This window comes from Triticum aestivum, chromosome 4B, assembly GCF_018294505.1.
Source record: "Triticum aestivum cultivar Chinese Spring chromosome 4B, IWGSC CS RefSeq v2.1, whole genome shotgun sequence".
In the NCBI taxonomy this organism is placed as follows: Eukaryota; Viridiplantae; Streptophyta; class Magnoliopsida; order Poales; family Poaceae; genus Triticum; species Triticum aestivum.
In genome coordinates this window covers 547,269,033-547,341,121 of record NC_057804.1, presented here as the reverse complement: position 1 = coordinate 547,341,121, position 72,089 = coordinate 547,269,033, and the positions used below count along the sequence as shown (strand labels likewise).

The following is a 72,089-nucleotide window of genomic DNA, read 5'->3' as shown; positions in this document are numbered from 1 at the left end:
AGCATCGCCGCTGACGTGGTACTCGCCGGCAACCACCACCACCTCCCACAGACGCGGAATGGCGCCCTGATCACGGAGGTACACTCCGATCTCCCTTCCTTGCCGTGGATCGCCGCCGGCGACCACCGCGGCTCTCGGGCGCCGACGAGCCCCGACTCCCCTGTTTGAACTTTCAAACTTGACGGGTGGGACCCGCCCGTCAGCCTCTCTTGTGTTTTTTAAATCGTTTGAAGAAGGCGTACTCTGGCAAATACGTTTCCTCTCTGAACCGTTTTTCTGGTTTCTTCTGCAAAGCCCCCTGGAAGTTTTCTGTTTCATTATAGATGGGTCCTTGGACCAGAACCCTTATAACTTTTGATCAGAAAAGTATTTTTGATTAATTCTTTTTATGTTCTCTTTAGATTTTTGTCTAGTTTTTTATCATATTTATTTGAAAAATATTTGGAACACTTTTATGTACACTCACGGTATTTACGTTGCGTACGTATTTTTCTTATACCGTAGATACCGGAGGAGGTGACGGAGCTGCAAACTTCGCACAGTTAGACTCCGACTACTCCGAACCAGGCAAGCATGTTTGGACTCTTGATATGATGAGTGTTGTTGCATGTTTGCATTTTACTATAATCATGGCATGTTTATGAACATCACTTTGCATGATATATCTCATGCACATAATCGGAAAGTAAGTTTCGGAAAGCATTATGTTGTTGGATACATATTTGCAAAGCCATGTGTTGGTATGAGGATGGGTAAGATGGTAGTGTTGTGACATGCCAGTCTTATGCCAGATTATTTGACTTCCGTGTCCTCATGACACAACTCACATTCCCATTCATTCCATCCTATACTGTCACATGTTTTCCGAAAGGAATATGGCATAGTAAGTTGCAAATCGTTTTCCTGGTACACACCAAGTGGAGAGGCCGGGATGAGGGTTCCATGGCCCTGGATTAAAGCCCGTCATCCGGTCAGGGGGCATGGGTGTTTCCGGTTGGGACCGAGAGGGGGTCACCCCTTGGACGTTGGCCAGGGTGATTCCTGGCAACGTGAGGTGAAATGGGTGTGTACTAGTTAAATGTGTTTCTACTGAAATACTGTAAACGGAACCAGTCTTTCGTGACTACGGAAATCCGTTGGCTGTGTTCAGTTCTTCCAAACTCTGCAGAGTCTCAATCTTTCAATTATCTTGTACTTTGTTCGAGTACTAGGATTATCTTATCTTGTCAGGTATCAGCCTCAGTGACAAAACTCCGGTGGGATTTATGTGTGATAAATCCGGTTAAAAGATAATTCTTGTGGATGGACTAATTTGTTGTTTACATTTATTACAAGCCCTGTCTGCGATGTCGCTCAGACTTCCGACGGTGGCAAACCTGTTATTTACTTTTGTTATAAGCCCTGTCTGCGGTGTCGCTCAGACGTCCGACGGTGGCGGACCTGTTATTTACTTTTGTTATAGGCCCTGTCTGTGATGTCGCCCAGACGTCCGACTGCGGTATTTCTTTTAAAGCCCTGTCTGTGATGTCGCCCAGACGTCCGACTGTGGTATTTCTTTTTAAGCCCTTTATGTGATGTCGCCCAGACGTCCGACTGTGGCATTTCTTTTAAATCCCTTTATGTGATGTCGCCCAGACGTCTGACTGTGGCATTTCTTTTAAAGCCCTTTATGTGATGTCGCCCAGACGTCCGACTGTGGCATTTCTTTTAGAGCCCTTTTTGTGATGTCGCCCAGATGTCCGACTGTGGCATTTCTTTTAAGCCCTTTATGTGGTGTCGCTTAGACGCCCGACTGCGGTATGCCTTTTATTTATTTACCTTTCGAGGCATCGCTCCAGACACCCGATCGGTTTTTCAGCTTTTTATTTTATTTATCAAGTCTTGCAAATCTTACCATTGTTATATGAGCATCATCCTTTGTTCATGACGCATTCATGTATTCATTGATTATATCTTTTGCCCGAACTGTCTTGCGAGTACTTTCAAGTACTCACCTGGCTTGTTGATTTGGCCAGATGCTGATGAAGGCGATCTCATGGATGAAGAGTTTGATAGCGAGTCCGACGCCTAGAGGAGTCCCAGTCAGTCCCGTGCGATCCTGTCTTTGTCAGTGTATTATCCGCTTCCGCAACCCCGAATAAATTCATCGATCCTCACCTCGACGCTCGATGTACTGCCAGTAGAAGTCAAGTTATCCACCAACACTTTTCCCTCGAGCTAGTAGCATGCCACCCCACCCCTGTGTCATAACCGCCCATATGTAAAATATTGGCGAGTCTGTAATAAATTGTTGAGCAACCTCAGCTCAACCCTGTAATATATTTGATGCTACTGGTTCTCTGTTATCAAGCTTTTGTCTACCAGAAAGGATTACTTTTCCTATACTGGGATTTAAAGATTGGTTTTCTCAATAAATATTTTTATTGAAAAACCGGTCGTGACAGACTTGGTAACCAGAGCCAGGCTGACTGTAGGAAGCCACTAGGTGCGATCGCTAATTGGTTATTAGCATGATAGAGTTATTCATGTTTTTACAAATGTAGTCATTTTCTGACAGTCAGCATAAAATTTATGATCTGACCACTCAAAATTTTTGCCTACTTTTGTAGATGGCCGGCAACGACTGCGAGTCTCAGATGTTCGCCAACGTGCCTGAGGGGTTCGTCAAACTCCTCTCCTTCATCGTTCAGGTCACGATGGGGCCATCCGTGCACCCAGTCTTCACGCTTTATCCACACAAGATCAACGACAGTCTGACTATGGACCAGGCCGTGGTGCAATTCAGGGGAGGCCATGCTGAAGTACGCCGCCTCCGATTCGTGGGGAGAGCCATGCCTACAGAAAGGCATGCTATGCAGATGGCTGCCCGCGAGACGATAGCCCGTCTTCGGGATGTTCTTCCGGCAATGAAGACCCTCACTACCGCTACCTTCCATGCCATGTGCCTTACACCTGTCACTACTCCTTCTCTTGCCCCAGAGGAGAGCGAGACGAAGCCTTTGAGATGCTTGTCGAGTACCTCCGAGCCTTGGAGGCAGCATTCGACTGCATGGTGGATGACCTCGTAGCTGCACGCATGGACTCAGTTCATGGTTGTGCTGCTAACAGGAGGGAACTCCTGCACACCGCCCCACCATTGACTTTTGTGTCATCCACAGCCTCTCACTCACCTACCATACTCGCCTCTGCTCATCGTCTGCCTACCACAGAGGAATTTATCTAGGCTATTGCACCCACTCCCGTCCGCTTTGCACCACTTGTTGCACCCACTCCCATACGTGCTACCCCACCTATTCCACCCACTGGTATTCGTGTTATTCCGCCTAAGGCACCTGCTCCATCAGCTCAGCACAACATTTCTCGTCTGGAACCTATTAGCGAGGAGGAGGTTGATTCCCCATCGTCTCTGCGTCTCACCCTCGGCAGGCCAAGGGAGATCCTCACCATCTCCGACTAAGTACGCATAGACGCCATGCGATGTATCAACTTGTGTAATATGTTTCTATGTACATAGGTTGTGAGAAGTAGCTTGTTTGCGCACCATGTAGGATCTGGAGGAGTGCACTAGTTTAAGTAACATGTCAGGATTATGTACGCATATCCCGAGTGATGTAATGTATAATTATGCCCGCGTGTAAGATATGCACTAGTCCTTCTCCGCGCGCAATCGTGTGTTTCCAAAAATACCATGGAGTTTAAAAATGTCCTTTGGGTGTGATTTTATTGACTTTTGCGACTCTCTTTCTTGTCTTACGAGTTCACAAAAATATATCCCCAGAGTGAAAGATGTCTCGTCCTTGGACGCGCTCCATTCCAACTCAGCCAGAAGAAAATTATGGCACACCGCAGAACCAGAATTTCACTCAGGGTCTGACAAGTCAACAGGACAGTGAAACAGCTTTTACACAAGTTTGTCGTTTGTATGAGCAGAGTCAGCAGCAACACCAGGAAATGATGAACCAATTCATCAATATGGGAAGTAATCGTGGTCAGTATCAACCGCAATCCAAATTATCTGAGTTACAAAAGACGCGTCCTCCAACATTTTCTCATACTGACAAGCCTCTTGAGGCCGAGGATTGGCTTCGAGACATGGAGAGAAAATTAATTATCGCACAGTGTTCAGACCGTGAAAATGTACTGTATGCACCACATTATCTCACAGGTGCAGCTGCATCGTGGTGGGAAAACTTCCTGCACATGCACCCCAACGAAAATGAAATCACCTGGGAAGATTTCAAAGAAGGTTTTCGTGGGGCACATATTCCTAAGAGCGTCATGAAAATCAAGAAGAAGGAATTTGATGAACTCAAGCAAAGAGCCATGACAGTGTCAGAATACAACAGCCAATTCACACTGCTGTCTCGCTACGCCAATGAGGAACGCATGACCGAGAGCAAGAAGATGGAAAAATTCTTGGAAGGCCTGGCACCCGCCCTTAAGTGCCAGCTAGTTGTGCACACCTTTCCAGATTTTAAAACACTGGTGGATAAGGCCATTACCCTGGAAAATGAACGACGTAGCCTGGAAGATATCCGCAAACGGAAAAGGGACCAGACTAATTTTTCTCGCAATCACAGAAGTAAGAAGGAATTTCAGAAGGGGGATTCACACAAAACCCCGGTGAATAATTCACGTCCAACCAAGAATTTCCATGCAAGAGACAAAGAGTTCACCTATCGCCCAGGCGTTACCTGTTATGCTTGTGGAGAAGAAGGGCACTATGCCAAGCAGTGTCCCAAGCCAAGGAACTCAAACCCGAAGCTCAATACTGGTGGAAATAATTCAGCACCAAAGCGAAGCAATTTCAACCCCAACAACAACCACCGGAAAGGTCACTTGAACCACGTGACCCGAGAGGAAGCACAGAACGCCCCAGATATCGTACTCGGTACGTACCCCGTCAACACAATACCTGCCATGGTTTTGTTTGATTCTGGAGCTTCTCACTCATTCGTTTCGAAAAGTTTTGCTTTGCAAAATAATTTTTTGATGCTTCCCTTGGAAAAATCGATGATCGTCAAGTCCCCCGGGATTAAGCAGGTGACCCAGAGTTACTGTCAAGATGTGGTTATTGAATTTGAAGGATTGAAATTTTACGCCAACCTTATTGTACTAGAAAGCAAAGGACTGGATGTCATCCTAGGAATGGATTGGTTGACCACCAACAAAGGTTTTATTGACTGCTTCAACCGTACCGTGATTCTCACCCACCATCAAGGGAAGAAAATAAAAGTTTCAGCCAAAGAGAGACAAATACCTCGGCAACCTAGATTAAACAAGGTGGACGTTTCTGAGCTGAACAAGGTTCCAGTGGTATGTGAATTTCCAGATGTGTTTCCAGAAGAACTACCAGGCATGCCACCAGACCGAGAGATAGAATTCAGCATTGAGCTAGCACCCGGGACCACTCCTATTTACAGGAAACCTTACATAATGGCACCATCCGAATTGGTAGAGTTGAAGAAGCAAATAAAAGAATTATTGGAGAAAGGATACATACGAGCCAGCTCCTCACCTTGGGGTTCTCCAATTTTATTTGCCAAGAAGAAGGATGGAACAATGAGGTTGTGTATTGATTATCGAGCTCTCAACATGGTCACAATCAAGAACAAATACCCAATGCCCCGAATAAATGATTTATTCGATCAGCTCGCACAGGCCAAAGTCTTCTCAAAAATTGATTTGAGATCAGGATACCACCAGTTAAAAGTACGAACAGAAGATATTCCCAAGACCGCATTTACCTCCAGATATGGGCTGTATGAGTTCACCGTAATGCCATTTGGGCTAACCAACGCCCCCGCATATTTTGTTCACCTCATGAACAAAGTGTTTATGAAGTATATGGACAAGTTTGTTGTGGTGTTCATCGATGATATTCTGATATATTCCAAAACACCAGAAGAGCACGCCGAACATCTCAGGATTGTACTCGGAGAACTCAGGAAACATCAACTGTACGCCAAGTTCAGCAAATGTGAATTTTGGCTAAGGCAGGTGGGTTTTCTGGGCCACGTGCTAACCCAAGAAGGTATTGCAGTAGATCCGGAAAAAGTCAAGGCTGTACTTGGCTGGAAACCGCCAGCAAACGTAACGGACATACGGAGTTTCTTGGGAATGGCAGGCTATTATCGGAGATTTATTGAAGGATTCTCCACTATAGCAAAGCCCATGACACAATTGCTCAAGAAAGGCAAGAAATTTGAATGGACAGAAGCATGTGAGAAAAGCTTCCAAGAGCTAAAAAGAAAATTAACAACAGCACCAGTACTAATTGTGCCAGATATACACAAGAACTTTGAGGTATATTGTGATGCATCCCGGAAAGGCCTCGGATGCGTATTGATGCAAGAAGGCAAGGTAGTTGCGTATGTCTCCAGACAACTACGCAAGCATGAGGAAAATTATCCCACTCATGACTTGGAATTGGCAGCAGTCATCCATGCACTCAAGGAATGGAGACACTTCCTACTTGGGAATCGTTGCGAGATATACACAGACCATAAGAGTCTTAAGTATATTTTCACACAGCCAGAGTTAAATTTACGGCAACGACGCTGGTTAGAGTTGGTGAAGGATTATGATGTTGGAATCCACTATCATCCCGGAAAAGCAAATGTTGTGGCAGATGCACTTAGTCGAAATCCCAGCACGGACAATGACAATATCCCAAAGTTGAGGCCAGAATTTCAACAAGAATTTGCCCGACTCAATCTAATAATGGTTACCGAAGGCAGTGTGTCGAATATAGAACTACAGCCTACCCTAATGGAAAGTATCAAGGAAGCCCAGCACGGACACCCCAGCATTGAGGGCATAAAAAGAAAAGTGAGTTTGGGAAGAGCCTCAGAATTCAACATAGATGAGCAAGGAATATTGTGGTACGGAGAAAGGCTATGCGTACCAAATGTCAAGGACCTCAAACAGCAGATATTAACTGAAAGTCACACAGCTCCGTATTCAATCCATCCTGGAGGGACAAAAATGTACAAAGACCTTCAGGAAAAATTTTGGTGGCACGGTATGAAGAGAGATATAGCCACGTTCATTGCATGCTGTGACTCTTGTCAACGTATCAAGGCCGAGCACCAGAAACCAGCCGGACTGTTACAGCCAAATAAGATACCCGAGTGGAAATGGGACGAGATTGGAATGGACTTTATCGTTGGACTGCCTCGGTCACAACACGGAAACAATGCCATATGGGTCATAACCGACAGATTAACCAAGGTGGCACATTTTATTCCGGTAAAAACAACTTACACCACTCAGAGACTAGCCAGACTTTATCTTGCCCGTATCGTCTGCCTACATGGAGTCCCTAAGACTATTATCTCCGATAGAGGCACACAGTTCGTCTCTGCATTCTGGGATCACCTACAACAGGCACTGGGAACCCAACTAGCCTTCAGTACCGCATACCATCCCCAGACTGATGGACAAACGGAACGCGTAAACCAAATCTTAGAAGACATGCTAAGAGCCTGTGTCCTCACCTACGGGAACAGTTGGGAAGAAAGTTTGCCATATGCAGAGTTCGCATACAACAACAGCTATCAAGCCAGCTTGCAAATGGCACCATTTGAAGCTCTATATGGGAGAAGATGTCGTACCCCGCTAAATTGGTCAGAGACCGGAGATAGCCATATCTTTGGCCCAGATATGCTCAAGGAGGCCGAGGAGAAAGTTAAGACAATTAGAGAACGACTCAAAACAGCTCAAAGTCGGCAAAAGAGTTATTACGACCGAAAGCATCGGGAAATCAGTTTTGAACCCGGAGAATTGGTATACCTGAGAGTTTCTCCTATGAAGGGTCTGCAACGATTCAAGATTAAGGGGAAACTAGCACCAAGATTCATCGGACCATTTCATATAGTGGCCCGACAAGGCAAGGTAGCCTACCAGCTGGACCTGCCCGGAGACTTATCCGGTATCCACAACGTGTTTCACATCTCGCAGTTGAGAAAATACATAAGCAACCCAGAGAAGCAAGTTTCACATGAGTATATTGACGTGCAACCAGACCTCACTTACCGGGAGCACCCGATAAAAATATTGGAAGAATCTGAGAGGAGGACCCGACAGAAAGCCATTAAGTTTTTCAGAGTTCAATGGAGCAATCACACCGAAAATGAAGCAACTTGGGAGAGCGAGGATTTTCTTCGGACAGAGCACCCACACCTGTTTAAGGATCAGTTGAAATCTCGGGGACGAGATTTTTCCTCAGGGGGTAGGTGCTGTGACACTCCAAAATTTTTGGTGGTTTGTTTTTCTCAAAAGAGCCTTGCTTGGTTTGAAAGGAGGTCATTTAAACCCTTCCTAAAAACCATCTTCTAAGTTTGCCCTCTCAAAAATCCTTTTCTTGGATTTGGTTTCAATTAAAATGAAAAACCCTTCTAGTTTTGGGCTTTTATTTGGTTTTGATCCCTTCAAAAATTTCACCATGCTTCCTATGGTGAAATTTTCCCAAAACCTTTCCTCCCACTATAGTTCAAGCCTGACATTCTGTCCAAACAAATAAAATCCATTTTTGGATTTTATTCCAACTGTTTCTCCTCCCAAAATAAATCTGTCTATCCTTTTGAGCCTAGGTGAATTGCAAAGCAAGTGCCCTAATGCTTTTGAATTTTTACCTCAACTCAACACCCCTGGATAGTCCTTTGAACCCACAACCTAGAACCATCTTGATCCACACTTCTCCTGTTCAAATATTTCAAATTGCACTCACTGCAAGTTTGGACCAGATTTGTCAAATTTGGTGAAATTCATATCTACACCTCTCCAAAAATTCCACAAATATTCAGGTAGCCTCTAGATGCAATGTGAGGCCCCTCCACCAAAAAAACCAGCTCAAGGAAAAATCCCTACATACCTAGATCATTTTGTCAAACACCTTGCATGCACTGTTCTAATCATATTCAGTTAAATTCAGAGTTCATTGTCGATCTTCATCAGCAGCTTCAGTCACGAGCTCACAGTGCGCTTGGCACGTAGCTCACGGCCAGGCTTGCTTGTCCGGAGCCTCACACGCGCGCTTGGCGCCTTCCTGGCATCGGTGGCGCCCTGGCCCGCCTGCGCCGGTGTGTCTTGCGGCGGCCGTAGCGCCGTAGCGGCCGACAGGAAGCAGAACGGCGGCACAACACCGTTCGGCGCCGCCCAAGCGTCCTGGTGGCTCCGCATGGCCACCTCCTTGCCAGCGCACGCATGTAGCACCGTCGCCGTGGCGCGGCATGCGCAGAGCGCGCTCCCTGCCACCGACGGGCCCGCACCGCCCCGTTCCGTCGAGCTCCCCCTAAACCCCCAAATCCCAACGCGGTTAGCACCAAAACGGAGCCATGGAGCACCCACGACGACGTTCAGCCTCTGCAACCTCCCATACAACCGCAGCACCGCCGTAATCACCTCGCCGGAGAACCCCGTTCTCGGCAACCGCCTCGGGGCGGCTATATATAGCACCCCGAGCCTGCTCTCGCCCGCGGCACACCTCCTCTACCTCATCAGACCCCGCACAGCCACTGAACGAGCCACGAGGAGCTCTCCTTCCCCGACTCCGGCCACTCCGTTCCGCCTCGGCCCCCACCGTGATTCTCTCCGGTAAGGCCATCTCCGGTGCCCTATCCTTGTCAGATACCTCCTCATGCTATCGCAAGTCTAACCCCCTCACCAATTCCACCTCCGCAGCTCTCCGGCGAGATCCACGACCACCCGAATCACCGTCCGCCGGAGCAAGCATTGCCGCCGACGTGGTACTCGCCGGCGACCACCACCACCTCCCGTAGACGCGGAATGGCGCCCTAATCACGGAGGTACACTCTGATCTCCCTGCCTTGCCGTGGATCGCCGCCGGCGACCACCGCGGCTCTCGGGCGCCGACGAGCCCCGACTCCCCTGTTTGAACTTTCAAACCTGACGGGTGGGACCCGCCCGTCAGCCTCTCTTGTGTTTTTTTTAAATCGTTTGCAGAAGGCGTACTCTGGCAAATACGTTTCCTCTCTGAACCGTTTTTCTGGTTTCTTCTGCAAAGCCCCCTGGAAGTTTTCTGTTTCATTACAGATGGGTCCTTGGACCAAAACCCTGATAACTTTTGATCAGAAAAGTATTTTTGATTAATTCTTTTTCTGTTCTCTTTAGATTTTTGTCTAGTTTTTTATCATATTTATTTGAAAAAATTTGGAACACTTTTCTGTACACTCACGGTATTTACGTTGCGTACGTATTTTTCTTATACCGTAGATACCGGAGGAGGTGACGGAGCTGCAAACTTCGCACAGTTAGACTCCGACTACTCCGAACCAGGCAAGCATGTTTGAACTCTTGATATGATGAGTGTTGTTGCATGTTTGCATTTTAGTATAGTCATGGCATGTTTATGAACATCACTTTGCATGATATATCTCATGCATATAATCGGAAAGTAAGTTTCGGAAAGCATTATGTTGTCGGATACATATTTGCAAAGCCATGTGCTGGTATGAGGATGGGTAAGATGGCAGTGTTGTGACATGCCAGTCTTATGCCAGATTATTTGACTTCCGTGTCGTCATGACACAACTCACATTCCCATTCATTCCATCCTATACTGTCGCATGTTTTCCGAAAGGAATATGGCATAGTAAGTTGCAAATCGTTTTCCTGGTACACACCAAGTGGAGAGGCCGGGATGAGGGTTCCATGGCCCTGGATTAAAGCCCGTCATCCGGTCAGGGGGCATGGGTGTTTCCGGTTGGGACCGAGAGGGGGGCACCCCTTAGAGCGCGCGTATAGAAATTTGATCCCATGCTATTCGAGGTTGTGGCCTCCCCGTCTCAAAGTTTTTCTTGGACGTTGGCCAGGGTGATTCCTGGCAATGTGAGGTGAAATGGGTGTGTATTAGTTAAATGTGTTTCTACTGAAATACTGTAAACGGAACTAGTCTTTCGTGACTACGGAAATCCGTTGGCTGTGTTCAGTTCTTCCAAACTCTGCAGAGTCTCAATCTTTCAATTATCTTGTACTTTGTTCGAGTACTATGATTATCTTATCTTGTCAGGTATCAGCCTCAGTGACAAAACTCCGGTGGGATTTATGTGTGATAAATCCGGTTAAAAGATTATTCTTGTGGATGGACTAATTTGTTGTTTACATTTATTACAAGCCCTGTCTGCGATGTCGCTCAGACGTCCGACGGTAGCAAACCTGTTATTTACTTTTGTTATAAGCCCTGTCTGCGATGTCGCTCAGACGTCCGACGGTAGCGGACCTGTTATTTACTTTTGTTATAGGCCCTGTCTGTGATGTCGCCCAGACGTCCGACTGCGGTATTTCTTTTAAAGCCCTGTCTGTGATGTCGCCCAGACGTCCGACTATGGTATTTCTTTTAAAGCCCTGTCTGTGATGTCGCCCAGACGTCCGACTGTGGTATTTCTTTTAAAGCCCTGTCTGTGATGTCGCCCAGACGTCCGACTGTGGTATTTCTTTTAAAGCCCTGTCTGTGATGTCGCCCAGACGTCCAACTGTGGTATTTCTTTTTAAGCCCTTTATGTGATGTCGCCCAGATGTCCGACTGTGGCATTTCTTTTAAAGCCCTTTATGTGATGTCACCCAGACGTCCGATTGTGGCATTTCTTTTAAAGTCCTTTATGTGATGTCGCCCAGACGTCCGACTGTGGCATTTCTTTTAGAGCCCTTTTTGTGATGTCGCCCAGACGTCCGACTGTGGCATTTCTTTTAAGCCCTTTGTGTGGTGTCGCTTAGACGCCCGACTACGGTATGCCTTTTATTTATTTACCTTTCAAGGCGTCGCTCCAGACACCCGATCGGTTTTTCAGCTTTTTATTTTATTTATCAAGTCCTGCAAATGTTACCATTGTTATATGAGCATCATCCTTTGTTCATGACGCATTCATGCATTCATTGATTATATCTTTTGCCCGAACTGTCTTGCGAGTACTTTCAAGTACTCACCTGGCTTGTTGATTTGGCCAGATGCTGATGAAGGCGATCTCATGGATGAAGAGTTTGATAGCGAGTCCGAGGCCTAGAGGAGTCCCAGTCAGTCCAGTGCGATCCTGTCTTGGTCAGTGTATTATCCGCTTCCGCAACCCCGAATAAATTCATCAAGCCTCACCTCGACGCTCGATGTACTGCCAGTAGAAGTCAAGTTATCCACCAACACTTTTCCCTCGAGCTATTAGCATGCCACCCCACCCCTGTGTCATAACCGCCCATATGTAAAATATTGGCGAGTCTGTAATAAATTGTTGAGCAACCTCAGCTCAACCCTGTAATTTATTTGATGCTACTGGTTCTCTGTTATCAAGCTTTTGTCTACCAGAAAGGATAACTTTTCCTATACTGGGATTTAAAGATTGGTTTTCTCAATAAATATTTTTATTGAAAAACCGTTCATGACAGATTTTAGGTTGATTCTTTTTGAAGATGATTAATAGAGAAATTCCTCAGGTCTAGAAATTTATTTCAGAATTTTTTTAGTTCCAGAGGTATACGTTTGATACAGATTACTACAGACTGTTCTGTTTTTGACAGATTCTATTTTCATTGTGTTGTTTGCTTATTTTGATGAATCTATGAGTAGTATCGGAGGGTATGAACCATAGAGAAGTTAGAATACAGTAGATATTACACCAATATGAATTTAGAAGGAGTTCATTACAGTACCTAAGTGGTGGTTTTATTTTCTTATACTAACAGAGCTTACGAGTTTTGTTTTGAGTTTTGTGTGGTTGAAGTTTTCAAGTTTTGGGTAAGGATTTGATGGACTATGGAATAAGGAGTGGCAAGAGCCTAAGCTTGGGGATGCCCAAGGCACCCCAAGGTAATATTCAAGGACAATCAAGAGCCTAAGCTTGGGGATGCCCCGGAAGGCATCCCCTCTTTCGTCTTCGTTCATCGGTAACTTTACTTGGAGCTATATTTTTATTCACCACATGATATGTGTTTTGCTTGGAGCATCATATTATTTTGCTAGTTTTTGCTTTCTGTTAGTTAGAATAATGTTTTGCATGTTTAGTTTCAATAAAAGTGTCAAAGATAGCCTTTACCATGCTTATTTTGCTAGTTTGCATGTTGCTGTTTGAAAACAGAAAGTTTACCGCTGTTAAAAAAATTCCCTAGAAAAGTCAGAGAATGGTATAACATTGAATATTTTTTCATATTAAGATCTGATAAATTTATTACAGTGGGAATTTTAGTTCATAATTTTTAGAGTTAGGGAAGTATGATGAATCTTGCATTCTTTACAGAATATACTGTTTTGGCAGATTGCGGTTATGGTTGCATTGTTTGCATATGTTTGCTTGTTTAATGATTCTATTTTAGGATAGGAGTATTAAATATGCAGAGACATTTAGTATGCAATGTTGAATAATAATTTTAGTGATTTGTTACAGTAGAAAATGATAAGGTTTTGCATTGGTTTATATAACCTATCTCGCGAGTTCTAGTGGGGTTTGTTGTGGATGAAGCTTTTGATAAAAAAGAAGAGAAACCATGATATGAGAGGAATTAAGGAGACATAAAAGCTCAAGCTTGGGGATGCCCAAGGCACCCCAAGATAATATTTCAAGAATTCTCAAGCATCTAAGCTTGGGGATGCCCCGTTAGGCATCCCACCTTTCTTCTTCAACAACTATCGGTTAGTATCGGTTGAGCCTAAGTTTTTGCTTCTTCACATGAGTAGTGCTATCCTTGCAATGTAATTTTATTTTGTTTTGCTTGCTGTTTGATTAAGATACCAAGATCTGAAATTATTTAATGAGAGAGAGTCTTCACATAGTTGTATAATTATTTAGCTACTCATTGATTTTCACTTATATCTTGTTGGAGTAGTTTTGTCGTTTGCTCTAGTGCTTCACTTATATCTTTTAGAGCACGGCGGTGGTTATATTTTGTAGAAATTAATGAACTCTCATGCTTCACTTATATTATTTTGAGAGTATTAAACAGCATGGTTATTTGAATGAAAACTATCATAGAAAGTGAATTGGATGCTATGATCAATTTGATACTTGATAATTGTATTGAGATATGGAGATAGTGATATTAAAGTCATGCTAGTTGGGTAATTATGAATTTAAAGAATGCTTGTGTTGAAGTTAGCAAGTCCCGTAGCATGCACGTATGGTTAAAGTTATGTAACAAATTTGAAACATGAAGTGTACTTGGCTTGTGCATCCTTATGAGTGGCGGTCGGGGACGAGCGATGGTCTTTTCCTACCAATCTATCCCCCTAGGAGCATGCGCGTAGTGCTTGGTTTTTGATGACTTCTAAATTTTTGCAATAAGTATATGAGTTTTTTTGACTAATGTTGAGTCCATGGATTATACGCACTTTTACTTTTCCACCATTGCTAGCCTCTTCGGTACCGTGCATTGCCGTGCAAATTTCACCGGTGCATCCAAACCTTGTGATACGATACGCTCTATCAGACATAAGCCTCATTATATCTTCCTCAAAACAGCCACCATACCTACATATTTATGGCATTTCCATAGCCATTCCGAGATATATTGCCATGCAACTTTCCATTGTTCCATTTATCATCATCATGACATACATTACTTTTGTCATATTGCCATTGCATGATCGTGTAGTTGACATCGTATTTGTGGCAAGGCCACCATGCATTATTTTTCATACATGTCACTCTTGATTCATTGCACCATCCCGGTACACCGCTGGAGGCATTCATATAGAGTCATATCTTGTTCTAGTTTCGAGTTGTAATTCATATGTTGTAATCAATAGAAGTGTGATGATCATCATTTTTAGAGCATTGCCCAAAGAAAAAAAGAAAAAAAAAAGAAGAAAGGCCAAAAGAAAAAAGAAAGGCCCAAAAAAAGAGAAAAATAAAAAAGAAAGAAAAAAAAGAAAATAAAAGAAAAATAAAAGAAAATAAATGAAAGGGCAATGTTACTATCTCTTTTTCCGCACTTGTGCTTCAAAGTAGCACCTTGTTCTTCATGTAGTGAGTCTCATATGTTGTGCTTCAAAGTAGCACCATGTTTTTCATATAGTGAGTCTCATAAGTTGTCTTTTTCATACTAGTGGGAATTTTTCATTATAGAACTTGGCTTGTATATTCCTACAATGGGCTTCCTCAAATGCCCTAGGTCTTCGTGACCAGGCAAGTTGGATGCACACCCACTAGTTTTCTTTTGTTGAGCATTCATTTGTAGCTCTAGTGCATCTGTTGCATGGCAATCCCTACTCCTCATGTTGACATCAATTTGATGGGCATCTCCATAGCCCGTTGATTATCCTCGTCAATGTGAGACTTTCTCCTTTTTTGTCTTCTCCACACAACCCCCATCATTATATTCTATTCCACCCATAGTGTTATATCCATGGCTTACGCTCATGTATTGCGTGAAGGTTGAAAAAGTTTGAGATTATTTAAGTATGAAACAATTGCTTGGCTTGTCATCGGGGGTATAGAAGTTGGGAACATCTTTGTGTGACGGAAATTAAGCATAACCTAACTATATGATTTTGTAGGGATGAACTTTCTTTTGCCATGTTATTTTGAGAAGACATGATTGCCTTGATTAGTATGCTTGAAGTATTACTATTTCTTTTCTCAATATGAACTTTTATTTTGAATCATTTGGATCTGAACATTCATGCCACAATAAAGAGAAATTACCTTGAGAATCATGCTAGGTAGCATTCCACATCAAAAATTCAGTTTTTATCATTTACCTACTCGAGGACGAGCAGGAATTAAGCTTGGGGATGCTTGATACGTCTCCAACGTATCTATAATTTTTTATTGTTCCATGCTATTATATTATCTGTTTTGAATGATTATGGGCTTTATTATACACTTTTATATTACTTTTGGGACTAACCTATTAACCGGAGGCCCAACCCATATTGTTGTTTTATTGCCTGTTTCAGTATTTCGAAGAAAAGGAATATCAAACGGAGTCCAAATGGAATGAAACCTTCAGCAACGTGATTTTTTGGAAGATTATCATCCTGGAGACTTGGAGTTCACGTCAGAAGATACTCGAGGAGCCCAGGGGATAGGGCCCCCCCCTAATGGGCGCGCCCCCTGTCTCGTGGACCCCTCGAGCACCCCCCGATCGACTTCTTTCGCCTATATAAGCCTACGTACCCTAAAACCATCGAATATCAAGATAGATCAGGAGTTCCGCCTCCGCAAGCCTCTGTAGCCACCAAAAACCTCTCGGGAGCCCGTTCCGGCATCCTGCCGGAGGGGGAAAGCATCACCGGTGGCCATCTTCATCATCCCGGCGCTCTCCATCACGAGGAGGGAGTAGTTCACCCTCGAGGCTGAGGGTATGTACCAGTAGCTATGTGTTTGATCTCTCTCTCTCTCTCTCTCTCTCGTGTTCTCTCGCGTGTTCCCTCTAAGGCACGATCTTGATGTATCCCGAGCTTTGCTATTATAGTTGGATCTTATGATGTTTCTCCCCCTCTACTCTCTTGTAATGGATTGAGTTTTCCCCTTTGAAGTTATCTTATCGGATTGAGTCTTTATTTGAGAACACTTGATGTATGTCTTGCCGTGCTTATCTGTGGTGACAATGGGATATCACGTGCCGCTTGATGTATGTTTTGGTGACCAACTTGCGGGTTCCGCCCCTGAACCTATGCATAGGGGTTGGCACACGTTTTCTTGACTCTCCGGTAGAGACTTTGGGGCACTCTTTGAAGTACTTTGTGTTGTTTGGATGAATCTGAGATTGTGTGATGCATATCATATAATCATGCCCACGGATACTTGAGGTGACAATGGAGTATCTAGGTGACATTAGGGTTTTGGTTGATTTGTGTCTTAAGGTGTTATTCTAGTACGGACTCTTTAATAGATCGATCCGAAAGAATAACTTTGAGGTGGTTTCGTACCCTACCATAATCTCTATGTTTGTTATCCGCTATTAGTGGCTTTGGAGTGTCTCTTTGTTGCTTGTTGAGGGATTGTTATATGATCTATCTATGTTATTATTGTTGAGAGAACTTGCACTAGTGAAAGTATGAACCCTAGGCCTTGTTTCCTATCATTGCAATACCATTTACGCTCACTTTTACCACTTGTTACCTTGCTGTTTTTATAATTTCAGATTACAAAAACCTTTATCATCACCATATCTTTGCCGAACTAGTGCACCTATACAATTTGCCATTGTATTGAGTCTGTTGGGGACACAAGAGACTCTTTGTTATTTGGTTGCAGGGTTGTTTGAGAGAGACCATCTTCATCCTACGCCTCCTACGGATTGATAAACCTTAGGTCATCCACTTGAGGGAAATTTGCTACTGTCCTATAAACTTGTGCACTTGCAGTCCCAACAACATCTACAAGAAGAAGGTTGTGTAGTAGACATCACGCTCGTGCCCGGCTTCCCTCGCCCCGCTCGGGCGGGCAGGCGCCCGCCCACCCGGGGCTCCGCCTAGGGATGGCAATGGGTACCCATTACCCACGTATCCCGTGGGTAAAAACCCTATTAGGGTAAGGGTATGGGACAAAAAATTATCCATGGGTACTTAAATGGGAAAATATCATACCCATCGGGTAGAGAGGGTATGGGTATGGGATCGTATAACCCATGCCCGCGTACCCATGTACCCATCTAAAATATTGATAGGTGGGTTTCCATTAATATCCCAATGTATTCATTTCCCCTCCTAATCACGCTAGGTAAAAACTCTAATGTGTATTCAAATTGTCTCTATAATTTATCATGATTTCGTGAACTTAAAGTGTATGCATATGTGTTGTTGTTTAACATTTTTATATGTCACTTTAGGCAAGTACTTTTGTTTATGAGAATATGTTGTTGTACATTGTTGTTTAAGATGTGTTGCTATTAATAACTTATGATTATATGTTGCTTTTTACGACTATTTTCTACTCAATTGATGTGTTATAAACGCGGGTATCCATATACCCTGTCGCGTGACGGGTATGGGAAAAATTTATACCCTTGACGGGTATGGGTATGGGTGATGGGTAAACTCACGGCGGACGGGTAAGGGTATGGGGTAGCTCCACCCATACCCATACCCTGCGGGTGCCATCCCTAGCTCCGCCCCGTTTCGCCAGCGCCTGATCCACTAAGCCCCTAGGGGCCAATGAAAAGGGGCCCCGCCCCCAAAATATTTTCAAAAAAAAAGATAAAAAAATAATGAAAATAAATAGTAGTAAAAATAATAGTCAATTAATTAATTAGTTAAAAAATAGTTAACTTAAGTAACTCTATTTAATTAACCTAACAGCTAATTAACCTAATTAAACAGACACTGACAGGTGGGACCCACATGTCAGGTTGACCAGGTCAACGGTCAGAGTTGACCAGGTCAACGGTCAGAGTTGACCGCTGACATCATGAATTAAAACTGACATCATGAATTAAAACTGAAATAAAATGAATTTCGATTTAAATTAATTCTGTTAATTCTAAAATGAATTAAAACTTTAAAAATTCATATAAAATAAAACGTAGCTCGGATGGAAAAACTTTGTACATGAAAGTTGCTCAGGGCGACGAGACGAAATCGGATACGCACCCTGTTCGTCCGCCATGCGTCCCTAGCATAGTAAACCTGTAACATTTCACCTCCGGTTCATCTGTCCGAAAACGCGAAACTCCGGGGATACTTTCCGGGATGTTTCCTCCTTTCGCCGGTATCACCTACTACCACGTTAGGGCACACCTAGCACTGCTCATTGTCATGTCATACATCGTCATGCTTATGTTTGCATTGTATTTATTGTTTCTTCCCCCTCTTCTCTCGGGTAGACTACAAGACCGACGCTACTACTACCCAGTACAACTACGGAGTTGACGACCCCTCCTTGCCAGAGCAACCAGGCAAGCCCCCCCTTTGATCACCAGATATCGCCTATTCTTCTCTCTACTGCTTGCATTAGAGTAGTGTAGCATGTTACTGTTCGGTTACTCCTATTCTGTTGCATAGCCTGTCATTGTTGCTACATTCATTTATACCTTACCTGCAATCCTAAATGCTTAGTATAGGATGCTAGTTTACCATTAGTGGCCCTACATTCTTGTCAGTCTGCCATGCTATACTATCGGGACGTGATCACTCGGGAGGTGATCACGGGTATATACTATACATATACTATACAGATGATGACTAAAGTCGGGTCAGCTCGTTGAGTACCCGCAAGTGATTCCGATGTGGGGGCTGGAAGGACAGGTGGCTTGATCCCGGTAGAGGTGGGCCTGGGTTCCCGACGGCCCCCGATTGTTACTATGTGGCAGAGCGACAGGGCAGGTTGAGACCACCTAGGAGAGAGGTGGGCCTGGCCCTGGTCGGCGTCCGCGATTACTTCAAAACAACAGGCTTAATGAGATCTTGGTATTTGATCTGAGTCTAGCCACTGGCCTATACGCACTAACCAACTACGCGGGAAAGATATGGGCACTCGACGTTGTGGTATCAGCCGAAGCCTTCTTGACGTCAGCGACTGAGCGGCGCGCGCCGGATTGGACTGGAACGCCTGCTCTTGTATTAGGGAGGCTAGGTCTGCTTCCGGCCGCCCTCGCAACGTGCAGGTGTGCAATGGGCGATGGGCCCAGACCCCTGCGCCATAGGAGTTAGACCGGCATGCTGACCTCTCTGTTGTGCCTAGGTGGGGTTGCGACGTGTTGATCTTCCGAGGCCGGACATGACCCAGGAAAGTGTGTCCTGCCAAATGGGATCGAGCGTGTTGGGTTATGTGGTGCACCCCTGCAGGGAAGTTTATCTATTCGAATAGTCGTGTCCCTCGGTAAAAGGACGACCCGGAGTTGTACCTTGATCTTATGACAACTAGAACCGGATACTTAATAAAACACACCCAAACAAGTTCCACAGACAACCCGATGATCGCTTGTCCACAGGGCGACGAGGGGAGGATCGCCGGGTAGGATTATGTTATGCGATGCTACTTGGAGGACTTCAATCTACTCTCTTCTACATGCTGCAAGACGGAGGTTGCCAGAAGCGTAGTCTTCGATAAGACTAGCTATCCCCCTCTTATTCTGGCATTCTGCAGTTCAGTCCACCGATGTTGCCTTTTTACACATATACCCATGCATAAGTAGTGTAGCTCCTTGCTTGCGAGTACTTTGGATGAGTACTCACGGTTGCTTTTCTCCCTCTTTTCCCCCTTTCCCTTCTACCTGGTTGTCGCAACCAGATGCTGGAGCCCAGGAGCCAGACGCCACCATCGATGATGACTCCTACTACACCGGAGGTGCCTACTACTATGTGCAGGCCGCTGAAGACGACCAAGAGTAGTTTAGGAGGATCCCGAGGATGGTTCTACGTGGAGTTCGGCTTCGAGGAGTAGTTAGGAGGTCCCAGGCAGGAGGCCTCGCCTTTTCGATCGTCGCAACTTTTGTGCTAGCCTTCTTAACGCAAACTTGTTTAACTTATGTCTGTACTCAGATATTGTTGCTTCCGTTGACTCGTTTATGTTCGAGCACTTGTATTCGAGCCCTCGAGGCCCCTGGCTTGTAATATGATGCTTGTATGACTTATTTAATTTTAGAGTTGTGTTGTGATATCTTCCCGTGAGTCCCTGATCTTGATCGTACACGTTTGCCTACATGATTAGTGTACGATTGAATCGGGGGCTTCACAAACCACCATCACCGCTACCGCACAAAAACGAAGCAAAGCACATCAAGGGCTCCCCCTATATGCAGCCCGCCACATCCGCCACCCGTCGACCTAGACACCACCTCGCCCCCGGCGACGAGACAGAGAAAGCGAGGATAGCAGAGGGCAGTCGTGGACGTCTGCCTTGAGCGCAAATCCAACAGCCACCTGCACCAACAACAACGCATTCCCCCCATGAATCCCCACCATTACTGTCCCTTGCTGCCGCACAGATCCAATGACAGAAGAGACGAACGGAAGCACACCTATCCCACCCGAAAAGCGTCTACACCAAAACGACCGTGCGAGGGAGTTGATGCCACATAAACTGCAGAAACCCTAGGAATCCCAGCCTGCCATTTCCGCCACCGACGATCTCGAGACGACCTAGACCCCAGGAGACGAGACAGAGAAAGGAGGGATGCACTGGGTACAAGCAGCGTCAACGAGGGCCAGCAACGAATCGCCAGAGATTTGGAGAGGCGCGACGCGATTTCGCCGCGGAGCGAGAGCGAGGGCGAAGGAGATGAGCGGAGAATGGGGGAGGAACGGGAGAGAAAGGGAGAGAATGGCTCGCGTTTTGAAAACCGCCGCCCACGATCTATGCCACACCCGCTTACATGTGGGTCCAGCTCGTCCGGATAAGGACAAACCGCCCATGATCGCGCAGTTGGACGAAACCGACCAGGCGACACCTGGCGCTCGCGCGAGGCCGATCGTGTGCCGGCCGCCCGGTTCATCTAGTTGGTGCGCGGCCACTTTTTAGATTTTAGGAATAAAACAATACTTCGCATCTGTTCGGCCGCTCAGCCGCGACCGCACCCTTTCAGTACTTTTACCTCACGTTTTATGAAAAAGGAAAAAAACTCGTTTTGCGTCTGTTGGGCTGGTCCAGTCGCAACTGCAGATAATGAACCTGGGATTCGACCTGCCACGCCGACAATCCCTGTTTGAGAACGCTCTCAAGATTTAAAATAGATCGGGATCGAATAGTTTTTTTGAGCATCAGTACAGACACAAGCACTCATATACACACGCATACACTCACCCCTATGAACGCACACACGCACACTCTACCCCTATGAGCACCTCCGAGAAACTGAGTCGGCATATCATCTTGAGATTCACGAAGATATCACTGTCCACCTAACTATCCACAGGTTGATTCGCGGGATCGAATAGTTTGTTGTGCTGATTTCCGAGATAATTCAGGGTTCAACTTAGTTTTCGTCTACGATTGGACTTTTTCCGATAGCTGGCGGGAAATCTTGACCACTATGTTTGACATTTCCCCATCAAGAAACCCTAGCACTTTTTTTTGAGCATCAGTACAGACATAAGCGCTCATATACACGTGCATACACTCATCCCTATGAACGCACACACGCACACCCTACCCCTATGAGCACCTCCGAGAGACTGAGCCGACATATCATCTTGAGATTTACGAAGTCATCGTAGGCGCCTCGTCGTCGACGGGAACATCTCCTCCCATTAAAAGGGCATCGCCGGAAATCCTGAAATAAATCCAGAAATAATGCGAGCACCAGGATTTGAACCCTCGTGGGTTGAGAATACCACTGTCCACCTAACCAAATCAACCACAAGTTGATTCGCAAGAAACCCTATACTACAGTATAGCGTATCGTGGCAAGCTTGTCACGAGCGACTAACATCAGCGAACGTGCGCGTCGCACCACCGCCACCTCCCCCGCGACCCAGCCCCGCCCCCAACCACCCCGTGCACACTCAAGGCAACGCAGCCGCCTCGCCGTGCCGTGCCGTGCTGCGCGCTGCGAGCAACCAACCAACCAGCCCGTACTTCCGCACGCAGGCCCCAATCTCCCCGTCCCGAAAGTTGGCAGGCACGATCTCTCTCTCTCTGCCCCCTTGGACTCTCCTCTCCTGCTCCTCCTCCTCCTCCCCACGGCGCCATGGAGCGGCTCATCTCCAGGACGGCGGTCTCCCCGGCCCAGCCCCGGATCCACCTGCCGGGCAGATCCCCCTTCCTCACCACCCGCCGCGCTGCCCCCGCCTCCGCGGGTGCTGGGAGCGCCGCGCCGTGGACCCGGCTGTGCGCGCAGCCGCCGCGTCTCGGCGCCGCGGTCGCCGCCGCGGTGCGGCACGACGGTGCTTCTGCCCCGGTGCCCGTCGAGGAGGTGGCGCCGGCGGCAGCTGGGCCTCCGTGGAAGCTGCTCGGGAACCTGCTCCCCAAGGTGAGAAGAAATTTCAAATTTCTGTTCTCTTATCCAGATAGAGATATTCGGTTCTCAGGGTTGTAGGATTGCTAAGATGGTTCCCCAGCTCCGCTGTAGTGGAATTTAGTCCTAACTAGTGGCCTATACACGAAAATTCTACAAGAAATAGCCAGGAAATTGCTCGGAATTCTACTCCTCAGATCCTGACAGCTTGAGTATTTAATGCGCATGTGGAGGAGATGGCAATCTCCCCTTTTCCATGAAATAGCTTGCCGTCTTGGCCTGGCTTCTTCCACACAAGCTTATTTCTGTCTAGGTTCGAAAATATTATATAGTTAGATCCTATACAGATGGAGGAATCGAAACTGCGTGCTTGGTGACAAGTTCAAATTCTCTTCGTCTTGTCGCTTGGCCTCTTTAGTTGAAAAGATGACGTGTCAGCTGGCCTTTAATTTGCAGTTTTACACCTAGGAAGACAGAGGCAATGCACAGGAAATAGTTGTGTTAAACAGGAGGAAATGTCTTTGGATTTTAATTTGAATTGTGTTAAAGGCGATGTATCTGAAAGAAATGAAACAGTAACTAAAATCATATCTGTGAAACATGTATGGCACGATACAACAAGAATTTTCTTCTAGAATCATGTGAACTGCAGCTTACTATTATAAGGACAGTGTTGCAGCACTTCACTGAACCTGTAAACGATGATGTTGCAAATACTAAGCTTCTAAAACGGCACATCTCCTTAAATAATTAGTCCCACTGAATATCTTGGACAGTTGTTAACCGATGTTAGCTTTAGTTATTATATTCAAAATTCACTACGAACATTCTCTTGGCAATTTATTTTCGGAAGACATTAAACCATTAACCATGTGAACTAGTCATTTTACCAGTTTTTAGGATGTTTTTTTTTTTGCGGGGGAAGTTTTTAGGATGTTAGTTGCGAGTTTTCTGAAACATATTAATAAAATCAAGGTAGCTTACATAGAATGTACTAGTTTCCACAGGTACCAAACTCACCCAAAAAGCCTGCTCACGTATAGACAACTGAAAAAGGAAGATAGCCATCTAAAACAAAGTGTTTCTTAGTACTAGTAGAGACTAAGCCTGCTACCACAACAATGATGAATAAACTTGTATTCCCTCCGTTCCATATTAAGTGTCACTGATTTAGTACATCAGCGACACTTAATATGGAACGGCGGGAGTAAATAGGAAATGAGTACATTATGGCATATCATCATCTCATCAAAGCTTCAGGCGACCTTTGGGCAACTATTGCCTTCAACCATTTCTAGTCAACTAAAACTGTTTCTGGCACCTGTTTCTTGGCACTAGAATCTCTTTTTTATGACCATGCAAAAAATATTGCAGTAATATATTACCTTAAAGACCTTGTAAGGTACAGAGTCACACATGGTCTTTATATTGCTAGAGGAAACAAAGAGTAATTTAGAAGGAAGTATGAAGCATTCATTTGTGAAGAGGGTCAGAGCTTATGTGCAGATTTGAGATTCAACGTAAGTTATGGTATAGTATTTTGTGGTACTGTATGATGTTGTGAACCTAAATATGAATACATGATTTTTCATCTGAAATCAATTAACCATTACGATCTTCTTGCTCTCTGGTCTATTTTGTTGTGTTCATGCACGAGAACTTCAGCATCTATTCCGTAACAGCTTATGCCATTCTTATTAATTTTCTTGGTGATTCTTTGGCACTTATTTTCAGATTTAACTGATATTTTCTGTTCCACAGGCTTCTACTGCTGCCCTTGTCCTGCTTATGACACTTACTGCAAGTGCCTTGCACTCTAGCATTCCCCATCCTGCCTATGCATCGTTGCAACCAGTAATCAAATCCGGTGGACTCCTCTCAACAGAGTTATTGAGCAGCGGCTGGGCTGGCTTCTTCGCGGGTTGCTTACATACCTTATCCGGGCCTGACCATCTTGTCGCATTGGCACCACTATCAATTGGGAGATCAAGACTGGAGAGTGGACTAGTCGGTGCCCTTTGGGGCTGTGGTCATGATGCTGGACAAATAATTTTTGGCCTGCTCTTCTTGTTACTCAAGGATCGTTTGCACATTGAGGTTCTCCGTATTTGGGGAACAAGAGTTGTAGGTCTGACCCTTCTTATGATAGGCGCGACGGGGATCCGGGAAGCTTCAGAGGTCCAAGAGTCAGGGCTAATTCTGGAGGGTGTAGACATGAGTGGCAGTGAGCCCTTGCAACAGGCCCCTGCTGTTGCTCCCAGAAAGAAGAAAGTTGGCTTCACAACATTTGCCACCGGAGTCGTCCATGGCCTCCAGCCAGATGCGCTGCTGATGGTCTTGCCCGCTCTTGCTCTGCCATCACGCTTTGCCGGTGCGGCCTACCTCGGCATGTTCTTGGTCGGGACTGTATTTTCGATGGGTAGCTACACTGCTTTTGTAGGTTCTTGTAGTGAGGCTCTAAAGGATAGGATACCTAAGATAACGGAGAAGCTGACCTGGGCTGCTTCCCTTGTAGCTGTATGCATGGGGTTAGCTCTTCTAGTTGGGCAGTTCTTTGGGTTCACCCTATATTGATTCATGTCCTAGTTCTACGTTCTTGTTACTACTTGTCAACATTGTTTTGATTATGATTTGTTATCCTTATCAGCAGTTGAGCTCAGATCAGTAATTGATTACTACACGGTTGATATTTTTAGACTGCAAAACTTTTACTGTACATGTGACTCCTGCTTCTGGGGAAAGGGTTTACTATTTTTTTGGAAGTTTTGGGAGGATATCGATTTGTTTGACTAACGAAACATTTGCTAGGTCAGTACTACCTACGTCTGGCATTACTTGTCATATACAAGAGTAATTCCGGACGCAGGTAGTATATGACACATGTTCTGTTTGTCAGACTGAGTACAGTAGAATTTGATCTGGATCCAACTCGAATGGTTGCGTTCCTAGAGCCCTGTTTGTTTGGCCTTTTGCTTCTGCTTTTGCAGCTTTTTTTATTTTGGACAAAAAACCATAAAACCTCCTAAATAGGTGCTTTTGGAGCTTTATGGCTTTTGGTAAAAGCTTCAAAAACACCACCTATTTAGGAGCTTCTATGGCTTTTCTCTGGATGTGGAAACACATGTTCAACAAACACGGGATGGGCTACGAGATGATCTGGATGTGGAAACACATGTTCAACAAACACGGGATGGGCTACGTGATGACCTGCCCAGGGCCGTTCCGGGACGTTGCGTTGCCTACCCTGTTGCGGCGGCGTTGTGATGTGCGTGGAAGATAGAGCTGATAACGTAGAGCAACGCTGACGACACGCCGGAGGTGGAGACGCACGTTTCTGTAGGGCAGCCACCATGTGGGAAAGGGCGACTGTTCTGAGGAGTGGTGGAGCGTCTGCTTCCAGTTTACTCAGATCTCTGTCGCTGGGCTTGGGCTGTGAACGTCGCCCAGTTTTCTTCCGAAAGTGTTCCACTTCAATCCTACTTACCTTCCGTGAAACTTCTCCAAGTTTGTTGGTATGACGTCTAAATAATATCTCCACAACTACTCCCTCGTTTTCTAACTATAGCCTTTTTAGAGATTTCAACATAAACTACATATGGTTGTATATAAACGTAGTTTAAAGTGTAAATTCACTCATTTTGTTTCGTATGCAGTCCATATCGATATTATTTCAAAGACGTTCAACACTTCGCTGAAATGATTGCACGATACACTCATTTCAACGACAGTTCAACACTCATTTACCGAAAAAGACTTTCGTCCCGCTTTATAAATAAAGCAAACCGCCACAAGACATACAACCACAACAGGTCCACACACACACACCACCCAAGTACCACAACAAAGTATTAAGGTTCCGCTGAGGGCACGGCTCAACAAGCCCAGAAGAAAGAGAAAAAACAAAGCCTGCCCAGTGCAGGCGATCTAGTCAGGCTCCGGCGGAGGCGGCGGCGGCCGGGGCGACAGGCGGACGGCCATCGAGCGGAGATCGGCGATGAAGGCAGAGATGGCGTCCCGATCCAGGGGGCGGCTAAGCGGCCGCCAAAGCTGCAAGAAACCCGAGAATTTGTAGAGATCATCAGTAGCGCGACGAAGAGGAGTACGCTGGATCACTAGCTTATTGCGAACGGTCCAAAGCGTCCAGGCAAGGACCCCAACCTCGAGCCACCTAATGTGACGAGAGGACGAAGGGGACAATTGGAGTTCAGCAAATAAGTCCGGAAAATTGGTGTGGCACCAACTCCCACCGACAATCTCGCGAAAGCAGCTCCAGAGGAACTGGGCGGAGACGCAGGCGAAGAAGATGTGGTTGGAGTCCTCGGGAACAGCACAGAGGGGGCAGATACCAGTGCCCGGGCCATTACGCTTGCGGACCTCCACACCGGACGGGATCCGTCCACGGATCCACTGCCACATGAAGATGCGAATCTTCAGGGGGACGCGGACGGACCACACCATCGATAGGGGGAGGGGAGCGGAGGAGGGGGCAATGGCCAAGTATAGCGATTTGGTAGAGAACTGGCCCGACGGCTCCAGGTGCTAGCGCACAAGATCCTGATCCCCATCCACCACCGGCTCATGCAGAGCAACGCAGTCAAGCAACTCACGCCAGGCGGCGGATTCCGCCGGCCCAAATGGCCGACGGAAAGCGAGGCGCCCTAAGTCAAGAAGGGCCCTATCAACAAAGATCATGGGGACGACAGCGATAGAGAAGAGGGTGGGGAAGCGGGCCGCAAAGGGAGAGTCGCCGGCCAATCGATCAAACCAGAAGAGCGTCGAGGTACCAATGCGGAGCACCGGAAGAAGCTGGACGAGGGACTGCCAGAACTGAGAACCTCCCGATTTCTGGCAGAAGGCAAGGGGTTGACCACGCATGTACTTATTCCGGATAATGTCCAGCCAGAGGCCACCATGACCCTGCGTGATACGCCACAGCCACCGGGATAGAAGGGCAATATTCATCCGTTTAGAGCACATGATGCCCAATCCACCCTGCTCCCTGGGCTTGCAGATGTCAGGCCAGCTAACCATGTGATACTTCTGCTTGCCATGCTCGCCAGCCCAGAAGAATCGGGACTGGATTTTGGCGATCTCCTTATGGAGAGATTCATGGAGGCTGTAGAAACTCATAAGAAACAAGAGGAGGCTGGAGAGGGAGGAGTTGATAAGGATAGTCCGGGCCGCCTTGGAAAGCCACCTCCCCTGCCAGGGCTCGCATCTGGTCTGGAGCTTGGTCACGGAGGGGCGTAGGTCTGCGACAGAGAGGCGCGAGTCACTAATGGGCGTCCCAAGGTAGGTAGTGGGGAAAGAGCCCAGGCGGCAATTAAGTCTGTTGGCAATGGCCACAGACTCAGCGGGGGAATATCCCATCACCATAACATCGCTCTTATCGAAGTTGATCTTGAGGCCCGACATCTGTTGGAAGCAAAGAAGGAGGAACTTGAGGTTGGTGATGTCCATCTACGAGCCTTCAACCATGATGATCGTGTCGTCAGCATACTGGAGGATGGAGATTCCCGAGCCCCCAGAGAGGTGGGGGCTAATACCTCGGATGTGGCCCGCGTCTTTAGCCTTATCGAGAATGGAGGCCAAAGCGTCCACGACCATATTGAAGATGAACGGGGAGAAGGGGTCGCCTTGGCGCACCCCACATAGGGTAGGGAAGAAGGGACCTATCTCGCCGTTGATGCTGACCACCGTGCGACCGCAAGAGACCATTTGCATGACTCTCGTGATCCACCGGTCATCAAAGCCCTTCCGAAGAAGGACTTCCCTAAGGAAGGACCGGCTAACCGTATCATAGGCTTTGTGAAAATCGATCTTCAGAAAGACCGCCTTCAGGCGCTTGACCCGGACCTCATGAAGAACCTCATGAAGCACCAGGACACCATCCAGGATGTACCGACCCTTAATGAAGGCTGATTGGTTAGGGTGGGTAATCCGATCTGCAAGCAGGGTCACCCTATTGGCGTACCCCTTGGCCAGGATCCAGAAGATCACGTTAATGACCGTAATCGGGCGGAACTGGCGGATGTCAGTCGCCCTAGGGACCTTGGGGATGAGGGAGATGGTCCCGAAGTTGAGGCGGCCTAGGTCAATAGATCCCACGAAGAATTCATCAAAGATGGCAATGACCTCTGGTTTAATCACGTTCCAGAAGGTCTGGAAGAAAATAACCGGAAGACCGTCCGGGCCCGGAGCAGAGGAGGAGTTCATACCCTTGATGGCCTCCCAGACCTCCTGCTCAGAGAAGGGGGCCGTCAGGGACGCGTTCTCTGCGTCAGAGACAAGTTGGGCGCCGGCCCAACAATCAGGGGTGAGGGAGATGCCGCTCCAAGGAGCGGGAGAGAAGAGGGAACGATAGAAGCCGTCGACATGCGAGCGGATGTCCCGGGGGTCCTGGAGGAGGGTTACCCCATCCCAAAGGCAGGGAATGGTGTTGCGTCTACGGCGCCCGTTGGCAATCGCCTGGAAGTAAGCCGTATTCGCGTCACCCTTCAGGACCCAACGCTGAGCGCCCCGAAGGCGCCAATAGGCTTCCTCATCGGTGTAAATCACGGAGAGCTGGTCTTCGAGGTCATAGCGGGAGAGCCACTCGTCCGGGGAGAGACCCACCGCGTCAGCCCGAAAGTTGAGGGCCTAGATCGCGGTGAGCAACGCCTTCTTACGCTCCCTGGCGTCACGGCCCAGGTTGGCCTCCCAGCCCTTCATAAATTGCCGGCCACGCTTCGCACAAAAGTGCCACGCGTCAATAGCAGAAGGGGGCCGAGGGTGGGGGTGGGCCCGAGCCTCGATCCACCGAGCACAGACGGCGTCGGTAAACCCGGCCTGGGAAAGCCAGAAGGTCTCAAACCGGAACCGAGGGGGATCAGCGGACGCTCGTCCGTGGAGGAGAGGAGCAAGGGGACGTGGTCGGAACCAATCCGGGTGATGGCGCGAAGAGAGGCTAGGGGGCATCGGAGGTCCCATTCCGGGGAAACTAGGACCCTGTCCAAGACGGACAGGGTCGGGGAGGCTTGTCGGTTGGTCCAAGTAAAACGGTCCCCAACCCGATCAATCTCCCGGAGGGCGAGGTCGGCAATGAAGTCGTTAAACATGTCCATCCGGGCAAAGCAAACATTGCCATTGTTCTTGTCCTCCGCAACGCGCAGCAGGTTGAAGTCGCCCCCGACAACCATGGGGAGGGAGGCGGCCGAGATTTTCCGGTGGAGCTCCTCCAAGAAGGAGGCCGACCTACTATGATCGGCCGGTCCATAGACAATGATGATCTCCCACTTGAAGTTGAGCGACCTCTCGAAAAGCTCCATGCTGACGAAGAATTCGCCCCTATCCATGCTGCCCACCTCAAAGGTGGCATCCTTCACACCTAAAAGGATGCCACCCGAGTGGCCCGCGCTCCCACTAGAAGGGAGCCAGTGCCACGCAAAGAGGTGAGAGCTCAGCCGGTCAAGCTCAGGGAGTGCAAAATCGCGACGCATGGTCTCTTGCACAGCCACGATGTCGATGTGCTCATCTCGCATGTATTCCACTAACTGGTGGCGGCGGCCATCATGGCCGAAGTCGCGGATGTTCCAGAAGAGGGCCCGCATTAAGGAGCCATTGGGGGGCTACTTGACCCCAGAACACAGGAAGCGCTAAGCGCACGAAGGGCCGCCGTGCGGGAGCGGGTGCGTCCCCGAATCTCCGGCACGGCCACCGAGGGAGGAGGGCCTGTCGGCTGCGGCCGAGGCGGAGAGGAAGATCCCCCAGACGTAGAGGCGGCTGGGGGAACGAGGTTTCCCATCGAGAACCTCATGGGCTTTGATGGCCGCGATCTGGGCGAGAGGGGGGCCAACTTCCCCTCGGAAAATGATCGCGGAGTCGGAGGCCACTTTGGCGGGATGACCCAGCGAAACAGACTCAAGCGCAGAGAAAGAACAAGACGAAGCAGAGGGGGGAATGGAGGGCGTACCTGGCTCCAGGTTACGGGCGGCAGCGCGGAGCTCCGCCCGCTCGGGGATGGGCAGCGCCGGGCTGCCCTCAGGGTGGGCAGCGTCCAGCCGAGCACTCCGGCGGGAGGCCACCACCGGGGAGGAGGCCGACCGACTGCGACGGGAGTAGGCGGCAGACCGGGGAGGGGGGGCTGGGCCGCTAGAGGCGTGATGATCCGGGTCGCCCCCGCCCTAGGAGACGACGGAGGGGAGGGCAGCAGTCCCGACCCAGCACAGCCGAGGAAGATCTGGGCCGGGGGTGATGGTGCGGCCAGAGGGGGAGGAGGCGCACTGGGGGCCGAAGAGCAGGCCTCCGAGGGAGCCCGTGGAGACGACGGAGCCGGAGGAGCGTCAGGCTGCGGGGAGGAGACAGCGACGGGGGAAGGCGAAGCCGGAGTGGGGGGGCAACCACAGGAGGCGCCCCCCATCCGCGGGCGCCGCCGAAGAGTCGGAGAGCAGGCCGCCGAGCAGGCCGACCGGGGCCAGCACAGGTGGCGGGGACAAGGTGGGGGAGCGCGGGGAGGAGGCCGGGCAGACCACCAGGCCCACACTGGAGATGTCGCTCCCCTCGGATGGCGACACGTCAGAGATCGGCGGGCCATCCACCGGGGGGCGAGAGGCGGCCCGGCGGCCCTTGCCCCCCGCAGACGGAGGGGGGGCGAGGGGGATGGGGAACGGGAGTCCTCGGACGCCCCCTCCTCATCCGAGCGGTGAGAACGAGAGCGGCGGTGGCCGTGGTAGTCTCCGCCGGCCCTCGGGTTGTCACCAGGGGGGCCGACGTCGAGGAAGCGGGGACGCCCAACGTGGTTGGGAGGCTCGGGGGCGATCCTGAGGTCGAAGCCCTGGTCGTTGAAGAAGACCCGGACCGAAGTGCGCAGCTTGGAGGAGTCAAGGCACTTGACCTTGACCCGCACCTCCTCCTCCTTGCGCAATGAGAGCTCGTCGACCACCACCACCTTGCCCAAGAGGCGAGACATCTGGCGGATGACGAGCTCGGACCGCGCAATATCGGGGAGACCGGAGATGAGGATCCAGGCGGTGTCGAGGACAGCCACGGCCTGAGCATCGAGTACTGGCTCGGATATCTCGACAACCAGCTGGTTGAGCGCGAGAGTGATCCGGCCACTACGCGTCGCGTAGCCGAAGCTGACGGAGTCGGGGAAGACGACGGAGAAGATGTGACCGGCTGTGGGGGTTACCACCCAGTCCCACTGGTGGCGGTAGAGGTGGTTGAGCTCAGCCTCGATCATCTCTGGGGACGCCACCCCATCAACGACCGTGACAATCGCCTGAACGGAGGGCGACGGAGGAGGGGCGTCCAGGACCTCGAGGTGGAAGAAACCCAACCCCTCGATCCCATGCCCATACATCATGAGCTCCGAAACCACCGGTCTATCCGGGCACAGAATGGCGGGGTGGCCGGGATCCTTGCAGAGGTAGCAGCACTGGGGGTTGACGCAAGCAACCTGAGAATGCCCCCTCACCCCACAGTTGAAGCATGGGGGGCGAGGGAGATCGGAGACGGGGCCCGGAGCGGAGGAGGCTCCCGGACCCGCGGGGGGTGGCATGGCCGGAGTGAGCCGGACACCCCGGTGCTTCTTCTTCTTGGCAGGCCCAGGACGGCCGCAGGAGGTGCCACCACCATGAGCCGGAGCCGGGGCTGTAGCCCCAGTGGAGGCCGCGTGCGGAGGACGTAGCGGCGAGTGTCCGGGGTGGGGAGGATACCGTCCCGCGGGCGAGGCGAGCCGACCCGGGCCGGACGGGAGGGTGACGGGGAGCGTTCCCGACGATGGGACGGCGACGGGGAGCGCCGACGGGTGCGCCAGTCCCCCAACAACGCCCGCGGTGACTGGGACCGCGCCCGGTCATCACGGCGGGAGGGGGAGCGGCGGCCGTCCCGAAGCTCCCGGAGCTCGCGCCGGAGCTCCTCCTCCCGCCGGAGGGAGTCGGGGGAGGGGCGGGACGAGTCGCGGGGGGGGGGGGGGGTCTCCCGCCTTCCACTTCGCCCGGGGAGCCGGGTCATTCCACTCCCGCGGCATGGCCGACCGCGGCGCGGCGGGGGCCGGGAGGGACGGGGCGAGGGGAGCGGGCAGGGGAGGGGGAGCTGGCCGGCCGGACGATGGAGGGGAGCGGCAGGGGGCGTCGGAGGAGCGAGGCGAGGGGTGGAGGTGGGCAGGGGAGCGGGACGGGGAAGGGGAGAGGAGGAGGCGGCGCACAGGGACGGGGGCAGAGGGAGACCACGGGGAGGCCAAATCAAGCAGATGCCCCCTCCGCTGGGCCTAGGGCACGAGGTTGGTCCACCCAGATTGGGCCGGCCTGCGAGGGAAGGGGGGGCGACCCGCGGTGGGCCGCGCAGGGGCCACCGGGCGCGATGGGCCGGGGCCCAGCAGCCCAGCAAGCCCCGCCGGGTGGCCTGTGTCGCGGGGGAGAGCGGGGGTGGAGGGGAAAACCCTACCGGAAGCGGCCAGCGGCGCCGCCGCCGGCGCCGGACCGGCGAGGGCAGCGGGAGGGGGCCGGGCGACCCGGGCCGTCTGCACATGGAGCCCGGAGGAGCCGAAATGCGCTATGAACGGCCGGTACGGCGCCGGGCGTGGCGACGGGACCGGGAGGAGGGGAGGGAGGGAGAGGGACAGCGGGGGGAAGGAGGAGCCGGCGGCCGGGCCCCCACCGCCGGCCGGCGCCAGGAGGAGCGGGCGGGGCCCCGATCGGCGCGCCCGGCCATGCCCCAGGCCAGCACGCGGCGGCGGCGGAGAGCCCTACCGGCCAAGGCCACACCTTGGGGGGGGGGGGGGGGAGGCGGCACCCGAGCCGGGCTCCGGGGCGCCGAGGGGACGGCGGCGGCGCCCGCCTGCCGGGAGCAGAGCCCCTCACGTGGGGGGCTGAGCTAGCCAGCTGGCGGGGCAGGACGGGCCGGCGGGAGGAGCGGGGGGTGGAGGGAGCCGGGGAGAGGGGGGAGGGGGAACGGCGCGTCCTCCGCGCAGTCAGCCCACCGGAAGGGAGCCGCCGGGGAGACCGGCGCGGAGGGCGGCGGCGGGGCCGCGGCTGGAGAGGCCGGCGGGGAGGGGGCGGGGAGGGGCGCCGGCGGCGCGGAGGCAGAGGCGGCGGAGGTGCCCGCGAAAGCGCCAGCGGAGTCGCCCATCGAATTTACTCTCTTGCTCGCACACGAAGGATTGACAATCTTGAACACTCATTTCAGCGATTGTTTATTCCGGACGGATGTACTAACATAATATGAGAGGCTTAAGAAAATTCATGACAAATCGATATTATTGAATTTTTTTCTGTCCCTGTCGCAAGTGTCAGTGTTAAAAGTCTGGCTTCTTGCTTTCGAATGCGTACCTCGCTTTCAGTTTCAGGACGATTAAGAGTAAAACAACGTGGATGCATCCTTTTCTGATGAGGAAAACTCTGCTTCATGTGGAGTTGTGGTACGTGATCACTTGGGAGGTTTTGTCGCTGCAGCAACTGCTTGCATGGAGCATGTAGCCGATGTGGTCTCGGTCTAATCAGAATCGTCGCGTCAAGGGCTAATGCTCATTCAGAGCCTTGGGTGTGCCAACATAATTGTCCAAACTCATAATGTGACCGTGGTAGAGGCGTTGAATTTGAACGAGGGTTACTCAATGATTGCAGCACCAATACTTAATGAATGTCGAAGTCTACTTTTTAATTTCGGGAAGGTACTTGTTGAACATTGTAACAGGGAGTCAAAGCTAGCTAGGTTTGGGAGGAGTAATCCACCAACTTTGTGGTCGGATACACCTCCTAGCTTTATTATTCCTTTGTTAGCAGATGATGTAAGTTTAATTTGAGTTAATAAAGCTAGTCATGAAGGCCTTCCCGTCAAAAAAACTTTGCTCTGGCTAGGCATGCACTGACGCACCTTTACTAATTTTACCTCAAAAATCAATATGAAATGCCTAAAGGCCAGTAGATTACATACAAACGTGAGAGATACAAACTTACAAAGTAGTTCTCACATCTTCGCTCTAAGCAATAATACATGTATGTATTCCCCAGTAATAACCAGTCAAACAATATGTAAGCTCATATGTGCGTGCGGCATGCAGCTGGCTGAAATATGCATTTTAAACCATGAGACTGGCGACCAGTAGGACGACAAGGCCAAATCCTGCTGTGGCCCCGACAGAGGATGCGGTAGAGGAGGGTGGCGGCGGGTTGCTCGCGTCCGGACCGGCAGCCGGCATGGGTGACGACGGTGAGGAGGAACTCGGGACGACGTCGATCACGACCTTCATGCTGGCGGCGGCGGTGGGGCTGCAGTGGCCAGTGATGCCGCAGATGAAGTAGCGGGTGCCGGTGGCGTTGAGGGGGACGACGTCGTTGCCGGACTTGAAGGTGTTGATGGCGCTGGCGGTGCTGCAGGAGTCGTAGCCAGCCTTGCTGACCTCGACCACATCGTGCGCCGCGGGGGAGTACTTGAAGATGATCTCATCACCCGGGTGGAACTTCTTGTTGGACACCCAGTTGCTGTAGTCGGTGTTGAGGGTCCACGAACCGCCCGGCTCGCCAACACCGTAGGTCGCCGCCGACGCGGTGCCCAGTAAGACTGCCGAGATTGTGGCCACGGCAAGGAGAGTGATCTTCATGGCGGCCATTGATTGCGGTTGGAACTGGAAGGAGGAATGCAAAGCAGAGGATGTAGAAGGCAAGATTGTGCTGATGCTTAGCGGGGGTTGGGTTGCGGTTGTATTTGTGCTGCCGTGCGCTTTATATACAACCAAGCGCCTAGCGAGATGGGTTGGTGGAGTGGCATTTGGATATTGGATTTTGGGGTTGAATAGTCATGTGCGTTTGAACAAAAGCCAGTACTAGTACGTACCTGGTCATACACGGCCGGGCTTGGGTTGGTGGCCTGCTGAGTGCTGACCTTTTCACGGTTGTGGCTCATGGCTCATGCCGGAGAAACCTTGACTTATGGCTCTTGTGAACGCGCAATGGAATGCCCCTCGTACCTTCGTCCACAACCTGGATCTCGGTCTTTCTTCCAGATAGCATGTGCCGATCTCCTTCTAGATCGGAGCGAGGGTTTCGTGCATGGAAGGCAAAGGTATCATTTCCTGCGTAGAAATTTTAACAGGAGTTTCGAAAATAGGAGCATTTGTCTGAAATGTAATTAAATAAAGTGATTCAAAGCTCAACTAAGAGCAACTCTAACCTATCCCCAATAACGGGTTAGAGGAGTAGGCAGAAATTAGATTTTCCTTCTCGGCACCTAGCCAAAACCCCAAGATCATTAGTGGGGTAAAAAAAATTACTCCGAGCTGTGCGTGACTCTTAAATATGCTCGACCTCGTGACCATGGAGTAAAAATTGACTTCGCCTCTCTGCCTCTACTCCCCCAATCCCCGCCACCCAACCTCGCCCTTATCCTCTCCGGCGCCGGCCGCCATCGACAATGGCCGGATTCCACCGTCCTCGTTCCCCTCCGCACATTCCTAACGCAGATCTGCGCCGACACAAGCGGTCCCAGGCTCATGGACACGACGGTGCTTATTGCTCCCACGCCCGCCTTCCCAGCTTCGACCTCTCACCGCCACTGCCGCCACTGAAGCAATACATCGGCGTGCAGCGGTAGAGTTGGGGAACGACCGAGATAATCGACGGCATACCCACAAGAAGACATGGATCGGATCCTTCCATTTCACCGAGCAGGAGGCGCGTGAATCCAACATCATGTCGGCCCGCCTGCATGATGCCGACGGCCGCCACAACTTTCCTCTCGGGGGGGCTGTCACGGTTGGAACCTATCGACTCGCGGATGGCCAACATATGGTAGGGGAGGGAAGATCGGGAGGCCCGCGAGCGCATTGCGGCGGAGCAAGCCGATGAGGACTACACAGTCGTACCCTCCTCTAAAATTTGAGGGATATATTAGAGTTGCTCTAAGGTAGGACTTTTCTTGTGAATCTGAGAAGCCTTCTCCCTTCTAAGTGTTGCATCGGTCGCCTTGATGGACTGAGACGCCTGCGCCTGAGCGTCCCCCCCCCCCATTGACCACAGCGCCATACTGAATGATGTGGTTTAGTCCCACATCTCCGTGCGAGAGGCTCACTGATCTTCTTAAATAGCAGAGAGGCCATATGCAATAAACTACTTCTATTGTAGTAAGAGCATCAATCCTCGCTTTATGAAGAAGAAGATGATATGATATTTGATCATCTCTTCACCTCTTTCACAAAGTAAGCATAGATGGTCTTGCTATAATAAAATATTTATTATTTTTACAAGTGGCATCATTTTCACAATTTATCTGATCAAAGAGCATGCTACCTGGGAGCCGTGTTGAGATTTCCCCCGAAGAGGAGAGCAGATGAAGTACAGTAGAGATAAGTATTTTCCTCAATGAGAACCAATGTTTATCGAACCAACATAAAAATCACGCAAAACCTCATGAACAACACCTGCACACACAAAAGCAAATACTTGCACCCAATGCGATCAAGAGGGTTGTCAATCCCCTTGGCCGTTATTTATAAGGATCAAAATTTGTAGTGTTAGATAAATATAAATTATAAAATAAAATAAAAGAAGTAAAATTGTAGCAAGGTATTCGTTTGTTTTCATATATGATAAAGGTAGACCCGGGGGCCATAGTTTTCACTAGACTTCTCTCTCGAGCACATATCATACGGTGGGTGAACAAATTACTGTTGTGTAATTGATAGAAAAGCGCATAGTTATGACAATATTCAAGGCAATGATCATGTATATAGGCATCACATCCGAGACAAGTAGATTGACTCCTGCCTGCATCTACTGCTATTACTCCACCCATCAGCCGCTATCCAGCATGCATATAGGGTATTAAGTTAAGAAAAACAGAGTAACACCTTAAGCAAGATGACATGATGTAGACAAAGTAAATCCAAACAATATGAATAAACCCATCGTTTTACCGTTGATGGCAACAATACAAATATGTGCCTTGTCCCTTTCTATTACAGGGATAGAGCTAGCACCGCAAGATTGAACCCATCACAAAGCACCTCTCGCACCGAAGATAAATCAATCTAGTTGGCCAAACCAAACAGATAGATCAAAAAGAAATACAAAGCTATAACAATCATGAATAATAAAGTTCAGAAAAGACTCCATAAATATTCAGATCATAAACCCACATTTCATCGGATCCCAACAAACACACGCAAAGAAGATTACATTGAATAGAACACCAAGGACACCGAGGAGAACATTGTTTTGAAGATTAAAGAAGTCATCTAGCTACTAGCTATGGACCCACTGGTCTATGGTAAACTACTGATGCATCATCAGAAGGCAACAAGGATGATGTAGAAGCCCTCCATGATCGATACCCCTTCTGACAGAGTACCGGAAAAGGCCTCCATATGGGATCACAGAAGAATAGAAGCTTGCGGCAGCGGAAAAAGTGTTTCGGGTGACTCTCTTTTTGTTTTGGAATATTTGGTAACTTATAGAGGTGGAATCGGGTCAAGAGGTGCCACTAGGGGCTCACAAGCTCAGGGGTGCGCCCTACGAGCTTGTCACTCCCTCGTGGCTCTTCTGGTCTTCTCCCGAACCTTCGAGGGTCCCTTGTGGTCCAGAAAATATTAATCCAACGATTTTTTTCTGTTTGGACTTCGTTTGATATAGATTTTCTGAAAAGCCAAAACATGCAGAAAATAGGAACTGCCACAGGGAAGTAAGTTAATAGGTTAGTCCCAAAAAATGATATAAATTTGCGTATAAAACTTCCAAGATTGATAATATAATAGCATGGAACAATAAAAAAATTATAGATATGTTGGAGACGTATCAGCATCCCCAAGCTTAATTCCTGCTCGTCCTCGAGTAGGTAAATGACAAAAACTGATTTTTTTGATGTGGAATGATACCTAACATGTTTATCATGTAATCTCTTTCACGATAGGAATATGAGGATACAGATGATTCAAAGCAATAGTCTATAGTTTGATATAGAGACATCAATACTCAGGTATGCCAACAAACAATCATGCCTTTCAAAATAAAAATGCCAATGAACGCTAACCCTATAAAATCATATAGACTTGTCATGCTCGATCTTCCTAACACAAAGTATTAATCGTGTACAACCCTGATGACAAGCCAAGCAATTAGTTCATACTTTCTAACGCGCTTCAGATTTTTCAACCCCACACAATAGATGAGCATGATCCATGGATATAGCACCATGGGTGGAATATAATGCGGTGAAAGAGATATCAATAAGGGGAAGACAAAAAGGAAGATAGTCTCGCATTGATGCGGCTAATCAATGAGCTATGGACATGCCCATCAATTGATATCAATGCGAGGAGTAGGGATTGCCATGCAACAGATGCACTAAGAGCTATAAGTGTATGAAAGCTCAAACTAAAAACTAAGTGGGTGTGCATCCAACTTGCTTGCTCATGAAGACCTCGGGCATTTGAGGAAGCTCATCATCGAAATATACAAGCCAAGTTCTATAATGAAAAATTCCCACTAGTAATATGAAAGTGACAACTCAGGAGACTCTCTATATGAAAAGAAACATGGTTCTACTTTGAAGCACAAGTGTCGAAAAGGATAGTAACATTGCCCCTTCTCTCTTTTTCTATCATTTTTTGTGCGATCTTTCTGGCCTCCATTTTCCTTTTTTATTTTCTCACCGAGACAATGCTCTAATAATGATGATGATCACACTTTTACTTACTTACAACTCAATACTAGAACACATATGACTCTATATGAATGCCTCTGATAGTGTACCAGGACGTGCAATGATGCTAGCGTAACATGCATGACAATGATGAACAGTGGCTGAGCCACAAATACTATGTCAGCCATATGATCATGCAAATCAATATGACAATGAAGATGTATGCCATAAAGCCAGAACAGTGGAAGTTGCATGGTAATATATCTCGGAATGGAAATGCCATAATAGGTAGGTATGGTGGCTGTTTTGAGGAAGATATAAGGAGTCTTATGTGTGATAGAGTGTATCATATCACGGGTTTGGATGCACCGGCAAAGTTTGCACCAACTCTCGAGGTGAGAAAGGGCAATGCACGGCACCAAAGAGGCTAGCAAATTGCGAAAAGGTGAGAGTGCGTATAACCCATGGACTCACATTAGTCATAAAGAACTCACATACTTATTGTGAAAGTTTATTAGCCCTCGAAGAAAAGTACTACCACGCATACTCCTAGGGGGATAGATTGCTAGGAAAAGACCATCGCTCATCACCGACCACCACTCATAAGGAAGGCAATCAATAATAAATCATACTCCAACTTCATAGCATAACTAGAGACTATACGTGCATGCTTCGGCAATCACAAACCTTAACACAAGTATTCTTACTAAACCACAATCATTCACTAGTACCTCCCACATATCACCATCTTAATCTCTCAAAAATATTGCAAGAATCAAACATACCATATTCAGTGATCTACATAAAAGTATTTATTATATCCCTCTTGAATACCTATCCTTTATGGACTAGTCTTATAACCCGCGCAAATTGCCATTACTATTTATTAACTCTCAAAAATATTTAAGTGAAGCATGTGAGTTCAACTATTTCTTTAAAATATAACCACCACCGTGCTCGAAAAGATATAAGTGAAACACTAGAGCAACTGCCTAGCTCAAAAGATATAAATGAAGCACATAGAGTATTCTAACAAATCGCGAATAAATGTGTGTACCTCTCAAAAGTTGTGTCCAGTAAAATATGATTGTGGCAAACTAAAAAGGAAAAAAATCAAAAGCTACTATGGCACAAGATGATCCAAGCAAAACTCATATCATGTGATGAATAAAAATATAGCTCCAAATAATATACCGATGGTTTATAGACGAAAGAGCGGATGCCACCCGAGGCATCCCCAAGCTTAGACGCTTGGGTCTTCCTTGAATATTACCTTGGGTGCCTTGGGCATCCCCAAGCTTAGGGTATTGCCTCTCCTTATTCCTTCATCCAACACGATCTCACTCAAAACATGAAAACTTCAGCACACAAAACTCAACATGAACCTCGTGAGATCCGTTAGTATAATAAACAAATCAAAAAAATTAGGTACTGTTATGAACCCATTCATATTTTATTCTTGCATAATAGCTACTATATTCCAACTTCTCCATGACTTATACCCCCGATATAATCCATAGCATCATCGAAACAAGAGAACTATGCAAATAATATAGAATTTGTCTAAAACAGAACAGACTGTAATGATCTGAAATAACACTATACTTCTGTAACTCCAAAACATATGAAAAATTATGGCATTGTGGTCAATTTGTATATAAATAATGTGTAAAAATTTCAGAGCAAAAACACATTCCAGTGATTTTTAACAATTCCTCGAATGAGCACAAAACTTTCCGTCTTTTCACAGAATCAAGTCAACTATCAACCAAATTATCCCAAAGGCTTTACTTGGCACAAACACTAATTAAAAAAAAATAAAAACACAATCATAATAGTAGCATAATTATGTGAAGACTCAAAAAGAGAAAGAAAAACAAGAAAAATAAAGATAACTATTGGGTTGCCTCCCAACAAGCGTTATTGTTTTACGCCCCTAGCTAGGCGTAAGGCAAAGTTTAAAGTATTGTCATCCTTTGCTTTCACATCTTGTGATACATGTCATTAGGAGGCTTTTCATACATAATGGTGAACTCATCATCTATTAAATTTTAGCATTGTCGAGGCAACTTTCTTCAAAACCTTGTTGATTCCCTTTTACGATCCAAGAATATTGATGATTAATACCATTGAACACTTGTTGGATAATATTTAAAGGATGAACTTCCTTTTTACAGTTTCCTCGAAAGCGTGATGATTACGAGACATGCATTTTCTCACGAAATCTCCATTATATAATTTTTTATCAATCATAGGATGCTTATAACTCATACTATAAAAATCAAAGATTTCTCTAGCTTCTTGCATTATGTAGTCAAATTCATTCATGAGAATAAGAGTGGCTATCTTTTTAGCCTTAGGATTGTCTATGACAGATAGTTCATAGAACAACCTTTGTAAAGTAGGGTGAGTATGCATGAACCTCCTTTCAAGTTTAAGAATAAGTTCAGAAATAGCTTGGTCATAACTATTGGTTCTTTTAAGAATAGGAATATCGTTGCAAACCAAGGTTCCCATACAAGTGAAAAATTCCAGAATAATCCTTTTTCCTATGATGTTCCCACTACCCTTACAAAAGTTTTAGTATCTAAGTTCATGGGAATTAGTACCTTAGGAGTTTTTCCATCCTCAATCTTAGCAATAACAAATTCAGACGTGATAGCAACTTCAAGCAAGCAAACAAAAAATATTGTTGTGTTTTTGTAAAGAAAAATTGAAGTGGTGGAGATGAAAACGAGAGGCGATCGCAAATAAAATAAGAACAAGTAGATGATAGTTTGTGTGTAGGTATTTGATAGGCTTTGATGATGTTTCACTGGCAACGACGCTAGATATTCTTCATGTTACTTGTGAACTTCGTTGGGATTTTCCCCGAAGAGGAGAGAAGATGTAGTACAATAGAGATAAGTATTTCCATTAGTGAGAACCAAGGTTTATCAAACCAATAGGAGAATCACATAAAACATCGTGAACAACACCTGCACACACAAAAGCAAGTTCAAGAGGGTTGTCAATCCCCTTGGCGGTTATTTGCAAGGATCAAATCTTGTAGTGGTAGATAAATATAAACTGCAAAATGAAATAAAGGAAAGAAAATTTGCAAAAAGGTATTTTTGTTTATATATATATATATGATAAAGGTAGACCCGAGCGCCATAGTTTTCACCATAGGCTTCTCTCTCGAACACATAGCATACGGTGGGTGAATAAATTATTGTTGGGCAATTGATAGAAAAGCGCATAGTTATGACGATATTCAAGGCATGATCATCTATATAGGCATCACGTCCGAGACAAGTAGACCGACTCCTACCATCATATACTACTATTACTCCACCCATCGACCGCTATCCAGCATCCATCTAGGCTATGAAGTTAATAAAAACAGAGTAATGCCTTAGCAAGATGACATGATGTAGAAAAAGTAAATCCAAGCAATATGAATAAACCCCATCGTTTTACCCTTAATGGCAACAATACAAATACTTGTCTTGTCCCTTTCTGTCACTGGGATAGAGCACAAGATTAAACCCATAACAAAGCACCTCTCTTACCGAAGATAAATCAATATAGATGGCCAAACCAAACGGATAGATCAGAGAAAAATACAAAGCTATAACAATCATGCACAATAAAGTTCAGAAAAGACTCCATTACTTCTCATAAATATTTAGATCATAAACCCACAATCCATTGGATCCCAACAAACACACCACAAAAGAAGATTACATCGAATAGTACTCCAAGAACACCGAGGAGAACATTGTATTGAAGATCCAAGAGAGAGAAGAAGTCATCTAGCTACTAGCTATGGACTCATAGGTCTGTGGTAAACTACTCAGGCATCACCAGAAGGCAGCAAGGATGATGTACAGGCCCTCCGTGATCTATTCCCCCTCCAGCAGAGTACCGAAAAAGGCCTCCAGATGGGATCGAAGAAGAACAGAAGCTTGCGGCGGCGGAAAAAGTGTTTCGGGTGGTTCTCTGTTCGTTTGGGACTTTTTCGAATTTATAGAGGCAGAATTAGGTTAAGAGGTGCCACGAGGGGCCCATAGCTCAGGGGACGCAACCCAGTTTGATTTTTCCAATTGGTGCATCCACTTGGGACAACCAAAGTTGAAATTCCAAACCATTTGATATGAGTGTTCAACATTTCAAGTTTTACCCCATTTTGGAAAAATCAAAGAAAATGAAAAAAAAAACTCAAAAATGAAAATCCTTGTGCATGAAGCCCTCTTGTGTGAACTAGTAGGTGGGAAAAATCATAAACTTGCAATACCACAAGCTTAAAAAAATCCTTCCCAAAATGGCCTATCTAGTATGAAGTTGCATGGATTTCAAGGCATATGCCCATGGCCCTGGCCACTTCCATGGCGTACTCCATGATAACAAGTTAAAATTTGGCACAACTATGGGTGTTACCATTGTGAACATTGTTGCCATAGGAATAAATATTATTATTTCCAGTTTTCAAGTGCGAGATATGCCTTTTTTTGTGAAGGCAGTACCTGAAATAAGTTATAAAATTTGATCTTTTCATTTTTCATAGAAGGTAGACCACATTGGAAGCCCACTGACCAAATTTCATGAATTTTAGAGTATTATTTCTATATTTCCAAGATATATTGGATTTATAGTGAATTATGAGATTTTGCTCAAATTTGAACTACAAGTGTGATGTAGTTTGATACTAAAAATGGACAAAAATCATTTTACACTCTATTGTTGATGGTGCATCCACTTGGGATAGCAAAATTTGAAATTCCAAACCATTTGATATGAATGTTCAAAATTTTAAGTTTTACCCAATTTTCATAAAAATCAAAGAAAATGAAAAAAGCCTCAAAAATTAAAATCCTTGTGCATGAAGCCCTCTTGTGTGAACTAGTAGGTGGGAAAATCATAAACTTGCAATACCATAAGTTTTGAAAAAAAAAAACTTCACAAAATGGCCTATCTAGTATGAAGTTCCATGGAGTTCATGGCACATGCCCATGGTTGTGGCCACTTCCATGGCATACGCCATGATAACAAGTTAAAATTTGACACAACTATGGGTGTGACCATTGTGAACATTGTTGCCATAGGAATAACAACTTTTTTGGAATAAAAAATATCATTTCCATTTTTCAAGTCCCAGAAAAGGCTTTTTTTGTGAAAGAAGTACATGAAATAAGTTATAAATTTAGCCCTCCTCTTGTGGATCCTTATCCTGTGCAATGATCTCCAACCCCCCTGATAGCCCTACTCTTGTGCATCCTCCTGTGCAATGATCTGCAACCTCCCCTGGTAGCTCTCCTCTTCTTCATCCTCCTCCTAGTCACTATCCTCCTCCTCCATCACCTCGTCGATGACTTGGATATTATGCAAATTCACCGACCCTTTCGCCTTTGGATTCGGTGAGGAGAGGCAGGAGCGATACTCATACCAGTGGCTCGCTGTCGATGATCTGGAGACTCCATCACCTCTGCCATTGCCCACAGAAGAATCTCAATTGGGACTGCCCCATTGCCTTTAGGAAGTAACCGCTTCCGCTCGTCCGTCATCACTTCCAATGCCAGGCCCAGCGAGTGCATCACGAGAGATTTCACGCTCAAAAACCAGGAGCATATCTCTTTGCACTTGGCCAGCAAAAGCTCATCCCATGCGCAAAAAAACCCATCGCCCTCTTCCAACTTGGACTTGCTCCCAATCAATCAAACACCAAATTTGCAAATCATATAATTAAAAATGAATTCTATTATTTGGATCAAATTCACCACAAAACAATCAAAAATGGGCTCCATTCCACAAAACCTTATTTCTAGGGTTTTCTATTTCAAAACTAGCTGCCACTAGTACCGTCGGCAGGAATCCATCCTAAATAGACGTACATACTGATTGCAAACTGGAGCAACTCAACGCATGACAATTCAATTGCTCAATCACCCATTCAATCGACTTATAACCCCAAATCCTAATTGTTAGGTTCCGATTAGAAACGTAACGGTTGACCAATGATCTTGAATGGTTCCGGCATATGGGAGGAAGGGATGCCTGGTAGAACCACTACGCTGCGCCATCGAAGCTCAAGTAGACAGTCGGAGTGGTCGGTTGGGCTGCGGATTGGGCGGCGGGGCTGCTAGGGGGCACAGTGGCGGCGGTGTGGGTCTGGATGAGGAATGCGGCGGCTCACTCCTGGTTGGGCTGAGTTAGGCAAAATAAAGTGATAGGTCAATGAGCCAGATCCCACTCGTCATAAGCGGTCACGGCCACGGCCCACCTGTCATACGCGGCCCACATATCCTAAGATCTCTGTACCCACACATTAGTAACTGAGCAGGTAACGGTCAACTATTTTGACCAGACGGCAAGGCTCCATTTGGATCTTTGTGAGCATGGGACTTGGACTGGACGTCAAGCAACAAGCGAGGCGGCCACGAGGGTGCCCGGCGCCCCCCCCCCCACTCTCATGGGCCCCTCGAGCATCAACTGACCTACGTCCTTTGCCTATATACTCCAGTACCCTGAAAACATAGGGGAGCACCATGAAAACCTAATTCCACCACTGCAACCTTCTGTATCCGCGAGATCCCATCTTGGAGCCTTCGCCGGCGCTCCTCCGGAGGGGGGATCGACCATGGAGGCCCTCTACATCATCCCCAAGGCCTCTCCTATGAGTTGTGAGTAGTTTACCATAGACCTTTGGGTCCATAGTTATTAGCTAGATGGCTTCTTCTCTCTCTTTCAATCTCAATACAAAGTTATCCTCAATCTTCTTGGAGATCTATTTGATGTAACTCTTTTTGCGGTGTGTTTGTCGAGATCCGATGAATTGTGGGTTTATGATCAAGTTTATCTATGAGAAATATTTGAATCTCCTATGAATTCTTTTATGTGTGATTAAGTTATCTTTGCAAGTCTCTTCAAATTATCAGTTTGGTTTGGACTACTAGATTGATCTTTCTTGCAATGGGAGAAGTGCTTAGCTTTGGGTTCAATCTTGCGGTGTCCTTTCCCAGTGACAGTAGGGGCAGCAAGGCACGTATTGTATTGTTGCCATCGAGGATAAAACGATGGGGTTTATATCATATTGCATGAGTTTATCCCTCTACATCATGTCATTTTTCTTAATTCGTTACTCTGTTCTTATGAACTTAATACTCTAGATGTAGGCAGGAGTCGGTCGATGTGTGGAGTAATAGTAGTAGATGCAGAATCATTTCGATCTACTTGTCACGGACGTGATGCCTATATACATGATCATGCCTAGATAATCTCATAACTATGCGCTTTTCTATCAATTGCTCGACAGTAATTTGTTCACCCACCGTAATACTTATGCTATCTTGAGAGAAGCCACTAGTGAAACCTATGGCCCACGGGTCTATCTTTTATCATATAAGTTTTCAATCTACTTTTATTTGCATCTTTTACTTTCCAATCTATATTATAAAAATACCAAAAATATATATTTTATCATATTATCTCTATCAGATCTCACTTTCACAAGTGGCCGCGAAGGGACAGACAACCCCTTTATTGCGTTGGTTGCGAGGTTCTTGTTTGTTTGTGTAGGTGCGTGGGACTTTTGAGGAGCCTCCTACTGGATTGATACCTTGGTTCTCAAAAACTGAGGGAAATACTTACGCTACTTTGTTGCATCACCCTTTCCTCTTCAAGGAAAACCAACGCAGTGCTCAAGAGGTAGCAAGAAGGATTTCTGGCGCCGTTGCCGGGGAGGTCTTCGCTCAAGTCAAGACATTCCAAGTACCCATCACAAACTCATCTCCCTTGCATTACATTATTTGCCATTTGCCTCTCGTTTTCCTCTCCCCCACTTCACCCTTGCCGTTTTATTCGCCCTCTTTCCCAATCTCCTCTCTCTTTTGCTTGCCTTTTTGTTTGCTTGTGTGTTGGATTGTTTGTCATGATGGCACAAGATAATACCAAATTGTGTGACTTTTCCAATACCAATAATAATGATTTCCTTAGCACGCCGATTGCTCCTCTTAATGATGTTGAATCTTGTGAAATCAATGCTGCTTTGCTGAATCTTGTTATGAAAGATCAATTCTCCGGCCTTCCTAGTGAAGATGCCGCTACTCATCTAAACAACTTTGTTGATTTGTGTAATATGCAAAAGAAGAAAGATACGGATAATGATATTGTTAAACTGAAGTTATTTCCATTTTCACTTAGAGATCGTGCTAAAACTTGGTTTTAGTCTTTGCCTAAAAATAGTATTGATTCATGGAATAAGTGCAAAGATGCTTTTATCTCTAAGTATTTTCCTCCCGCTAAGATCATATCTCTTAGGAACGATATTATGAATTTTAAACAACTTGATCATGAGCATGTTTCCCAATCTTGGGAAAGAATGAAATTAATGATTCGCAATTGCCCTACTCATGGTTTGAACTTATGGATGATCATACAATTTTTTTATGCCGGATTGAATTTTGCTTCAAGAAATCTTTTAGATTCGGCCGTGAGAGGAACTTTTATGGAAATCACCTTAGGAGAAGCTACTAAACTCCTTGATAACATTATGGCTAATTATTCTCAATGGCACACCGAAAGATCTACTAGTAAAAAAGTGCATGCTATAGAAGAAATTAATGTTTTGAGTGGAAAGATGGATGGACTTATGAAATTATTTGCTACTAAGAGTGCTCCTATTGATCCCAATGATATGCCTTTGTCTACTTTGATTGAGAATAATAATGAATCTATGGATGTGAATTTTGTTGGTAGGAATAATTTTGGTAACAATGCTTATAGAGGAAACTTTAATCCTATACCATTTCCTAGTAATTCCTATAATAATTATGGTAATTCCTACAACAACTCTTATGGAAATTTTAATAATATGCCCTCTGATTTTGAGAATAGCGTTAAAGAATTTCTGATCTCTCAAAAGAATTTTTAATGCCTTGCTTGAAGAAAAATTGCTTAAAGTTGATGAATTGGCTAGGAACGTTGATAGACTTTCGCTTGATGTTGACTCTCTGAAACTTAGATCTATTCCACCTAAGCATGATATCAATGAGTCTCTCAAAGCCATGAGAATTTCCATTGATGAGTGCAAATAAAGAACCGCTAGATTGAGTGCTAAGAAAGATTGCTTTGTAAAAGCGTGTTCTTCTAGTTTCCATGAAAATAATGATGAAGATCTAAAAGTTATTGATGTGTCCCCTATTAAATCTTTGTTTTGCAATATGATTCTTGATAATGATGGGACTGGATATGAGTTTAGCTTTAGTTAAAAGGCGTCCCAATAATTCGGAGTTTTTAGATCTTGATGCTAAATTTGGTGAAAGTGGGATTGGAGAGGTCAAGACTTTAAATAGCATTGAACCCACTATCTTGGATTTCAAGGAATTTAATTATGATAATTGTTCTTTAATAGTTTGTATCTCCTTGTTGCAATCCGTGTTGAATTCTCCTCATGCTTATAGTCAAAATAAAGCTTTTACCAAACATATTGTTGATGCCTTGATGCAATCTTATAAGGAAAAACTTGAGTTGGAAGTTTCTATACCTAGAAAGCTTTATGATGAGTGGGAACGTACTATAAAGGTCAAAATTAAAGATCATGAGTGCTATGCTTTGTTAGATTTGGGTGCTAGTGTTTCCACGATGCCGAAAACTTTATGTGATGTGCTAGGTTTCCATGATTTTGATGATTGCTCTTTAAACTTGCACCTTGAGGATTCCACCATTAAGAAACATATGGGAAGGATCAATGTTGTTCTTATTGTTGCAAATAGGAATTATGTGCCTGCAGATTTTATCGTTCTTGATATAGATTGCAATCTTTCATGTCCTATTATTCTTGGTAGACCTTTCCTTAGAACGATTGGTGCAATTATTGATATGAAGGAAGGGAATATTAGATTCCAATTTCCATTAAGGAAAGGCATGGAACACTTCCCTAGAAAGAAGGTTAAATTACCTTATGAATGATCATGCGAGCTACTTATGAATTGAATGTCAAAGATGGTTCTACTTAGATCTATTCTCGCTTTTATGCCTAGCTAGGGCCGTTAAACGATAGCGCTTGTTGGGAGGCAACCCAATTTTATTTTTGTTTCTTACTTTTTGCTTCTCTTTAGTAATAAATATTTCATCTATCTTATGTTTAGATGTGTTTTCATATTTTAATTAGTGTTTGTGCCAAGTAGAACCTATAGGATAACCTACAGTGATAGTTAATTTGATTCTGCTGAAAAACAGAAACTTTCACGCGCACGAAAATAATTTTAGTAAATCACAGAAACATGCTTTTGTGTTGATTATTTTTGATGTATATCAATAGACAAATTTCCCAGGACTTCCCATTTTGGTAGGAGTTTTAGAGTTCCATAAGTATTCGAAAGTTACAAATTGCTACAGACTGTTCTGTTTTTGACAGATTTTGTTTTTCGTGTGTTGTTTGCTTATTTTGATGCATCTATGGCTAGTATCGGCGGGTATGAACCATAGAGAAGTTGGAATACAGTAGGTTTAACACCAATATAAATAAATAATGAGTTAATTACAGTACCTTATGTGGTGGTTTTTCTTTCTTGCACTAACGGAGCTTATGAGATTTCCTGTTGAGTTTTGTGTTGTGAAGTTTTCAAGTTTTGGGTAAAGATTTGACGGACTATGGAATAAGGAGTGGCAAGAGCCTAAGCTTGGGGATGCCATGGAACCCCAAGATATTCAAGGATAACCAAAAGCCTAAGCTTGGGGATGCCCCGGAAGGCATCCCCTCTTTCGTCTTCGTCTATCAGTAACTTTACTTGGAGCTATATTTTTATTCGCCACATGATATGTGTTTTGCTTGGAGCGTCTTGTATGATATTAGTCTTTGCTTTTTAGATTACCACAATCATCCTTGCTGTACACACCTTTTGGGAAAAATCCACATGATTTGGAATTTATTAGAATACTCTATGTGCTTCACTTATATCTTTTGAGCTAGATAGTTTTGCTCTAGTGCTTCACTTATATCTTTTAGAGCACGGCGGTGGCTTTATTTTGTAGAAATTTTTGATCTCTCATGCTTCACTTATATTATTTTGAGAGTCTTTTAGAACAGCATGGTATTTGCTATGGTTATAAAATTGGTCCTAGAATGATGGGCATCCAAGTTGGGTATAATAAAAACTATCATAGGAAGTGAATTGGATGCTATGATCAATTTGATACTTGATAATTGTTTTGAGATATGGAGGTGGTGATATTAGAGTCATGCTAGTTGGGTGATTGTGAATTTAAAGAATGCTTGTGTTTAAGTTGGCAAGTCCCATAGCATGCACGTATGGTAACCGTTGTGTAACAAATTTGAAATATGAGGTGTTCTTAGATTGTCATCCTTATGAGTGGTGGTCGGGGACGAGCGATGGTATTTTCCTACTAATCTATCCCCCTAGGAGCATGTGCGTAGTGCTTGGTTTTTGATGACTTGTAGATTTTTGCAATAAGTATATGAGTTCTTTATGACTAATGTTGAGTCCATGGATTATACGCACTCTTACCTTTCCATCATTGCTAGCCTCTTTGGTACCGTGCATTGCCCTTTCTCGCCTTGAGAGTTGGTGCAAACTTCACCGGTGCATCCAAACCCCGTGATACGATACGCTCTATCACACATAAACCTCCTTATATCTTCCTCAAAACAGCCACCATACCTACCTATTATGGCATTTCCATAGCCATTCCGAGATATATTGCCATGCAACTTTCCACCGTTCCGTTCATCATGACACGCATCATCATTGTCATATTGCCTTGCATGATCATGTAGTTGACATCGTATTGTGGCAAGGCCACCTTCATAATTTTCATACATGTCACTCTTGATTCATTGCCCATCCCGGTACACCGCGAGGTTCATATAGAGTCATATCTTGTTCTAGTTTTGAGTTGTAAATAAATAGAAGTGTGATGATCATCATTATTAGAGCATTGTCCCTTATAAAAAGGAAGAAAGGCCAAAAAGAAAAAAAGAAAGGCCAAATAAAAAAGGCCCCAAAAAGAAAAAAAAAGAAAAAATAAAATAAAAAACGGGGACAATGTTACTATCTTTTTCCACACTTGTGCTTCAAAGTAGCACCATGTTCTTCATATAGAGAGTCTCATTGGTTGTCACTTTCATATACTAGTGGGAATTTTTTGTTATAGAACTTAGCTTGTATATTCCAACAATGGGCTTCCTCAAAATGCGCTAGGTCTTCGTGAGCAAGTAAGTTGGATGCACACCCACTTAGTTTCTTTTGTTGATCTTTCATACATTTATAGCTCTAGTGCATCCGTTGCATGGCAATCCCTACTCCTCATGTTGACATCAATTGATGGGCATCTCCATATCCCATTGATTATCCTTGTCAATATGAGACTTTCTCTTTTTTGTCTTCTCCACACAACCTCCATCATCATATTCTATTCCACCCATAGTGCTATATCCATGGCTCACGCTCATGTATTGCATGAAAGTTGAAAAAGGTTTGATATTACTAAAGTATGAAACAATTGCTTGGCTTTTCATCGGGTGTGTGCAAGATGAGAGCATTCTTGTGTGACAAAAATGGAGCATGACCAAACTATATGGTTTGGTAGGGATGAACTTTCTTTGGCCATGTTATTTTGAGAAGACATGATTTCTTTGATTAGTATGCTTGAAGTATTACTATTTCTTATGTCAATATGAACTTTTATTTTGAATCATTTGGATCTGAACATTCATGCCACAATAAAGAAAATTACATTAAGAATTATGCTAGGTAGCATTCCACATCAAAAATTCTGTTTTTATCATTTACCTACTCAAGGACGAGCAGGAATTAAGCTTGGGGATTCTTGATACATCTCCAACGTATCTATAATTTTTGATTGTTCCATGCTATTATATTACCTGTTTGGGATGTTTATGGGCTTTACTTTACACTTTTATATCATATTTTGGGACTAACATACTAACCGGAGGCCCAACCCGAATTGCTGTTTTTTTGCCTATTTCAGTGTTTCGAAGAAAAAACGGAGTCCAAACGGAATGAAACCTTCGGGAGCGATCTTTTAGGAACAAATGCCATCCAGGGGACTTGGAGTGGATGTCAAACAACAAGCGAGGCGGCCACGAGGGTGCCGGGCGCACCCCCCACCCTCGTGGGCCCCTCGAGCGTCAACCGACCTACCTCCTTCGCCTATATATACTCCCGTACCCTGAAAACATCGGGGAGCACCACGAAAACCTAATTCCACCGCCGCAACCTTCTGTATCAGCGAGATCCCATCTTGGAGCCTTCGTCGGTGCTCCGCCGGAGGGGGAATCGACCATGGAGGGCCTCTACATCATCCCCAAGGCCTCTCCTATGAGTTGTGAGTAGTTTACCACAGACCTTCGGGTCCATAGTTATTAGCTAGATGGATTCTTCTCTCTCTTTTAATCTCAATACAAAGTTCTCCTCAATCTTCTTGGAGATCTATTTGATGTAACTCTTTTTGCGGTGTGTTTGTCGAGGTCCGATGAATTGTGGGTTTATGATCAAGTTTATCTATGAGAAATATTTGGATCTCCTCTAAATTCTTTTATGTGTGATTATGTTATCTTTGCATATCTCTTCGAATTATCAGTTTGGTTTGTCCTACTAGATTGATCTTTCTTGCAATGGGAGAAGTGCTTAGCTTTGGGTTCAATCTTGCGGTGTCCTTTCCCGGTGACAGCAGGGCGAGCAAAGCACGTATTGTATTGTTTCCATCGAGGATAAAAAGATGGGGTTTATATCATATTGCATGAGTTTATACCTCTACATCATGTCATCTTTCTTAATGCGTTACTCTGTTCTTATGAACTTAATACTCTAGATGCAGGCAGGAGTCGGTCGATGTGCAGAGTAATAGTAGTAGATGCAGAATCGTATCGATCTACTTATCAAGGACATGATGCCTATATACATGATCATGCCTAGATAATCTCATAACTATGCGCTTTTCTATCAATTGCTCGACAGTAATTTGTTCACCCACCGTAATACTTATGCTATCTTGAGAGAAGCCACTAGTGAAACCTATGGCCCACGGGTCTATCTTTTATCATATAAGTTTTCAATCTACTTTTATTTGCATCTTTTACTTTCCAATCTATATCATAAAAATACCAAATATATATATTTTATCATATTATCTCTATCAGATCTCACTTTCACAAGTGGCCGCGAAGGGACAGACAACCCCTTTATTGCGTTAGTTGCAAGGTTCTTGTTTGTTTGTGTAGGTGCGTGGGACTTTTGAGGAGCCTCCTACTGGATTGATACCTTGGTTCTCAAAAACTGAGGAAAATACTTACGCTACTTTGTTGCATCACCCTTTCCTCTTCAAGGAAAACCAACGCAGTGCTCAAGAGGTAGCAGCGAGTGGTGGAGGGAAAACATGAGCACAAGTTAGAGGGTTAGGTAAAACTGAGCAAAACTAAGGATGGAGGGGCACATAAATAGAAATCCCAATGTAAAATGGTGCATGATATAAATCTATACAAATTTGATGCTGGGTGACCGCCTCGTTCGAAACTATCATTAAAATTGTTGTGTTTGACATATCCCATTATAATTAAATTTATTTTTTCAATTGTTGTGTTCAGGAAGACTTAAGTACACACTAAAAATTATGCTTATACAAACTAGAAAGCAAAAGACCAAGAGTTGTGCTTAAAATATTAAAATGCATAAATTGTACCAGTAGCGTTTGGTCCTGAACAAACGCATCCATTATGGTTCCTAGCAACGTTTTCTTCTGGGGCAAACACTGCTAACTTAAATATTGTATAATGCTATTTTCAAATTTAAAACATTACCCCAAATAAACTAGTAATTTGATATGTAAATGTAAGATGATGCATAATACAAATATTCAAACTTATGTAGTGAAATAAAATGGTGATTTCCCATCTCTCTCTCTCTCTCTCTCTCTCTCTCTCTCTCTCTCTCTCTCTCTCTCTCTCTCTCTCTCTCTCTCTCTCTCTCTCTCTCTCTCTCTCTCTCTCTCTCTCTCTCTCTCTCTCTCTCTCTCTCTCTCTCTCTCTCTCTCTCTCTCTCTCTCTCTCTCTCTCTCTCTCTCTCTCTCTCTCTCTCTCTCTCTCTCTCTCTCTCTCTCTCTCTCTCTCTCGAACCGCATGCTTTGCCCCCCCCTTCGAAATTGCCTCCAAATCTCAATCCCGTGGATATCCCTTCAGTTTGTAGGGGACTTTTATCATAACTTATGTGTAACACTTTGAAATAATAACCATAGCTTCAAGTGGTCATACAATCACATCATACCAAGTTTCATATTATTCAACCTGCATTTACATTTAAAAAAAATACAAACATATTTATAGAAATATGCAAACTCTGCGAGCAGCTTTTGTTGTCGGTGTACACACAACTAGTACAATATCTTGTACCGTTTCATATGCTTAGACGTTGTTAGTTTGTCATATCTAGCAGCATGCTTGTCTAAAAGGACGTTGGTAGTTTTCATTATGAGCAGCCTTTAGTTTATTGCAAATGCTACTAGCGTTTCTTACCACAAATAAATATCCTATACACAAGGTGGAAACAGCACTAGGCGCAAGCGAGGTGGTTGGCCTTCGACTAGAGCCTAGGGGGTGCTTAACGCCCTAGGCGCACCCTAGGCGGACGTATATTTTGGATATCAAGGTGTATTTGGGTTTTATATTGTGCACCTATATTTATTTAAAGCATATAAATGAGTAAACTACCAACTAATGACATTGCAATATGGCCCTCTTGGTATGTTTGTGCAATAAGGTATGATTTGTCGTTTGAGGAGACAATTTCTTGTTTCTCCTGCCTAGAGTTTCACATATGCCCTAGGCGAGCCATTTGGTCGTTTCCTAAGCATGCCTAAGCACCTCCTTGGCACTGTGTTTTCCAACAAAGCAAGCACATAGAGCTGCTATCTCACACACACTCTCTCAACACTAGTGCCACTCTGTCTCTCCTGGCATCGACGGTGGTGCCACTGCCCGCCCTTCTAACGCCCCACTCCCGCTGACGCTGCACCCCTCCCTTCACCATTCCCCTTGCCGACAAACCAGCTGATGCCCCTCATATGCCCCGTCAACGACGCGCACGTCGCGCCCCTGCCGACGCCCCTCCTACGCCAGGTCGACGCCCCTCCTATGCCCCTACACACACCACACCACTAGGTGGCCGGGCTCCTAGGTGAGCTCCTCGATGATATTCATATAAAAATTAAAAGGAGGAAGTAATTTGAGTTCAGGGCAGTGGGTGTGATACGTCTCCAACGTATCAATAATTTTTTATTGTTCCATGCTATTATATTATTCATCTTGGATGTTTTATATGCTATTTTATATCATTTTTGGGAGTAACCTATTAACCTAGTGCAGTGTGCCAGTTGCTGTTTTTCCTTGTTTTTGTCTTTTACAAAAAATCAATGCCCATGGAATGCAACTTTTTGAGTATTTTTCTTGGACCAGAAGACACCTAGGAAGCTTCGGGAGGAGGCCAGAAGAGCAACGAGAGGGCCACAAGACCTGGAGGCACGCCCTAGGGGGGTGTGCCCCCCAGCTTGTGGGCCCCAAATGGCACTCCTAACCGTAATTCTAGCTCCATAAATACCCAAATATTCCCCATATACCAGAGGGCACACCAAAAAAATTCTGCCGCCGCAAGCTTCTGTTCTCATGAGATCCCATCTAGGGGCATTTTTCGGCACTGCCAGAGGGGGATTCGATCACAGAGGGGTTCTTCATCAACCTTGTTTCCCTTCTGATGATGTGTGAATAGTTTACCACAGACCTACAGGTCCATAGCTAGTGGCTAGTTGGCTTCTTCTCTCTCTTTCATCTTCAATACAATGTTCCCCTCGATGTTCTTGGATATCTATTTGATGTAATCTTCTTTTGTGGTGTGTTTGTTGAGATCTGATGAATTGTGGGTTTACGATCAAATTATCTATGAATATTATTTGAGTCTTCTCTGAACTCTTTTATGCATGATTAAGATAGCTTTGTATTTCTCTCCGGTCTATTGAATTGGTTTGGCCAACTAGATTTGATCTTCCTAGCAATGGGAGAGGTGCTTTTTAATTGGTTCAATCTTGCGGTGTCCTCTGATACGTCTCCGTCGTATCTATAGTTTTTGATTGTTCCATGCCAATATGCTACAACTTTCATATCCTTTTGGCAACTTTTTATATTATTTTTGGGACTAACATATTAATCCAGTGCCAAGTGCCAGTTCCTATTTGTTGCATGTTCGCAGAAACCCAATATCAAAAGGAGTCCAAACGGGATAAAAACGGACGGAGAATTATTTTGGAATATTTATGATTTTTGGGAAGTAAAATCAACGCGATACGGTGCCCGAGATGGCCACGAGGCAGGGGGCGTGCCTGCCTACCCTTGGCGTGCCCCTGACCCTCGTGGGCCCCTCGTAAGGCGGTTGCTACTCTTCTTTCGCCGCAAGAAAGCTAATTTTTGGAAAAATATCTGGGCGAGGGTTTCAATCGAATCGGAGTTACGGATCTCTGGATATAAAAGAAATGGTGCCAAGGTAGAATCTGAGAGCGCAGAAATAGCGAGGGACAGAGAGACAGATCCAATCTCGGAGGGTATCTCGCCCCTCCCAAGCCATGGAGGCCATGGACCAGAGGAGAAACCCTTCTCCCATCTAGGGAGAAGGTCAAGGAAGAATAATAAGAAGGGGGGTTCTCTCCCCCTTGCTTCCGGTGGCGCCGGAATGCCACCAGGGCCATCATCATCACCGCGATCTCCAACAACACCTACAAAGTACTTCTAGTTTCATACTTGTTCTAGGTAAAGCGAACACTAAGCATGCGTAGAGTCGTATGAGTCGCAGATAGGACTTGAGAGAATATTTGTTCTACCTTTAGCTCCTCATTGGGTTCGACACTCTTACTTATCGCAAGAGGCCACAATTATCCCCTACACTTGTGGGTTATCAAGACCTTTTTCTGGCGCCGTCGCCGGGGAGTCAAAGCGTGGGGTGAATATTCTCGTGTGTGCTTGTTTGCTTTATCACTATGTAATTTTTATTTGTTGTTTTAACTTGTTCTCTATCTTTAATTATGGATACGGAACACGAAATACCAAAAACATTAGTTGTACTTGCTACTCATGGAGATGGGGAACCTCTTAAAACCCTCGATGCTCGTTATGTGAAAGAAATTATGTACTACTTTGATAATCCTGAAAAAAACCCATTCAATTATGTTATGGGAGACACGTTGGATCAACGTGAATACTTTAGGGATTATTGGTTGACACAAAAAGGGAAACTATTATGGGATCAAATTTATATTTGCGTTGGTATGCTCGGGATCTATGCTTGAGACATGATTATACTTGTTGCTCTAGGATAAAGTCTTCACACCTTCCCTTTCATGCAAATTCAATGATAATAAAACCTTGGATTCTTATGCTAATGGTATCTATGATTACTATGATGTGGAATAAATAGAATAATTCGATGCTTTTATGGGTGCTTATGAGATTGAATCTATGTTTAAAGAGTTTGAAGATTTTGATGATTCAGTTTACAGACCTGAAAATTTTGCTATACTTATATATTGCTATGAAAATTATGAATACAATTCCGATATTGATGTATTTATTGAGAAAGTCTCCGTTGTCCAAGAAGAGACTAATATTTTGCAGGAGTCTATGGAAGAAGAAATTGATGAAACTGTGAGCTCATTGGATAAAAAAGATGATGAGGAGAGTGAAGACCAAAAGGAGGAAGAGTGGATTAGCTACCCGTGCCCACCTTCTAATGAGAGTAACTCTTCAACTCATACATTGTTTAATTTCCCTTCGTGCTTACCGAAGGATGATTGCTATGATGATTGTTATGATCTCGTTGATTCTCTTGAAATGTCCCTTTTTGATGATGCTTGCTATGCTTGTGGCCAAGATGCCAATATGAATTATGCTTATGGAGATGAACTTGCTATAGTTCCTTATGTTAAACATGAAATTGTTGCTATTGCACCCACGCATGACAGTCCTATTATCTTTTTTAATTCTCCAAACTACACTATATCGGAGAAGTTTGTGCTTATTAAGGATTATATTGATGAGTTGCCTTTTACCATTGCACATGATAATTTTGATGAATGTGATATGCATGTGCTTGCTGCTCCTACTTGCAATTATTATGAGAGAGGAACTATATCTCCACCTCTCTATGTTTCCAATATGATAAATTTGCAAGAAACTGATTATACTATGCATTGGCCTTTACTTGGTGTGCATGAATTGTTCTTTTATGACATGCCGATGCACAGGAAGAGAGTTAGACTTTGTCATTGCTTGATATATATTACTTTGTGCTCACTACTAAATCACAAATCATTGCTAATTAAAATTGGCTTTGATATACCTTGGGATCCGGGTGGATTCATTACTTGAGCACTATATGCCTAGCTTAATGGCTTTAAAGAAAGCGCTGTCAGGGAGACAACCCAGAAGTTTTAGAGAGTCATTTATTTCTGTTGTGTGCTTTCATATAGTCTAAAAAAAATAGGGGAACCCAAAACTTTTCAAAAAGGAAAGTGAAAGTGAGAAAGACAAGCATTGTTGAAGTGGGGGAGCTCCTTGAACTTTGTTCATGCTCACGAAACTTTGTGAATCTTAATTACAGAAACTTTTCATCAAAAATAATTATCCCCTTGTATAATTCCATTGTATTATAAAAATAATGTGCCAAGGTTTTCCTTTAGAATGTTTACAATACTTGTTGGTTTGTGCGGTGCAGGACAGAAACTTTGGCTGTAGTGCGCGATTTTACATTTTTTACTGGAACGTCAAACGATTCTGATTATTTTTTAACTGTCTTTATATAATGTTTTTATTATTTTTCCCAATTTTTTTAGAATTTTTGTGGTACCATAAGTATGGTGAATTTTCAGATTGCTACAGACTGTTCTGTTTTTGACAGATTCTGTTTTTGATGCATAGTTTGCTTGTTTTGATGAAACTATCAATTTCTATCAGTGGATTAAGCCATGGAAAAGCTATATTACAGTAGACACAATGGAAAAAAATATGAATTGGTTTACAATAATACTTATAGTAGTGATTTGCTTTATTATACTAATGAATCTTACCGAGTTTTCTGTTGAAGTTTTGTGTGGATGAAGTGTTTGACCGAGGAGGTCTCGATATGAGGAAAAGGAGGAGAGGCAAGAGCTCAAGCTTGGGGATGCCCAAGGAACCCCAAGTAAATATTCAAGGATACTCAAGCGTCTAAGCTTGGGGATGCCCCGGAAGGCATCCCCTCTTTCTTCAACAAGTATCGGTATGTTTTTGGATTCGTTTCGTTCATGCGATATGTGCAAGTCTTGGAGCGTCTTTTGCATTTAGTTTTCACTTTTTCTTTTATGCACCATGCTGGTATGAGATAATCCTTGGTTGATTTATAGAATGCTCGTTGCACTTCACTTAAATCTTTTGAGTATGGCTTTATAGAATGCTTCATGTGCTTCACTTATATCATTTGAAGTTTGGATTGCCTATTTCTCTTCACATAGAAAGCCACCATTTGTAGAATGCTCTTTTGCTTCACTTATATTTGTTAGAGCGTGGGCATATCTTTTTTAGAAAGAATTAAACTCTCTTGCTTCACTTATATCAATTCAGAGAGATGACAGGAATTGGTCATTCACATGGTTAGTCATAAAATCCTACATAAACTTGTAGATCGCTGAATATGATATGTTTGATTCCTTGCAATAGTTTTGCGATATAAAGGTGGTGATATTAGAGTCATGCTAGTGGGTAGTTGTGGATTGTAGAAATACTTGTGTTGAGGTTTGTGATTCCCGTAGCATGCATGTATGGTGAACCGTTGTGTAACGAAGTTGGACCGTGATGTATTTATTGATTGTCTTCCTTATGAGTGGCGGTCGGGGACGAGCGATGGTCTTTTCCTACCAATCTATCCCCCTAGGAGCATGCGTGTAGTACTTTGTTTCGATGGCTAATAGATTTTTGCAATAAGTGTGTGAGTTCTTTATGACTAATGTTGAGTCCATGGATTATACGCACTCTCACCCTTCCATCATTGCTAGCCTCTTCGGTACCGTGCACTGCCCTTTCTCACCTCAAGAGTTGGTGCAAACTTCGCCGGTGCATCCAAACCCTGTGATATGATACGCTCTATCACACATAAGCCTCCTTATATCTTCCTCAAAACAGCCACCTTCCATAGCCATTCCGAGATATATTGCCATGCAACTTCCATCATCATCATATACATGACTTGAGCATTCATTGTCATATTGCCTTGCATGATCATAAGATAGCTAGCATGATGTTTTCATGGCTTGTCTGTTTTTTGATATCTTTACTATGCTAGATCATTGGACATCCCGGTACACCACCAGAAGCATTCATATAGAGTCATATCTTTGTTCTAGATATCGAGTTGTAATATTGAGTTGTAAGTAAATAAAAGTGTGATGATCATCATTATAGAGCATTGCCCCATAAAAAAGAGAGGCGAAAGAAGCCTAAATAAAAAAAAGGGGCCAAAGAAGCCCACCCAAAAAAACAAAAAGAGAAAGGGGGCAATGTTACTATCCTTTTACCACACTTGTGCTTCAGAGTAGCACCATGTTCTTCATATAGAGAGTCTCCTATATTGTCATTTTCATATACTAGTGGGAATTTTCATTATAGAACTTGGCTTGTATATTCCGATGATGGGCTTCCTAAAATTCCCTAGGTCTTCATGAGCAAGCAAGTTGGATGCACACCCACTTAGTTTCAGTTTGAGCTTTCATACACTTATAGCTCTTAGTGCATCTGTTGCATGGCAATCCCTACTCCTCGCATTGACATCAATTGATGGGCATCTCCATAGCCCGTTGATTAGCTGCGTCGATGTGAGACTTTCTCCTTTTTTGTCTTCTCCACATAAACCTCCACCATCATACTCTATTCCACCCATAGTGATATATCCATGGCTCACGCTCATGTATTGCGTGAAAGTTGAAAAGGTTTGAGAACGTCAAAAGTATGAAACAATTTCTTGGCTTGTCATCGGGGTTGTGCATGATTTGAATATTTTGTGTGATGAAGATGGAGCATAGCCAGACTATATGATTTTGTAGGGATAACTTTCTTTGGCCATGTTGTTTTGAAAAGACATGATTGCTTTATTAGTACGCTCGAAGTATTATTGTTCTTATGTCAAATGATAGACTTTTGCTTTGAATCACTTGTGTCTTAATATTCATGCCATGATCAGATATATGATCAAGATTATGCTAGGTAGCATTCCACATCAAAAATTATCTTTTTTATCATTTACCTACTCGAGGACGAGCAAGAATTAAGCTTGGGGATGCTGATACGTCTCCGTCGTATCTATAATTTTTTATTGTTCCATGCCATTATGCTACAACTTTCATATACTTTTGGAAACTTTTTATATTATTTTTGGGACTAACATATTGATCCAGTGCCCAGTGCCAGTTCCTGTTTGTTGCATGTTTTATGTTCTGGAGAAACCCAATATCATACGGAGTCCAAACGGGATAAAAATGGATGGAGAATTATTTTGGAATATTTATGATTTTTGGAAAGTAAAATAAACGTGAGACTGTGCCCGAGGTGGCCACGAGGAAGGGGGGCGCCTACCTACCCTGGGCGTGCCCCTGACCCTCGTGGGCCCCTCGTAAGGCGGTTGCTGCTCTTCTTTGGCCGCAAGAAATCTATTTTTTGGAAAAATATCTGGGAGAAGGTTTCAATCCAATCGGAGTTACGGATCTCCAGATATAAAAGAAATGGTGCGAGGGCAGAATGTGAGAGCGCAGAAACAGAGAGAGACAGAGAGACAGATCCAATCTCGGAGGGGCTCTCGCCCCTCCCAAGCCATGGAGGCCATGGACCAGAGGGGAAACCCTTCTCCCATCTAGGGAGAAGGTCAAGGAAGAAGAAGAAGAAGAAGAAGGGGGGCTCACTCCCCCTTGCTTCCAGTGGCGTCGGAACACCGCCGGGGCCATCATCATCACCGCGATCTCCAACAACACCTACAAAGTACTTCTAGTTTCATACTTGTTCTAGGTAAAGCGAACACTAAGCGTGCGTAGAGTCGTATCAGTGGAAGATAGGACTTGAGAGAATATTTGTTCTACCTTTAGCTCCTCATTGGGTTCGACACTCTTACTTATCGAAAGAGGCTACAATTATCCCCTACACTTGTGGGTTATCATCCTCACCTAGTGATAGAAGGGGTAGGAAGGCACATATTTGTATTGTTGCCATTAAGGATAAAAATATGGGGTTTATATCTTATTGTTTGGATCCGTCCCTCTACATCATGTCATCTTGCTTAAGGCGTTACCCCGTTCTTGTTAACTTAATACACTGGATGCATGTTGGATAACGGTCGATGTGTTGAGTAATAGAAGTAGATGCAGGCATGAGTCGGTCTACTTGTCACAGACATGATGCCTATATTCATGATCATTGCCTTGGATATCGTCATAACTATGCTCTTTTCTATCAATTGCTCAACCGTAATTTGTTCACCCACCATATGTGTTCTTTCAAGAGAGAAGCCTCTAGTGAAACATATGACCACCGGGTCTATTTTTATCATATTATTTTCAGATCTATAAAACCAAAAAGACAAAATACCTTGCTGCCATTTATTTACCTCTACTTTATTTTGCACTTTTACTTATATTTTATACCTATTTCTATTATATCTCATCCTTGCAAGTGACCGTGAAGGGATTGACAACCCCTTTTTCGCGTTGTGTGCAAGTATTTGTTTGTTTGTGTAGGTGCACCTATTGGGGACTTGTGTGTTACTCCTATTGGATTTATACCTTGGTTCTTAACTGAGGGAAATACTTATCTCTACTTTGTTGCATCACCCTTTCCTCTTCAAGGGAAAAACCAACACAAGCTCAAGAAGTAGCAGGAAGAATTTCTGGCGCCGTTGCCCGGGAGGATCTACATCAAGCCTACCTAGTACCTATCATAGACTCTCATCTCTTGCACTTACATTATTCGCCATTTGCCTCTTGTTTTCCTCTCCCCCACTTCTAAAACGTTTTAAAAAACACAAAAATAATTGCCTTTTATTTTCCTTCTTTTTGTTTGCCTTTATGTCTTACTTGGTTTGTTTGCTTGTTCGCTTGGTATAATTGCATGTTTATTGGAAATGAAAAACAAAAAGCTTATGGATCCTCATCACTTGCTAATATTTTTAAAAGATCCAACTATGATGAACCAATTTCTTATGAGTTGAGTTCATTAGATTACCTTTATGAAGTTTTGATTGAAATTCGTGAATCTAAAAATTGTGATGAAGTGTTAATAGAAGAAATTTATAAAGTGGCTCACGATAGCTCCTTGAATAAAAGCATGATTGCAATGATGTTCTTATAAATTCTATTAATGTCAATTGTATTAATAATATGCAAAACCCCAAGCTTGTGGATGCTAATCTTGATATGTCCACTACATATTGCAATGATCATGATTGGGGTGATTCTTCTTATGATCTTGAAAATTTATTTAAACCTCATGTTGAATATGTTTGCAAAAGTATTGAAAGTGGATTTGGAATAGTGTCAACTCTAGGTAATAATGATCCCAATACTTTGGAGAATTACCAATCTTTTGAAATTTTTGATAAAAGTGGGCTTGGAGATATCATGACTTTACTTGATGTTAATCCCACTATCTTGGAAGATTACAAAACTTTTATGCATGTGGATCATGAAGAGATTTTTTTATGATAGCTATATTGTTGAATTTAATTATAAACCTACATGTAATTATTATGAGAGAGGAAAATATGTTGTAGAAATTTTCATGTTACTAAATTACCTCTCGTTATGTTCAGATTGTTATTGTTTTTTCTTCTTCCTTGCATATGCTAGTTTTTGCTTGTCTTGATAAATGTTTTACCTATAAAATTCCTATGCATAGGAATTATGTTAGACTTAAACTTGTTTTTCACATGTTATATGATGCTCTCTTTGTGCTTCAATTCTTGTCTTTCATGTGAGCATCATCGAAATCTCAATGCCTAGCTAAAAGGCTTTAAAGAAAAGCGCTTGCTGGGAGACAACCCAATATTTTTCCTTTCTGTTTTATGACAATATGCAATTATAATTTTGTTATGATTGTGTTTAATAGTTTTAATTAGAGTTTGTGCCAAGTAAAGCCTTTGGGATGATCTATGGTGATAGTTGATTTGATTTTGCTGGAAAACAAAAACTTTTTTGTCCAGTAGCAGAATTTTGAAAATTCACAAAAGCGACCAAACACTCTATTTTTTAACACAAGTTTTTTTATAAAAATTTCCTAAATTGTCCTAATTGTTCAGAATATTTGTAGTTACATAAGTATGAGAAATACTCAGATCTTCATAGACTTTTCTATTTTTGACAGATTCTATTTTCTATGCAACAGTACCTAAGTGGTGACTTGCTTTGATTATACTAATGGAGCTCACGAGTTTTTTGTTGTGAAGTTTTCAAGTTTTGGGTGAAGTTTCGATGGAGTACGAAATAAGGTGTGGCAAGAGCCTAAGCTTGGGGATGCCCAAAGCATCCCAAGGTAATATTCAATGACAACCAAGCATCTAAGGTTGGGGATGCCTCGGATGGCATCCCCTCTTTTGTCTACAATCCATCGGTAAATTACTTGAGGCTATATTTTTATTCACTACATGATATGTGTTTTGCTTGGAGCATCTTGTGATATATGAGTCTTTGCTTTATTTGCTTTTTAGTTTGCCACAATCATCCTTGATGTACACACCTTTTGAGAGGGACACACATTAATCCCGAGTTTATTAGAATACTCTATGTGCTTCACTTATATCTTTTTAGAGCAAGGCGGTGGTTTTATTTTGAAGAAATTGATGAACTCTCATGCTTCACTTATATTATTTTGAGAGTCTTATAAGTTGTATGGCAATATTCTTAGGTTATGAATTTGGTCCTAATATGATGGGTATTCAAGAGGGATATAATAAAAACTTTCATGAAGATCATTGAATATATGAGAAGTTTGATTCCTTGCATTTGTTTTGAGATATAAAGATGGTGTTATTAGAGTCATGCTAGTTGGTAATTGTGGTTTAGTAAGAATACTTATGTTGAGGTTTGTGATTCCCAAAGCATGCATGTACGGTCTCTCGTTATGCGATGAAATTGGAGCATGATTTATTATCCTTATGATTGGCGGTCGGGGACGAGCGATGGTATTTTCCTACCAATCTATCCCCCTAGGAGCATGTGTATTAGTACTTTGTTTCGAGGGCCAACAAACTTTTGCAATAAGTATGGGAGTTATTTTTATGAGTAATGTTGAGTCCATGGATTATACGCACTCTCACCCTTCCACCTTTGCTAGCCACTCTAGTACCGTGCAACTTTGGCCGGTGCATTAAACCCTCTTATACCTTTCCTCAAAACAGCCACCATACCTACCTATTATGGCATTTCCATAGCCATTCCGAGATATATTGCCATGCAACTTCCACTGTTCCACTTTATTATGACACATACCATCATTGTCATATTACTTTGCATGATCATGTAGTTGGCATAGTTTTTGTGGCTTGGACACCTTTCATATTTTTTTATACATGTCACGCTAGATCATTGCACATCCTGGTACACTGTCGGAGACATTCATATAGAGTCATATCCTTGTTCTATTATCAAATTGTAATTCTTTAGTTGTAAGTAAATAAAAGTGTGATGATCATCATATTCATTATTAGAGCATTGTCCCATGTGAGGAAAGGATGATGGAAACTATGATTCCCCCACAAGTCGGGATGAGGCTCCGGACGAAAAAAATAAAAAAAGAGAGGCCAAAGAGTACAAAAGAAAAAAGAGAAAAAGAAAGAAAAAGAGATAAGGGACAATGTTACTATCCTTTTTCCACACTTGTGCTTCAAAGTAGAACCATGTTCTTCATGATGGAGAGTCTCCTATGTTGTCACTTTCATATATTACTAGTGGGAATTTTTCATTATAGAACTTAGCTTGTATATTCCAATGATGGGCTTCCTCAAAATTGCCCTAGGTCTTTGTGCGCAAGCAAGTTGGATGCACACCCACTTAGTTTTCTTTTGAGCTTTCATACACTTATAGCTCTAGTGCATCCCTTGCATGGCAATCTCTACTCACTTGCACCGATATCAATTGATGGGCATCTCCATAGCCCATTAATTTGCCTAGTTGGTGTGATAATTTCTTTCTGCTCTTTTGTCTACTACCATATTCTATTCCACCTATAATGCTATATCCATTGCTCAAGCTCAGTATTGCGTGAAGGTTGAAAAAGCTTGAGAACGTTAAAAGTATGAACCAATTGCTTGGCTTGTCATCAGGGTTGTGCATGATAAATACTTTGTGTGATGAAGATAGATCATGAAAAAATTATATCATTTTGTAGGGATAACTTTCTTTAGCCATGATATTTTGAAAAGGCATGATTGCTTTATTAGTATGCTTCAAGTATTATTGTTTTTATGTCAATTGTAAACTTTTGTTTTGAATCTTATGGATCTGAATATTCATGCAAAATAAAAGAAAGGTTTCTCCATAGACATGTTAGGTAGCATTCCACATCAAAAATTCTGTTTTATGATTTACCTACCCAAGGACGAGCAGGAATTAAGCTTGGGAATGCTTGATATGTCTCCAACGTATCTATAATTTTTTATTGTTCCATGCTATTATATTATCCATCTTGGATGTTTTATATGCTATTTTATATCATTTTTGGGACTAACCTATTAACCTAGTGCCAAGCGCGAGTTGTTGTTTTTTCCTTGTTTTTTTATTTCACAGAAAATCAATACCAAACGGAGCGAAACTTTTTGAGGATTTTTGTTGCACCAGAAGACACCTAGGAAGCTTCGGGAGGAAGCCAGATGAGCCACGAGAGGGCCACAAGCCCTGAAGGCACGCCCTAGGTGGGGGGCGCCCCCTAGGCTTGTGGGCCCCTTATGGCACTCATATCCCTAATTCCAGCTCCATAAATACCCAAATGTTCCTCCTATATCAGAGGGCACACCAAAAATACTTTTCCGCCGCCACAAGCTTCTGTTCTCGTGAGATCCCATCTAGGGGCATTTTTCGGCACTCTGCTACAGGGGGATTCGATCACGGAGGGGTTCTTCATCATCCTTGTTGCCCTTCCGATGATGTGTGAGTAGTTTACCATAGACCTATGTGTCCATAGCTAGTGGCTAGATGACTTATTCTCTCTCTTTGATCTTCAATACATTGATCTCGTCGATGTTCTTGGAGATCTTTTCGATGTAATCTTCTTTTGCGGTGTGTTTGTTGACATCCGATGAATTTTGGTTTTATGAGCAGATTATCTATGAATATTATTTGAATCTTCTCTGAACTCTTTTATGCATGATTAAGATAGCTTTGTATTTCTCTCTCATCTATTGATTTGGTTTGGCCAACTAGATTGATCTTTCTTGCAATGGGAGAGGTGCTTTGTAATGGGTTTAATCTTGCAGTTTCCTCACCTAGTGACAGAAGGGGTAGAGAGGCACGTATTTGTATTATTTCCATTAAGGATAAAATATGCGGTTTATATCATACTGTTTGGATATTTTCCTCTACATCATGTCATCTTGTTGAAGGCGTTACTCTATTCTTGTTAACTTAATACACTAGATGCATGTTGGATAGCGGTCGATGTGTGGAGTAATAGTAGTTGATGCAGGTAGGAGTCGGTCTACTTGTCACGGACATGATGCCGATATTCATGATCATTGCCTTGTATATCGTCATAACTATTCAATTTTCCATCAGTTGCTCAATAGTAATTTGTTCACCCACCGTATGTGTTCTTTCAAGAGAGAAGCCTCTAGTGAAACCTATGGCCCTCGGGTCTATTTTTATCACATTATTTCCAGATCTATAAAACTAGAAACACAAAAAATACCTTGCTGCAATTTATTTACCTTTACTTTATTTTGCACTTTTACTTATCTTTTATACCTATCTCTATTAGATCTCATCATTGCAAGTGACCATGAAGGGATTTACAACCCCTTTTCGTGTTGGGTGCAAGTATTTTTTTTGTTTGTGCAAGTGCATCTATTGGGGACTTGTGTGTTCCTCCTACTGGATTGTACCTTGGTTCTTAACTGAGGGAAATACTTATCTCTACTTTGTTTCATCACCCTTTCCTCCTAAACGGGAAAAACTAACGCAAGCTCAAGAGGTAGCAGGGTGCCCGAGCTCCTAGGTGAGCTCCTCTGTGAGTACCAAGTTATTTTGAGTTAGATTGATTAGTCGGTTGTTTGGCTAGTTATATAGATTACTTTGTAGTGTAGTATAGTTTAGTTGTTAGTTGTTATGATACCAAATTAGTATTTCTTTAGTGACAAAAGTTTTTATAAGAAAGGTTATAAAGAGAGGTAGAAGAGATAAATGCTTGTGAGAAGAGTATTGAAGAAGAAAATAAAAGAGAGAGAAGAAAGCCTCCATTTTCTCTTCTATTTTATTTGATAAGCACTTATTTAGAAAGGATAATTTAGGGTTTAGGGCACATGTGTTATTATTATTATCTAGTTTGTGAGTTGACTTTCCAAGCTAATGTGGCTACCTTTGTGATACCAACTGTTGTCGTAGGGGGGCGTTCCTTTCTTTTCCGTCCTGTGCCGTCCTTGGCAACAAGGAAGGAAGAGAAGAAACGACCATCATCGACAGTCAAAATACCCATGAGGGAGAGTCACTGGTAGAACGACGTGCTCTACAAACAGTTTTTAACCCCTTTCCCCGATGACATTTGGAACCATCGCCAAGTGAGTGTGGGCGATAGGGGGGGTCCTTTCCACACGACCCAGAAACCGTTGGTGATAGGCCCTCCTAGCACACAAGCTGGCTCGTGTGCGATCGGGCGAGGCATCGAAACCCAATTGTTTCCGTTCGTATGTACATCCCGCACGGTGAATCCCAGAAAAACATTTCCGCTCATATGTATATCACACACAGTTTTTTGTGTGGAAACGTTTGTGCAAGGTGGCCTAACGCAAACAGTTCTCTGCCAGAAGCTGTGTGTGATTGTTAGTTGATCGAACACGCCTACTTTCTAGAAAACGTGCATGTTGTTTGAGTTCATCGCCCACGGTGCTGCCTGAGTAACTGTCTGCAATAGAAAACCCCAATAAGCAGGGTAATTAGCCTATTATTGATAATCCATGTACTAATCAAATTGATATTTCTTATAGAAACACATCAGATATTTCATATCCGTATAACAGCAACCATGATTTCATAATTGAATTACATCAGATAGCTTCGGCACTCAGTTCCGCCATTACACAACAGCACCAAGTTTCACATGCAACATCAAAAACCTTTGGAAAGTAGCATCATACACGGTAAATAGACAGATGAATCTCATCTTGGAAACTGCAGAAGCGGAAGGCAAATGTTGAGCCTTTAGTGATGTTGAATGTCCTTGCAACTTTAGGCCAGTGGCTATGGATAATTACCCGCCCAACCTTCATCCTCTTCAGCAAGACTTCAATATTGTACCGTCAGTGTTCAATGAATACCTTCCTCGCCTCTTGACCATGTAGGTGGTTTGAGAGGTAATCATTGGTGAACTGCTTTGAAAAGTACTGAAAACAAAGACATGCAAACAAGGTAAAAGAGTTAGTACCATCCTATAGTTGACTGATGGCGCAAGGGGTAAAACAAGGTAAAATAGTTAGTACCATCCTATAGTTGACTAATGTCTTCTTCATTGTGCAAACAAAGATCTTGCTGTTATTCTTCGCAAGTTTCTTCATCCTAACAATCTTTCTGAGTTTCTTAACTTGACTGATATTCATGGACATCCCATTTCCCCATATGCAAAATGGTTCGAACAGTGGGTCTAAGCCTCTGATAGCAGGACCTACATGTGCAAGACCAAATTGTAAGAAACCTAAATATTAGAATGATTCTTGCAACTGCACAATAATGTGCTATTAGCCAAAGGACCATGTTTGAACAAACCTCGATGGTAAACCGCAGTGTCTCCCATTGTTTCCCTGCAACACACATAAGGAAGATCTTGATCAGGTTAACTAAGAGTTGTCATACTATCAGTAGAATATGTATTGAGTACAACCAAATTCGATTTATTTCACATGCGTAACAATACAAAATTGTACCCACAGCAAATAAAAATCAAATTGCAGAACTGAACCAAATAGTTAAATGGACAACAGACCAAATGAACCAAAATAGTTAACTAAGCACGACATTGTTGAATAGAAACATGTACTAGAAGATAAGACAGTTAACAAAACAAAGAATGCTTGAGAACACTATTACGAAATGTAGCAATTGTTGGACCCAACTGTCAATTGAACATTACAATTCAGAGGACCAAAGTGTTAACTGAACATTACATTTTAGAGGACCAAACTGTAAACTGAACATCAGATTGCATATTAATATTACAGAGGACAAATCACTAGAAGGCATTGGCGGTGGCCTCAAGGAAATAGTATGAACTGTATTTTGAAGTAGACAACTTCATGGCGGTGTCGACGGTGGCCTCGAAGACGAGGTGCTCCTCCAAGATCTGGCGGTCGGCACGCATGGCAGCCATATAAACCTCGTGCGCGCGTGCGGCCGTGATTTGCTTCTCCGCTGCCAGATGCTACTCAGCTCCATGTTATACTGCGTGCAAAATGGCTGTGGGCGGCGCTTAATTGGAGGAGGGGGACAATGATTTCGGCGGAAGGTGTCGCGCCGTTGGTCGGGGCATGTGGGACGGGAAAGGACGAGGATGGTGTGGGTGGGGTGTGGATTACCTGACCATATCGATGAGGCCGCGCAGCAAGAAGAAGGGTCAGCGGTAAGGAGGCCGCGCAGCAAGAAGAAGGGTCGCTGGTGAGGAGGCGGTGCTGCAAGAAGAAGGGTCGTCGGCGAGGAGGGTGAGCTGCCAGTAAGCAACAATGAAGGTTTGAACTTAGAAAGCAAGGAGAAACAGTGGAAATGTGGCTTTTGGTGGGAGGGAGGGGGCGGGGAGATAGATATTTCCACGGTGGCAAATTTTTTTCGCTCGGTGCCGCGAGAAACTGGCGTGCAAGTGTGGTTCAAGCGGGGGCAGTGGACTGTAGACGATGAAGCTTCCTGCATAAGCCAGACAAGACGGTGCGCTAAGATATTTCATATCACATCCCACACGATTCTTTCTATTAAATAGTATGTGGTATACCTGATTTTTTTATTATGTTTTGAAAAACAAAATGGTGTTACGGAGGGAAAGGACGGTGTCTTAATTTCTAGAACATTTATGTACAGTGAACATGCAACTACATGAGTATCGTGTTTAAATTTGGAAGTGTTTCGGGTTCGTTTGACATTTCTATGGATTAATTGAGTCTCTTGGCATTTAATGTGCACAATTCAAATTTGAACTACAAGCACATGCTCCAGTGCCCCAAAGTTTGTTGAAAAATCACATGTGTGTCTTTGGGTAAATTTATAGGTCCCATGCAACAAATGGGAATGAAATTCGAACATCTGGGCATCATGGCTCGGTCGGGAACACTGAGAAACTTGGTTTTTAAATTCTTGGAAATTCAAAACTCGCCTGAAAATCA

At 44.5% G+C, this 72,089-nt stretch overlaps 2 protein-coding genes across 2 annotated transcripts; one reads left to right on the top strand and one right to left on the bottom strand.

Annotated features, from left to right (window-relative positions):
- The first annotated feature begins 22,390 nt into the window (after positions 1–22,390).
- On the top strand, positions 22,391–25,501 carry LOC123093197 (uncharacterized). Its single transcript, XM_044515106.1, has 2 exons — positions 22,391–22,857; positions 24,604–25,501. The coding sequence occupies exons 1-2, from the start codon at positions 22,576–22,578 to the stop codon at positions 25,414–25,416; spliced, it is 1,095 nt and encodes a 364-aa protein (XP_044371041.1). The 5' UTR covers positions 22,391–22,575; the 3' UTR covers positions 25,417–25,501.
- Positions 25,502–34,687: 9,186 nt separating this feature from the next.
- Positions 34,688–35,530, bottom strand: LOC123095175 (mavicyanin). The gene has a single exon (XM_044516984.1). The coding sequence runs from the start codon at positions 35,429–35,431 to the stop codon at positions 34,901–34,903; it is 531 nt and encodes a 176-aa protein (XP_044372919.1). The 5' UTR covers positions 35,432–35,530; the 3' UTR covers positions 34,688–34,900.
- Between the last annotated feature and the right edge of the window lie 36,559 nt (positions 35,531–72,089).

Coding starts and splice junctions, on each gene's coding strand:
- LOC123093197 (XM_044515106.1), top strand. CDS start 22,576: ATGGAGCGGCTCATCTCCAGGACGGCGGTCTCCCCGGCCCAGCCCCGG. Junction 22,858..24,603: donor TCGGGAACCTGCTCCCCAAG/GTGAGAAGAAAT, acceptor TCTGTTCCACAG/GCTTCTACTGCTGCCCTTGT.
- LOC123095175 (XM_044516984.1), bottom strand. CDS start 35,431: ATGGCCGCCATGAAGATCACTCTCCTTGCCGTGGCCACAATCTCGGCA.